The sequence below is a fragment of the Gekko japonicus genome, unplaced genomic scaffold (genome assembly GCF_001447785.1).
Source record: "Gekko japonicus isolate JY-2015 unplaced genomic scaffold, Gekko_japonicus_V1.1 scaffold1605, whole genome shotgun sequence".
Taxonomy (NCBI): Eukaryota; Metazoa; Chordata; class Lepidosauria; order Squamata; family Gekkonidae; genus Gekko; species Gekko japonicus.
The window spans coordinates 1-61,265 of NW_015167584.1; the positions used below are offsets into that span (position 1 = coordinate 1).

At 45.1% G+C, this 61,265-nt stretch overlaps 1 protein-coding gene across 1 annotated transcript; it reads left to right on the forward strand.

Annotated features, from left to right (window-relative positions):
* Positions 1–2,423: 2,423 nt before the first annotated feature.
* Positions 2,424–51,211, forward strand: STK10 (serine/threonine kinase 10; the record flags this gene model as incomplete). The annotated part of the gene is made up of 16 exons (XM_015413907.1): positions 2,424–2,573; positions 11,121–11,193; positions 14,190–14,384; positions 23,839–23,920; positions 24,986–25,120; positions 28,721–29,281; positions 30,999–31,129; positions 37,248–37,371; positions 40,798–40,977; positions 41,879–41,971; positions 42,123–42,252; positions 45,149–45,273; positions 46,906–47,094; positions 47,627–47,752; positions 49,113–49,226; positions 50,689–51,211. Coding segments are annotated over 16 exons (2,549 nt in total), but the record flags the coding sequence as incomplete, so codon positions are not given.
* Positions 51,212–61,265: the final 10,054 nt, after the last annotated feature.

Sequence of the window (61,265 nt, forward strand, 5' to 3'; positions counted from 1 at the left end):
CGCATGGAAAACGGCCTTTTTAATTGCTACCACATCGGCAAGGCGAGTTGGAAAATATCGGCTTTCCGACACAATACACCTTACTTGTTGTTTCTGCCACACAGAGTCCACCTCTTCCCGAACATCTCCTTCCTGCCGAAGATGGTGTCAGAGTTCCACCTGCAGGCGGAGGTCTTCCTCCCTGACTTCTTTCCAAATACAACATCAGTGGAGGACAAATTATTACACACTTTGGACGTGAAGCGGGCTCTCCTGTTCTATCTCAATAGAACCCACCGAACTAGACGAGACTCACAACTTTCCTCTCATACGCTCCGGCACGTCCGGGTTCTCGCATCACAGCCCAGCGCCTGTCAAAGTGGATTGTAGGTCTTATCCATCTGTTTTACCTACTCGCGAAACAGCCATTACCTGGCCATATCAGGGCTCTCTCTACCAGGGCTGTCGTGACTTACACTGCCTTCCTCAGGGAGTGTCAATAACGGACATTTGCAAAGCCGCTACCTGGGCCACGCCTAACACCTTCATTAGGCACTACGCCCTAGACGTCCATACAAACACCAATACCAACATGGGACGTCACATTCTGTCTTTGGCTACGCAGTAAAAGACCTGCCAGCACCCTCCTCCAGGTAGGCTACTGCTCGCTAATCTCCCATGGGTGTGAAGCACAGAGACCACGTTGAACATAAGCAGGTTGTTTACCTGTAACTGGTGATTTTCGAGTGGTCATCTGTGCATTCACACCACCCGCCCTCCTTCCCCGCTGCTGTTAGCATCTACATTTTTAATAGGGGTTGATTTGCGGCAGTTTGTAGGAACTGGCGGGATGTCCGCGCCCACCCCTCTGGGCATGTGCGGTGGGGTTCCTGCGCATGCCCAAGGGACTGGGCGCAAAAATCCGTTAAAAGAGCTTGCTACAGCACCGATTGATCCAGCGCGTGCGCACTAGATCCCATGGGTGTGAATGCACAGATGACCACTCAAAGATCACCAGTTGCTGGTAAGCAACCTGCTTTTTCAAAAGGGAGGAATCTCTTATAAAGAAAATATTTATAAAATGTTTTATAGATGGTATATTACTCCAGATAAACTATCAAAATTTCATCCCAATATTTCAAATGATTGCTGGAAATGTCAAGAGAAGGTTGGTTCTTTTTTCACATGTGATGGACTTGTGATAAAAGTTTAGAAAATTAAGCTTGGATACATGAAATAGTACAAAAAAATCTTAGAAAGTAATATATATTTTGTACCAGAATTGTTTTTACTGAATATACTTCCAGAAAATTGTAAAAATCAGAATTCTTATCTTATTTTACATGTAATTACAACTGCTAGAATATTGTATGCCAAATATTGGAGACCTTCTTCAAAAGAAGAGATAATAAATAAATAAATTACTAGAAACTGCTGAGAGGGATAAATTAATTTTAATTCTGAAAGGACAAAAAGTGGAAAACTTTGAAAATATATGGTCAAGATTTTAAAGATGGATTGAAGAATACATTAAATAAACTGTGTATACAATGGAACTAGAGGACAACAAGAACACTTATAATAATGTGTGCAGAAGCTTTACCTAAAAGATGTATGGGAAACTTAACAGATACTGTATGGATAGATCCTCCCAATGTTTGTTTGTATGTATATTTGTCTGTTTTTGTTTGTCTGGTTTTGGTGTGTTGGATATAAAATAAAATTGTTTTTTTAAAAAACCCAAATACATGGTTAATCACTTTGGTATCCCCTCTAATTTAATGAATTTCACCTGTGCACTTTGAATTCATGATGAATATCCTTCAGTCATACCAGCAGATGGTACATGTTGAATAAAGATCACAATCATTCTTTTTCATTTAAGCTTTGTCATGTTCAGTAAATTATTTTGAAAAAACTATTGAGTTTGGGAGAATGACAACTTCTTTTCCCTTGGAATCAGTCAATGACTGGTTTTATGTCATAAGCTACCTCAGGCAAAGATAAAGATGGGTTCAAACATTATTTAAATCAAAGTAATTAATAAGGATTAACAGTACCCCTATACATAACTTGAACCATTCCAATATAGATCAAGATGGGTAGCTGTATTAGTCTTTCTTTAGCAGTAGAAAAGAGCAAGAGTCCAATAGCTCCTTAAAGACTAACAAAAATATGTGGCAGGGTATGAGCTTTTGTGAGTCACTGCTCACTTCTTCAAGTGAGTTTCTAGCTGTATCTGAAGAAGTAAGCAATGACTCACAAAAGCTCATACCCTGCCACATATCTTGTTAGTCTTTAAGGAGCTACTGGACTCTTGCTCTTTTCTACAATCTAGTATGCAGTTGATTATTCAAGTTTAGGAGAGAGGCCAACTATACCGCTTGGGTGAGGTTATGTTTAGGATATTTTCCAATTTACATTTTGCTCTAACTGTTTTACAGAGCTGGATCGAGGCTTGACTGAACCCCAGATCCGAGTGATCTGCCGCCAGATGCTAGAAGGCTTGAACTATCTTCACAGCAAGAAGATTATCCATCGAGATTTAAAGGCAGGCAACGTATTGCTGACCCAGGATGGTGATATCAAGCTTGGTGAGAGATCTAGTTTGTTCTTGTACAAGAAATGAGTAGATATGTACCCCCAAAAATTATTCTACGGCCTTGGATGTAGCAAGCTGAGTTGCTCTGAAAATAGTGGATGCAACACAGACAGTAGGGTTTTTTCTATGCATTTGAAAATTGTGCCTGCATGGTGGCTGTATAATAATAATTTGTTAGAGCTGTATCCCCACCTTCCAATTTTCCTCTGAGCAGCTGGCACTCCAAATTGTAGCTTTGCAACATTCTACGAGGCCTGATGAATAGAGAGATAGTGACTTGCCCAAAGCCATACAGTGAACTTCATGGCTGAGCAGGGGTTTGAACTTGCATTCCAGAAGATCTTGATTTTTTAGGCTGTGGCTCATGGCACAACACTGAAAAGATGCTAGTTGTCCATCAACTAATTAGAATCATGGTTTCTTATAATATTATGAAAGAAGTGTGTTTGTCCCTTTTGGCCATAGGGGCTCGTCAGAGCAGCTTATTAATGGGAGCAAAACTCTCCTGTCCTTAGGAATGTGCCCATCCTATTGCTTAGAGGGCTAGAGCATAATTACCTTTCTTGAGAAGACATGGTTTATTCACAGGCTGCTTGTAATTCATGTGTTCTGAGGTTTGCAATGGTTTATTTAACCACTTCAGGGATAACTAACACAGAAACAATAAGCAGCAAGGTCATACCTATAATGGGTGGGCACAGATTTCTTTGAAACCTGTTAGGCATGGTAGTGCTTATAGTGTTACAAATTACTGCATTGAATATTAAATAAATGTGTAGCATTAAAAAAGACAGTATAAACATAACTTCTGTACTCAGTCATGCTGCTGAAAAATGAACACAATAGAGTCTTAACTATCTATCTATCTCAGCTTTTGTGTCTCCGAAGGTCAGTTTTTGATAGTTGAGTAAAAAAAATTTTAAGCTGAAGGAAATGGGAAAGAAGCAAATCACTTCTTTATAGCAACCCACTGAAGCTAACATGGCAAGGAGTTCCCTGTACACTGTCAGCAAGCTGCCATTCTGTTTTCTGTGGCCTCTGTGTACATATCCTTTCCTGTTGCACCTGGCTTGGTTTCTATCATCCTGCTCCTGCGTTGGAATGCAAAAGATAACTGCTGGAGGTTGTGTGGGGGAGAAGATGCTGTAATGCTTGGCTATTGCTTTTCCCATGAATACTGCACCTGTGTTTTGTCTAATGTTCTGCCTGGTTCCCATAGACTGGGCGCGCAACTGTTTCATTAGCCCGCCAGCGGGAAAGCTATTCATTGGACCTGTATCTATTTGAAGTTCCTTTATTATGCTTGACCTAACTGTGTATCCCCAGTTCTAACAAAGAACGTGTTTGAGTATGTCTTCAACGCTTTGAAATAAATTTTGCTTTTCTTGAAAACGTGGATTTATTCTCGATGCTTGGGGATCCAACATATTGTTAGAACTCCCTTTTTCCTATCGTTCCGAATCTGGCAAGATCATGAGCGGAATTGAGGGAAATCTACCTAACACGGAGGGGGACTCGGGATCGGTCCCACAAACCTCCGCGTCTTTGGTGTTCACGACTGCAGCCTCGATGGAGGGTGCCGTGGGGGGAGCGATTCCCCGCCTGCCTGCACATCTGTCTTGGCCGCCTCCGACCCCTTCGCAATGGGGTCCGCGGAAGACTCACCAGCAGGATGATTGGACTATGTACAACACCCAGGGCACCCGTGAGGTGTACTCCCGTCGGGGGAGCGGATTACGTGAGAGTCTGTTTGACAAGGGATTGTTCCCGGAGCCAGGGTCTACCTCGGAGAAGGAGAGTCCCAAGCAAGACATCGAGGAGTGGATGTTCGAGCCGTCGGGACCGCGAGGCCACGCAGAAGATGAGGAGGGCACCGGAGCCTTCCAAACGGAAGAGGACTATGACCCACCCCCGGACTACCGCCCTCGGGACCCCATCCCGGAGGAAACTACCGGGGAACGACTAGCAGAACTGGAAGACTCGGTGAGAGACTTGTTGCGGGCATTCCAGGATGTGATGGAAGGTCTGCCGGGAATGATGGACGTTAGAATGGCTAATTTCCTTGACGCACACGCCGCGCAGCAACAAGTTGCTCCTGCACCGGGATTGCCCACGCCGCCGATGCCTGCTCAACCGCTGATGGGACCACCGCTGCAAGCACCGGGAGTTCCCGCGCAGCAGGTACCTGTCCAGCCGCCGGTGAGACCGCCTCCGCAAGTGCCTGTGCAACCGCCGATGCCGGGGGGTCCGCCGGTGCCGGGTCTGCCGCCACCACTGAGGCCAATGCCAGCGGGGCCACCGGTTGTACCGGGTTTCCCTCCCAGGGGAGTTCCGGGGCAGCTGGGCCCGTTGGTGAGGCCTCCACGGCCCAGACCCAAGGATCTACTGGAGGCTACCTTCGACGGCAACCCAGATGAACTCGCTTTCTTCACGGTGAGGGTGCATAAATTCGTAGAAGAGAGTCGACACCTGTTCCGAAATGAAGCTGGTCTTATTGATGTCATCTCGGCAAGACTGAAAGGAGACGCCGCCACATGGTATGTTGGACTGCACAATGACCGCGGTCCGGAACTTTTGAATTTGCGAGCATTCATGTGGGCGCTGCGGGCGAGATTTGAAGATGTCAACGCGAGTCAAAGAGCTAAAGCGTTCCTCCGGACCTACCGCCAGAACAAGAAGTCGGTTCGCGAGTACACTCTGGAATTCCACAAGCAAGCAGCTAAGCTCCGAGACTACCCTGATCATATATTGGCTGAGATGTATCGCTTGGGTCTCAACGCAGAAATCCGAGAAACGGTTCTGAAAACTGTCAACCCTGTCTCCCTGATGGCCTGGACCCAGGAAGCTGAAAATGCAGAAGACCGGCTCACCACCATCAAACTCGACCTGGCTGCTACGACCAACAGACCCGCCGCTGCCGGTGCCTCCAAACCCAAGCCTCAACGCCTGTCGGAATCAGCACGAGAACTACGTATGAAGATGGGGCTCTGTCTCAAGTGCGGGGAGAAGGGGCACTTCGCTGTGGATTGTGGCAGCCGTAAAGTACAGCCGCCTACTCCAAGCCCGAAGACACCGCTGACGGGGAAGAAGGGAATGGCTAAACCGCGTTTCTCCAAAGCTCTGCAGGCGGCCCAAGGTTCGGAGGGAAACGAACCGTCTGCTGCCGAGTCAGAAGAAGAGGTGGTGCCTGAAACGGCGGAAAACGACAACGGCCTGTTGTGAGAGGCGCAAAACGACAAGGCCATTCTAATGCTGCGCCCAAGGTGGTGAGAGAAACCCCTTCCCTATTTTTCGTGACTGTCTCCTTAATGAATCCGCTCCTAGGAACCCACGTTAGGGTAAGAGCGTTGATTGATTCTGGGTGTGGGAGGGATCTCATCAGCCCTAGAGTGTTAGTTGCACTGGAAGCGGGGATAGTCCCCTTGAAGTCCCCCATCATTTTTACTCAGATGGATGGGGCACCCATGGAACCTTGTACGCACGAGACTATGGCTTTGCGGTTGGGGGCGGGCGATCATTGGGAATCCAGATCCTTCATTGTCACCCCTAAATCGCAGTTCGACTTAGTACTGGGGAGTCCCTGGTTGTTTACCCATGACCCTTACATCTTGTGGGAAGAAGGGGTTGTCAAATTTGTGTCGGCTAAGTGTGTAGATCACTGCTGGGTGGACTCGTGGGGGGACCAGCCGACCGCGCAGTTCCCCTGCGGCACTTTGCAACCGGAAGAGTTAGCTTCTTTGCCTCGAGAGTATAGAGACTTGGCGAAAGTGTTTGGCGAAGAGGAAGCTAACGAATTGCCCCCCCATCGCTCGACTGACTGTGCTATTGAACTTTTGCCTGACTGTAAATTACCCAAAGGTAAAATTTATGCGATGGGGCCGGCTGAGAAAGTTGAACTGCGGAACTTTATTGATAAAAACCTAGCCCGAGGTTTCATTCGCCCGGCTTCCTCCCCTTTCGCCGCGCCTGTACTTTTCCGAAAGAAGAAAGACGGGGGGCTTAGATTGTGCACTGATTATAGGGGTCTGAACGCTGTTTCTTTGTCCAATGCTTACCCCCTCCCGCTAATCAAGGACTTGGTAGCTGAGGCCACCAAGGGCAAGATCTTCTCGAAACTTGACCTCCGGGATGCATATTTCCGTGTGCGCATCCGGGAGGGGGATGAAAGTAAGACTGCATTTAATACCCCTTTGGGGCAGTTTGAGTACCTCGTTATGCCCTTCGGCCTTCAAGGGGCTCCGGGGGTCTTCATGAACCTAATCAATGAGGTCCTACATGAGTTCCTATTCAAAGGAGTGGTCCTTTACCTTGATGATGTGTTGCTGTACTCTCAGGACCTCCCGTCGCATATTAAATTGGTGCGCCAGGTCCTTAAGCGACTTTATGAACACCACTTGTTTGCAAAGCTGTCAAAATGTGAATTCCACAAGACATGCATTGACTTTTTGGGATATCGCATCTCTGGGGGGAAGGTTGAAATGGACCCTGCTAAAATTCAGGCTGTACTTGACTGGGAGCCCCCCAGGACCCGCAAACAATTGCAAATGTTCCTCGGATTTGCCAATTTTTACAGAAATTTCATCCAGAATTTCGCTCAAATTGCCCTTCCCCTGACTGATTTGCTAAAGACCAAGGGGAAGGGTTTTGATGCTACGAAACCAGGCGCCCCGCTTAAATGGTCCCCTGCTTGCGCAGAGGCTTTTGAGAAACTTAAACTGATGTTCACCTCTGAGCCAGTGCTGGCGCGCCCTGATGAAACTAAAAAATTCATTGTCCAAACTGATGCCTCGGATGTGGCAATGGGGGCCGCTATTTTGCAAGAAGGGGAAGATGGTCGGTTACATCCCCTGGCATTTGTGTCTAAAAAGTTTTCTGACGCTGAACGAAACTGGGGGATTTGGGAGAAGGAGGCGTCAGCGATCCGGCTGGCTCTCTCCACTTGGAGGCAGTGGTTGGAGGGGGCGCAACTGCCATTTGAAGTCTGGACTGACCATAAGAATTTGGAGATGCTGAAATCCCCCCGTTCTCTCAACGCTAAACAACTTCGTTGGGCGGACTTCTTTGCTAAGTTTCGATTCACTCTTCGTCATTTCCCTGGGGCGGCTAATTCCCTGGCTGACGCGCTTTCACGCCTCCCACAACATGACAGTCAGCGTGAGATCATCATGGACTCTGTTTTTTCCCCCTCCCATCTGGGGGGGGCCGTAGTCACCCGGGCGCAGGCGCGAACGATTCCACACTCTGATGAGACTTCGCCTTCCCTGTTCCCTGTGGGAGGGGGGGCCTGGGTCCAGAAATATCTTTCTGCTTTTACTGCTGAGGATGATGCCTCCCTTAAGACATTACCTGATTGTGTCCGTAGCCCTGAAGGTCTGATTTATTCTGGAGACAAACTGTATGTGCCTATTTCAATGAGGAGGGAGGTGATGGAGTCTGCTCACGGTTCGAAACTGGCAGGGCATTGGAGTTTTGTTAAATCTCTACAACTCATCCGCAGACAGTTCTGGTGGCCACAAATGCGCAAAGACCTCTTGATGTTTGTTAGGTCCTGCCAAACCTGTGCCTTAACTAAACCCAGGATGGGCAAGCCTCCTGGTCTTCTGCAGCCACTCCCTACTCCATCGAGACCGTGGGAAGTGGTGTCCATGGACTTTATTACTGACCTCCCTGCGAGCAAAGGGAACACTGTTATTTGGGTGGTTGTTGATTTGTTTTCTAAGCAAGCTCATTTTGTGCCTTTTCCTTCCTTGCCTACAGCTCAGAGGTTGGCGAAATCGTTTATGTCTCACGTGGTGAAAATTCATCAATTACCTGCTAAGTTAATTTCTGACAGGGGGACCCAATTTGTTTCTAAGTTTTGGAGGGAACTTCTTTCCATTTTAGGGGTGGAACAAGGGCTCAGCAGCGCGTATCATCCTGAAACTGACGGACAAACGGAACGAGTTAATCAGACCCTGGAACAATATCTGCGTTGTTTTACTAATTATCAACAGAATGATTGGTGTGAATTGTTGCCTCTTGCTGAATATTGTTATAACAATACGGTCCATAGCTCCACAGGCATGTCTCCTTATAAAGCTGTATCTGGTTACGACAGTCCCCCCCTCCCTTTCTTGGAGGGGATGGGCCAACGTCCTGTGGGGGATGCTGATACCTGGTGTATGTCCTTGCAAAAAGCATGGCCTCTGTTATGCCAAACACTTGACGCAGCCAAGGCTGCTTACAAGACCCAGGCAGACAAGGGTAGGGTGGTGGGGTTTGATCTGAAACCTGGGGATCTTGTGTATGTCTCGACCAAGAACATTAAGATGCTGCGGCCTAGCAGGAAATTGGGGTGGAAGTTCATAGGTCCATTCAAAGTGCGTAAAGTCATAAATGATGTGGCGGTTGATGTTGTTTTGCCTAAGAATTTACGTGCTCTGCATTCTGTTTTTCACATGAGCCTGTTGAAGAAGGATCCTGGCCCGTCTCCCTGGAGACCAGCAGTTACTCCTCCTCCACCTGTCATTTTGGAAGGGGATGAACATTTTGAGATCGCTGATATCCTTGATTGTAAAGTGAAACGTGGTAAACTCTGGTACCTTATCGAATGGGTTGATTTCGGTCCCCAGCACCGCGAATGGGTGGAAGAAGGGGATATTCGGGCCCCTTACCTGATCCGTAGTTTCCACAGAAGGTTCCCGGACAAACCGGGAGGTCTCCCGCCCAGCCCGGGAGATCTCCCGCCCGACCCGGGAGGTGTGTTGTAAGTGTATTTTAAGGGGGGCAGTATGTCAGCAAGCTGCCATTCTGTTTTCTGTGGCCTCTGTGTACATATCCTTTCCTGTTGCACCTGGCTTGGTTTCTATCATCCTGCTCCTGCGTTGGAATGCAAAAGATAACTGCTGGAGGTTGTGTGGGGGAGAAGATGCTGTAATGCTTGGCTATTGCTTTTCCCATGAATACTGCACCTGTGTTTTGTCTAATGTTCTGCCTGGTTCCCATAGACTGGGCGCGCAACTGTTTCATTAGCCCGCCAGCGGGAAAGCTATTCATTGGACCTGTATCTATTTGAAGTTCCTTTATTATGCTTGACCTAACTGTGTATCCCCAGTTCTAACAAAGAACGTGTTTGAGTATGTCTTCAACGCTTTGAAATAAATTTTGCTTTTCTTGAAAACGTGGATTTATTCTCGATGCTTGGGGATCCAACATACACTCGCACTCAGCTTGAAGATCTTTAAGCCCTTTATGTAGGCAAGAATTTTTTTTTTTTGCAATGTGTCAGTTTTCTGGAAGTGGCAATTCAGAGTCAATTGCAGTTGTGTCATTTTATGAATGCTGTGGGATGTTCCTACTAGCTTCTTGAATAAGAGCATAGCAACCAAAATATTTGACAGGGATTTCCATCAGTGGAGCAGGATTTCTTGGTCTTTCTGTTCCTACTTCAGCACCAAACACTGTTTCTGGGGGAACAGGACCTTCAGGAACCACATGAGTGGGGAATTGGAGATCTGCCATTTCCTTCCTCCCAATGCAAAAATTGCCACCTTTTCCATTTGCAAAAATCCTCTGGTGGATCCACCCCAATAGCTTTGCCACAGTCAGTTCCATGTCTTCTGGTTATATCACCAGCCAGAATTAAAGTTGTCCAGAATTAAGTGTTGCATAGGAGCCAAAAAAAATCATTATAGGAATCCCTAGTCTGTACAAGATAGGAAGGAAGATAAAGGAAGTTGGAAGAAGTAGAATTGGAGAAGTAAAGAAAAAGCGAAGTTAATCAATTCAAGGCTTTTTATTGTAAATATCTGTTACTGTTTAATCTTTGGTTTGGCATAGACTTTTTTTCTATGGGATGCAGAGAGTGTAGTTGCCGGGTGAAGAGTTGAAATCTGCTGCTTTGAAATGACATTTTCCAGTGGAAAATTCTGGGGAGAAGTAGAATAACCCTAACATTAAATAGAACTGCAAGCAACAGCAGAAAAGAACAATTTATGATGTGTTAGAATTGTGCTGAGGGTTGTGCTATCTAACAGCCCTATTATACACCAAAGAGCTACTTTATTCCAATGGAAGGTGGAAAGGTTTCACTAAGTGCCCCCCCCCCCAATTCTGGCAGGGTTTTAAAAAAGATTATTTTGGCATTATAGGAGCACAGTTAACAAGAAATGTGGGTTTTGAGACCTGATAGGCTCAATGCCCTCTCCTGCCTCAAGGGAGGACAGCTTGTCTTATATTATTTACTTGTTTCTATAGTGTGAGGTGAAACTTGCTTCAGTTGACTGAGACTGTATTGCTGTAGCATAGAGCTCACAGTTTGAATTGGAATGTGCTCCTGGCAATCTCCTGATGACAAAGTATGAAAAATATGCTATGTACATCTAGGCTTGCAGTGTTTCTGAACATTGGTCCAGGCATTGGTCTCTTGGACCTTTTTGTTTGTCTTGAGGGAGTGTCTTGAAATGGGGTGGGAGGGCAGTTTGAGTCATCCTGGACTCCTTGAAGTGCAAACACCTTACAAATGTAGTGAGAGCATTTAACATGATTGTATTATTTTCAGCGGACTTTGGAGTATCTGCCAAAAACATGAAGACTTTGCAAAGACGGGATTCTTTCATTGGCACACCATACTGGTGAGTGAATATTGACCGGGTAAGGTGATTGTTACTTCTTAGTGCGTGAATCAGAATTTATGTTTGCAAGACAGCTGAAGTCATAAAGTGCAGGTGTTCTGTCTTGAAAGTGGTTGTGTGTATCTGTCATTTAGCTGGGTTTAAACTGTCCATGTGAAAAGGCACCTATGTGTGTTATGTGGCTTGATAATTTAATACCATCTCAATGCTGTGCTGTCTACTTGCATGTATTTAAATACAAAGTTGCAATCCTAAACGATAATGCTACTTTTTATTTATTTATTTATTTTGATTTATATCCCACCTTCCCTGCAAGCAGGCTCAGGGCAGGTCACAACAGTAATATTACAGAACCATTAAAACAGTAATAATAAATAATTAAAACAATTAAAAGCAGGTAGCATGATGAATTAGGAAAGTACAGCAATCCCTGATGGCTAGAAGCTACTAGGCCATAAACCAGAGGACAATGGAGATCTTACATATATGGGCTGTATACAGTTGGAGAGCTTCAGCAGCAGAGGCCTTATACCAAAGGCCTGGCAGAACAGCTCCATTTTACAGCCCCTGTGGAACTGTAATAGGTCCTGCAGAGCCCTGATCTCTGACAGGAGCCTGTTTCACCAGGCTGGGGCTAGGGCAGAAAAAGTTCTAGCCCTGGTCGAGGCTAAGCGGACATCCTTTGGGCCGGGGACAACCAGTAAATGATGGTCAGCCGAGCACATGGCTTTTCGGGGCACATAGGGGGGAGGTGGTCCCTCAGATGCGTCAGTCCCAGGCTGCATAGGGCTTTTAAGCCCATCAGCTGCTTGCTTTAAGGGGTGGGCAGCCATTTCAGGGTTCCCTTTCGCTCCCCCCAGCTTCCAAGAGGGGGGAAGCGAAACGGAGTCCTGAAAGGTCTTCCTGCCCTTTAAAGCAACAGTGTGGCAGGTCCACCTGGCAACTGTTTGCTTTAAGGGCAGTCAGCCATTCGATGTCTCCCTTTTGCTCCCCTCTTCCAAGGAGGGGAAAGTGGAAGGAAGCCCTGAAATGGCTGCTGGCCATTTAAAATGAACAGATGACTGGTGGACCCCACCTGTCAGCTGTTTGCTTTAAAGGGCTGGCAGCTCCCCCTCCCTTCCTCCTTGGGGGAGGAGACGTCGGCCAGTGCAGAGAGGGGAAGCTTGGCTTTGTGCCTCTCTCCTGCACTTGAGGAAGCCGGGCAGGGGCGAGTTTCCTCACCCTGCATTCAGTGGCGGATCGGTGCGTTGGAGGCTGGGAATTTGCACGCCAGTGCAGGCTGGTGCAGCTAAAGGGAACAGTGGAAGTGACTACTGCATGGGTCATGGTAGCTAAGTCCCAGGGGGAGAGATGGGGAACCAGTTGCCTGATCTGCCAGAGATGATAAAGGCCAACCTGGCAACTGGGGTGACCTGAGATTCCATAGAAAGTGAGGCATCCAGGATTGCCCCATGGCTTCTCAACTTCTGGACCAGCACCAGTGGTGCTCCGTCCAAGGCAGGGAGCCTGATTCCTGACTCAACCTCACCTCTGGCTCAAGTACAGGACCTCCATCTTCTTCACTGGGTTTAGTTTCAACCTCCATCTTCTTCACTGGGTTTCGTTTCAACCGACTCTGCTGTAACCACCCAGCCACAGTCTCCAAAGCTTGTCCAAGTTTTCTGAGACGGAGTCTGGGCAGCTGTCCAACATCAGATAGAGTTAGGTATCATCAGCATACTGGTGGCAACCCAGCCCAAAGCCCTGGACCTTAGATGATAAAGATCACCCCCTGTAGCACTCCACATTCTAGTGGGTATTGTAGGGAGACCCTCTCACCAAGCGCCACCCTCTGCCATTGTAAGGCAGTCCTCCAAACCCCTATGTTGGTGAGGCAGTGGGTCATAAGGTCGTATTCAACCGTGTTGAATGCTGCCGTTAGGTCCAAGAGCAACAGCAGTGCTGGCCCTCCCCAATCCAGGTGTCTCCCGAGGTCATCTGTGAGGGTGACCAGCACCGTCTCTGTCCCATGGCCAGGGCAGAAACCTGACTGGAATGGATCGAGGATGGATGCATCATCCAAGAAAGGCTGACACGGTTCAGCCACCACCCTCTCAACTACCTTTCCTAGGAACGGTAAATTCGAGACTGGGTGGTAGTTGCTTAGGACCGCGGGGTCCAATTATGTTTTCTTAAAGAGCGGACATACCACCACCTCTTTCAATCCTGATGATTTCTCCAGGGGGACCCAAAAACCATAATTGTTTTAAAGTGGCCCTGTATCAGAGTTCTGAAAATCTTGTAAACTTCATCTTTGGGGAAAACAGATGCAAGGAAAGAAGCTTGGTAAAATTAATTCAGTCTCTTGCAATAAAGTTATCTCCCATTTACCCACTCCCCCATTGGAGGCAGAAAAAAGTCTGGATGTCTTTAACAGCTAGGGTGTTGATGAAACCCGAGCCATTCTCTCCCTCTCTCCTAAACCCAACTATTTGGTGGAATGTCCATTTGAAGCAACTCCAGACATATGAAAGCAACAAGAATGTAATCTCTAAATCAGCCATTTTGGTAATGAGATGTGATTAGTGAGCATTAATTTGGGCTAAAGCAGCATCTAGACCAGTTGTCACTGACCTGCTGGTTTTTCTGTGGTCACAGTCAGTTGAAAGTGAAGAGGTGTAGGGGGAAGGGAAATGAGGGTCATGTCTAGCTAAAATTAACCATTTCCCACCTCCTTTTGAATTTCAGTGGGAGAGTAAAGCATGCTCTCATCTGCTGACAACAGTGGAACCTAAAAGTGTTTGGGATTGTCTAGATTATTTTGTTGTATTCATCAAAGCTTTTCCTCAAACCTCATTCAAAACCTTTCTGCAGAGTCATATTTCTGCACTCTGTGGTCATCTTTAAACTGAAGACAAACAGAGTATTGGGAAGAGGGAGTCAGGCTGCTGCTGCAAACCAGTGATCAGTAGTAAATCTCTTCCAAGCAGAACTCACTGTCCTTTGCTTTCTTCTAGGATGGCTCCTGAGGTGGTAATGTGTGAGACTATGAAAGACACCCCATATGACTACAAGGCAGACATCTGGTCTTTGGGCATAACACTGATAGAAATGGCACAGATAGAACCTCCTCATCATGAGCTCAATCCCATGAGGGTCCTCCTGAAAATAGCCAAGTCTGACCCTCCCACTCTTAGCTATCCCTCAAAGTGGTGAGATATATGTTTTTTCTATGTCATGTGTGCAGACACGTGGGAAACACGCAAGCATGAGTGCAAGCAGTCAATGTCTCTTTCTCTAGTTCCCCAGAGAAGGTGGTTATAACCAAGAATGAATATAAACAAATAACCAGTGCTTGTTAGGAAAGCTAAAGTTCAGTATGAGCTTAGGCTAGTGAGAGATGCTAAAAAAAATGGCTCTTTTCTTATGTTCAAAGTAAGAAAAAGAGCAAGGACATGGTAGGCCCATTGCAGGTACAGGAAAGTGAAATTTTAACAGGTGATGAAGAGAGGGCAGAACCACTCAATTCCTACTTTTCCTCCATCTTCTCTTGCGACGGAAACAGTGCTCAATGTGGCAAAAACAGAACACATGATGAGGGAAGGGAGTTGCAGCCTAGGATTGGCATAGAGGTAGTACATAAACACCTGGTTTCTTTAAATCCTCGGGGCCAGATGAACTGCATGCATCCAAGGGTACTAAAAGAACTCATGGATGTAATTTCTGAGCTTTTTGAGCATTCTTGGAGAACAGGTGAGGTGCCAGAAGATTGGAGGCAGGCAAATATTGTCCCCATCTTCAAGAAGGGGGGGAGGATCCGGGTAACTATTGACCCATCAGCTTGACATCTACACCTGGGAAAGTTTTAGAACAAATCAAACAGACAGTTCTTGAGCATTCAGAATGGACGGCTGTGATTATTAAGGTTTCTCAAGAACAAGTCATGTCAGTCTAGCCTTATCTCTTTTTTTGAGAAAGTTATTACCTTGCTGGATCAGGGGAATGCTGTAGACATAGTTTATCTTAATTTCAGTAAGGCTTTTGATAAGGTTCCACATAATATTCTTGTTGACAAATTGGAAAAAGGTGGTTTGGATCCTATGACTGTTAGGTAGATCTGTAACTGGTTGACAGATTGCACTCAAAGAGTGCTTGTGAATGGTTCCTCATTCTCTTGGAGAGCAGTGCCTCAAGGATCTGTCCTGGGATCTGTTTTGTTCAACATCTTTATCAACAATTTGGATGAAGGGATAGAGGGAATGCCTGTTAAATTTGCAGATGATACTAAATTGGGAGGGGTAGCAAATACGGTAGAAGACAGAGTCAGGATACAGGATGGTCTTGACAGGCTGGAAAATAGGGCTAAAACAAATAAAATGAAATTCAATGGGGATAAATGTAAAGTTCATCATCGTGTCTTCTGTGCAGTCCCACATGGGACTGCCTGGAGGCAGGCCTGCCGCGGAGGAACATTCCAAGAGCTTCCCCAATAGTCTAAAGAGTATTGGATCCCCCTCTCCTCGCAGAGAAATTGCGAAGTGTCTTTTTCCCCACCCATTTGATCACGTGACGAGGGGAGGGGGAGGCACCTCTCTCTCTCAGTCCTTTTTTTGTCACAGTGAGGAAAGGACATATCCAGAGCTACTTACCTCAGTAAAACAAAATATTCCAGTAAGAGCTGAATTTCTTCAGAAAGGTTTTTCGTGAGCAATTGGAGTCGCTATGGCCCTTTTTTCTCATTAACATTTTATTGGTAGAATTAAAACAATAAAACAAATATAACAATAAAAATATACATAAAGGTCATAAGAACAGTTATACATTCAAACCAACACACTAATTACAAAAAAAAGTAAGCTTTAAAGAATGATACATTCTTCAATAAATCTTTTTTTATGGCCCTTTTTAAAAAGTGCCAGGCTTGTGGTACAAAAATGGCTTTGACAGACGATCACCTCAAATGCCTTCTATGTCTTGGGGAGGGCCATAACACCACGACTTGTGAGATCTGCGGTACGTTAACCCCAAGAACGAAGCAAGACAGGGCTCTGAGACTTAAAGCAGCCCTGTGGGAGCAGGCTTTGTTAGCTACACCCGGCACATCCTCCCAAACAACTCAAGACAAAAACTCTTCTAAGAGTTCTAAGGAGTCCCGCAAGCCAAAACAGAGTTCGCCAGGGACAAACCAGAAAAGGTCTTTAATTAAAAAATTTTTTTAAAAAAAACCGGGAAAGGTCCATTTCAGTCCAACCGCCAGCAAAAAAAGGCGAAAACGGCCAAAACAAAGACCCCAAAAGTCCCTCTGCCAGGAACTGAGACGGGGATGCCATCTCCGCCGCTGCGCCCATCTTCTGAGCTGTCATCCACCGCGGCTATACAGGCGATCAACGTCGAAGACGCTTTGACGTCAAGGGAACGGCGTGTATCTCGACGTCAATGCTCTTCGACGTTGAGCCCAGAAGAGTCCACTCGACGTGGGATGTGGTCCCCAGTGTTACCTTCAGAGGAGGAGGTCGACATCATCAGCCTCCCAGACTCGTGCAGGTCCTCCAGATCTTATTCTTCAAGTAGTAGAAGACAGGGTACTTCTCCATGGGGCTACCCACCTGATTGGGAGCACATCCCTCCATGGTTTCTTCCACCTTGGTATCGCAACTCTGCAACATCGCAACGCAGTCACCGTAGCCCAAGTCAGGTCTTGGGTCATTGCAAGGTTCGGTCCAGATTGCATTCCACAATGCGTCAAAGATCTCCAGAACAACAAGTTGACCAATTGCAGCCAGAACCGCGACAATATGAACAGGCACCTGATGAGCATTCTGATGTAGAATCAGAACATACATCTCTGCTGTCCCTAGATGATGCAGTAGGCGATTCCACTCCAATCTCACCGACAGAGGACTTACGGGTCTACTCGGAACAACTCCTCCGCATGGTGAAAGCCCTCAAGATTGATTACATCTCCCCAAAACCATTGGAGGAGGATCCTGTTATGGGCATATTATACTCTTCTGACCCAGGGCCAGTAGCTATCCCCTTAGTCAAGGGCATTAGGGAGATCACCCGAAATAACTGGGCAAGACCATCTTCTACTACAGGTTCTGCCAGGAAGGTCGAGAACCTCTACAAAATCACGGAGAATGATGCCTTCTTTTTATACCACCATCCTCAACCCAATTCGATGGTGGCGGAGGTGATTCTGTCCAAACAGACGGGAGGTCCAAAATCCTCTCCTCTAGATAAGGAAGGTAGAAAGCTGGATGTTTTGGGCAGAAAGATTTACTCTTCCAGGGCACTAACCCTGTGAGTAGCTAACTTCAAAGCCATTATGGCTAGATATCAAGTTATGTTATGGGAGCAGTTAACCCCATTTTTAAATAGCTTACCTGATGATAAGAAAGAGCAGGCCAAACAGGTACAAATGGAGGGCGCTCGTTTAGCCAGACAGGAACTCAATGCATTTAGACACTCTGCAGACGCAGCGAGCAAGGTGATTGCATCAGCCATTGTTCTCCGCAGACACTCTTGGCTGCGTACCTCTGCCTTACAAGATCTCGCATCGAGGATTTACCTTTCGAGGGAAAACTCCTCTTTAGCAAACAAACAGATGAGGTACTAGAGAAAGTGAGGATCAGAACTATCCAATCCCTGGTCAGGAGATTTCTTCACAAAAGGTGTCAGAGGGCCCTACACATAACTCCCAATGGAAGTTCTTATCCATTCCCCGGCCAATCCTTAGGACCCTTAACTGGTGGATGGAGGAATTTAACCTTTCACACGGTTTTCCTTTAGCGCCCATAGTAACTGACATCCAGGTATTCACGGACGCATCATTGGAGGGATGGGGGCACACTGTGGTACAAGGCAGTTGAGTGGCCAATGGTCACGTTATAAATCTTCGTTCCACATCAATAGGCTCTAACTTAGAGCAGTGAGATACGCCCTTCTCTCTCTTGCAGACTTGACGACTGGAAAGACTGTTCTACTATCTACAGTCAATACTGTTTCGAAATTTTACATCAACAAGCAGGGTGGCACTGGCTCCCTTACATTATGCAAAGAAGCCTCAATCATTTGGGAAATGATAATTCAACAAGGATCCCATCTCATAGCAATACACATTCCAGGCCACCAAAACACACTAGCAGATATATTAAGCAGAAGATCCCTCATGGATCACGAATGGTCCTTCCCTCTCAGATATCTAGACCCTATTTTTTGAGAGTGGGGGATCCCGGACATAGATCTGTTTGCCTCAACCGCAAACACCAGGTGTCCACTATTCTGTGCAAGGTCACAAAAGCAGGGGAATTGTCTAGGAGATGCCTTCCTCCTAAAATGGTCCAGTAACCTCTTCTATGCCTTTCCCCTATTACCGAGGGTATTAGCAAAGCTATCTCAAGACGGGACCATGTGCATCCTGGTAGCCCCCCTGTGGCCTCGATGGCCTTGGTTACCGTTTCTACTCACCCTAGCCCAACGCAGACTCTGCCCACTACCACAGGTACCAGACTTGCTTCAGATAGGTCAGATATGTCATCCAGAGTCCCACACACTGTACCTACAAGCATGGTTCATTTCACCATGAACAAATGTCCAGACTGTGTAGCAGAGATCCTATTAGTGTCCCGGAAACCCTCGACCTGGAAGTCCTACAGACCCAAATAGCACAGGTTCACTGTTTGGGCACAGGACTGCAGGATACTCCCTGAGTCTTGTCTTTTAATGGAAATACTCGAATACCTTCTGACATTACTAGATGAAGGGCTGTCAACTTCGTCTATTAAAGTACATTTCGCAGCCATATCAGCTTTTCATTTGGGGATTGATTCTAAACCCATATTCTCTAATGCGGTATCTAAACGCTTTCTAAAGGGATTATACAATACCTTCCCAACAATACCACAACCCCTCCCTCAGTGGAGTCTCTCGGTGGTATTAGCCCATCTAATGCGGGCTCCTTTTGAACCACTATCTAGTTGTTCCTAGTCTTTGTTGTCATATAAAGTCGCCTTTTTAGTGGTGATTACTTTGGCTCGCGGAATTGGAGAATTGCAAGCTCTTCGATCTGATCCTCCGTTCTTAAAATTTCACCCAGATAAGGTGGTCCTAAGGCCTAGTTTAGAATTTTGCCCAAAGACACTCACCACTTTCCACACATCACAGAATATAATCCTCCCTGTATTTTTTCCCAATCCAACTTCCGTACCAGAAAAATAATTACACAATTTAGATGTAAGGAGGGCTTTATTGTTTTATTTACAACGCACATCCCTGTTCAGGGACAATTAGTTGTCTGTTTTTCTGGGTCGAGCTGCCTCTGCACAATCCATTTCCAGATGGGTGACCAAAACCATTTGCAACGGCTACGACTCGGCAGGTTTGACATGCCCATTTCCAATTCGGGCTCATTCAACAAGGGCACAAGCCACTTCAGTTGCTTTTTCTGCGTCCGTGAATATTAAAGACATCTGCAGGGCAGCAACGTGGTCGTCACCCTTAACATTTATAAAACACTATTCAATTGATGCTAATTTTCAGACTGATGCTTCTGTAGGTACTGCAGTATTACAATCGTTGTTCAAATAAACCATTTTGCCCACACCCGCCTCCGACTCCTGTGTAGCTCGCTAATCTCCCATGTGGGACTGCACAGAAGACACAATGATGAAAACATGGTTGCACTTACCTGTAACTGATGTTCATCGAGTGTCTTCTGTGCTGACACACATCCCTCTCTCCTTCCCCGCTGTGGGCGATTAGTCCAGTTCCCCACAGCGGCAGGTAGGACTGAGAGAGAGAGGTGCCTCCCCCTCCCCTCATCACGTGATCAGATGGGCGGGGGGAAAAGACACTTCGCAATTTCTCTGTGAGGGGAGGGGGACTCAATACTCTTTAGACTATTGGGGAAGCTCTTGGAATGTCCCTCCGCAGCAGGCCTGCCTCCAGGCAGTCCCATGTGTGCCAGCACAGAAGACACTCGATGAACATCAGTTACAGGTAAGTGCAACCATGTTTTCTGCATTTAAGTAGGAAAAATCAAATGCATAATTATAGATTGGGGGAGACTTGTCTTGGCAGTAGCATGTGCAAAAAGGATCTAGGGGTCTTTGTAGACCATACACTGAACATGATTCAGTAGTGTGATGCGGTTGCTAAAACGGCAAATGCGTTTTTGGGCTGTATTAACAGAAACTCCATAGGGTGTGCTCATGGTTACAGATATAATAATAAGATTTTTTTTTGGTCTGGTTGCTAGGGGGAGGGGGAGGGAATAATAAAGGGGAAAATTGATGAATCTGATGTTTGAATATGTTATGTAAGCTTGATGAAAAGGATTATGAATGTATAAGACATGCTAAACATCAATAGAAATTTTAAAAAAATAAAAAAAAAATTAAGTATCAACAGAAGTATAGTGTCCAGATCACGTGAAGTGATGGTACCACTTTGCTCTGGTTAGACCTCACCCAGAGTATTGTGTTCAGTTTTGGGCACCACAATTTAAGAAAGATATAGATAAGCTGGAACGTGTCCAGAGGAGGTCAACAAAGATGATGGGGGGTCTGGAAACCAGGTCCTATGAGGAAAGATTGAAGGAGCTAGGTATGTTTAGCTTCAAGAAGAAATGACTGAGAGGTAATATGATAACCAACTTCAAGTACTTGAAGGGCTGTCATATAGAGGATGGTATGGAGTTGTTTTCTGTTGCCCCAGAAGGTTGGACCAGAACCAACGGTTTGAAATTAAATCAGAAGAGATTTTAGCTAAACATTAGGAAGAACTGCCTGACAGTTACAGCGGTTCCTCAGTGGAACAGGCTTCCTCAGGAGGTGGTGGGCTCTCCTTCTTTGGAGGTTTTCAAACAGAGGCTAGATGGCCATCTGACACTGATGCTGATTGTGTGAACTTAGGCAGATCATGAGAGGGAGGGCAGGAAGGGTTGTCTCAGTGCTTAGTTCTTGTGGCCCTCTCTTGCACACCCAGGGAAATGCTGATTGCCACTTTTCGGTCAGGAAGCAATTTTTCTCCAGGCCAGTTTCACCAGGGATCCAGGAGGTGTTTTTGTCATCTTCTGGGCATGGAACAGCAGTCACTACGGGTGTGGTGGGGGAGGTATTTGTGAATTTCCTGCATTGTGCAGGGGGGTGGACTAGATGACCCTGGAGGTCCCTTCCAACTGTATGATTCTATGACATGTTGAGTTCTGCAATTGCACCTTTCATAGCTAAGAACAAAAGAAGAGCCCTGTTGGATCAGACCAATGGTCCATCTAGTCCAACATCCTGTCTCACACAGAGGCCAACAAATTCCTCTGGAGGGCCAACAACAGGGCATAGAGGCTGAGACCTTTCCCCGATGTTGCCTCTTGGCTCTCGGATTCAGAGGTTTAGTGCCTCTGAATGTGAGATTTCCCATCAGTCACCATGGCTAGTAGCCACTGATAGAGACCTATCCTCCATTAATTTATCTAATCCCCTGTTAAAGCTGTTTATTCCTGTGGCCATCACTATGTCCTCTGGCAGCAAATTCCACATTTTAATAACTCTCTGTGTACCGAAGTATTTCCTTTTGTCTGTCCTGAATCTACTGCCCATCAGCTTCATTGGATGCCTTATAGTATTTTGGAAGAGGGAGAAAAGTTTCTCTTTGTCAACTCTCTCTACTCCATACATAATTTTATAAACCTCTGTCATGTCCTCCCTTAGTCGCCTCTTTTCTAAACTGAAAAGTTCCAGACTCTTCAGCCTTTCCTCATAGGGAACATGCTCCAGCTGCCTAATCATCTTGGTTGCCCTCCTTTGTACATTTCCCAGCTCTGCGGTGTCTTTTTTGAGATACAATGACCAGAACTGTACACAGTATTCCAAATGAGGCTGTACGATAGATCTCTACAGGGACATTATAATATTGGCCATTTTATTTCCCGATAATCCCTAACCTAGAGTTTGCCTTTTTCACTGCTGCAGCATACTGGGTTGACACTTTCATTGAGCTGTCGATATAGATCTACAATGAAATGGGATAAAATTCATAGGCTTGAATCCTGTCATTCCGCTCAGCAGAGTTTGAAGCCTTCCTCTCACCTAATGAGCCTTTCGCTATCTCCTGAGGTTGGAGGAAGGCTTTCATACATCACTGAGTGGAGTGGTAGGGATATAAACCAATGGCTATAAAGCTGCCTTTGCAAGGTAGGATCCTCACAATGAAAGAGTTCTGCCAGAAACCTCAGGGTCAGGGAAACTGGTCTTTTAGTACATGACTAAAATGTTTTGTGTTATATACAAATCACCATTCACCCATGGAGCTGACTGGGCTGCCTTGGCTAAGAGTTTATTAGCCATACTTGTCTTTGTGAGAATGCAAAGAAAACCCAATATGTCATCCCATATTCTTTGGAGGAAGTATGAAGTACAAATAATATTTAACACCACCCATGGAATAAAATCCTGTACTGAACACAGAGGTCCTCTCACTGCTGAGCAGGCCGCTTGGAGCCTACCGCTTGGTGCCTACCATCAGTGTGGACCAGCGTATGCCAAATCTTCCAGGATGTTTTGGTTTAAGTTTGGGTTCTATAGACTGGCAATGGTGAATCCATTCATTTCTCCCATGTGTCTTATTTTATAATGGGTCACTTCTTCAGTAATTCTTGCTGAGATCAAAGAAAGGAAGGGCTGCCTTGGTTCCTCCCCTTGCAGTAAAGGGCTCAGTTGAAGCCTGCATGACAATCCTTATAGAGCCCTCCCTCCAACACAGTTCTTATGGTGGAAAGTACATGACTTGTTGCTCAGAGGCCTCTCACCTTCCTTCTTGGTTGCACTGTTCTTGCTGGTTTTGCAGTCTTCCAAAGTACAGGATTTTCTGCTGGGGATGTTAATTGTTTATGTGATATTGTGTGGAATATGATTGCCCGAGTATTGCAGTTATGCAATTGTTTGTATATTTTTATGGGGTTAGTATTTGTGATCCCCTGTACATATCCAAACATTTGGTGGAATATCCTGATGTATGAACTCTGCATGGGAGTACATGTTTATCCAGACAGTTTTCATGTTTTACAAAAAGAGTGGGTACCAGGAAGGCTATTTCCTCCCCCCACCACTGCAATTCTATTGCTTGAGGTGGGATGCTATTTGTTGCGGAAAACTCACTAGCCGTTATCATCAGTGGGTAATTGTGTTTATGGCATCCCCCCCTCCCCCCATGATTGCATAGGAATTGCCAGTACTGCCCTTACATGGAAATCTGTATTGATTTTAAAAGTGCACGACAGCATTATGGTCACTTGCCTGACAGAAGGCTTTGTAATTGGCTCAAGCTTACAATTGCCATCATGTGAGCTTTGTTAACTTTTGGAGGCTTTGGCATGAATTGGGAACACAGTAACGGCATGCAGCTTGCTTCTGATCAGCTGTTATTGGGCTTAAAGGAAATGCTAAATCTGTAATTGATCTGACTATATTTTTGTGTCCTCTTATCACATATGTTACATTTGTGTTTTGCTTTGTCTCAAAGGTACTTCCTTTCAATCTGCAGGTACTGACCATAATTTGTGATAATGCCTGGAATATAACTCATGCAAGCTATCTGATAGATGTATCCTCCCCCCCCCCCTTCAGTGGTTCTTGCTGATGATCTTGTGGTTTTTAATTTTTTTAAAAGGTCTCTAGAATTCAACAACTTCCTGAAGAAAGCCCTTGATAAGAACCCTGAGACACGGCCAAGTGCAGCACAATTGCTGGAGGTAAGTGCAGAAACTCAAAAGTATACATGCAACTGCAGTCGCAATAATTTAAATTTGTTTGTGGATTTGTTAGTGTATAGATTAGGTGAGCTTCTCTGCCTAGTCATGGCTCCTAACTGGATTAGTCACACACACACCCCAAATAGAATTTGACTAGGCCCGTCTCCTGGTGTAGAACTGTCCAATGCAGACTGCAGTCTCGCTCCTGGAGGCGAACAGAATTTCATTGCAAGTACCAGTTATGCTGCCCTGACCTGGCTAGCCCAGGCTAGCCCAATCTTGTTAGATCTAGGAAGCTAAGCAGGGATGGCTCTGACTAGTAAATGGATGGGAGACCTTCAAGGAATACCAGGGTCATGGTGCAGAGGCAGGCACTGGCAAACCACCTCTGAATGTCTCTTGCCTTGAAAACCCTTTGGGGTCGGCATAAATCAACTGTGGCTTGATGGCAGTTACCACTACCACCAGTTACCTTGTCTATTCAAATTACATGCATTGCTCTCATCCACCTACCTCCCCATACTTGTCTAAAGTCAAAACAAGATGTCGTTTTCTAGTAATACAGACAGATTTTAATCAAGGTGTCACTCCTGTAATTTTTTCCCTGTAAGAACAAAGAAAATAGTTTGCCAGCTTTGTAAAAATATTCCGTATGACTGTTTTGTATCTTCTGTGTGGCTCTTGTATGTAAGCTTCTAGCTTTGTACACATGCTCCCAGAACTGTGCAATGACTAACCAGAATGTGGTGTCAAGTTATACAACAAAACTTGACTAACCATGTGGGTGTCAAGTTACACAACAAAATATATTTCTGATCTTTGTGCTGCTGTCAAGGGACTGGCCCCTTGTGGATGTAAAAGATACACTTTACAGGGGCAAAAATTGCCACACTATTGCTCCTGCTTCATAGGTTGAATTGCTAATGAGAGAAGACTAGATTAATGAGTGGGGTAGAAAAGGCAACTGAGAGAGTTATCCGAACCACCTAAATCCACTTTGACCCATCATGGTCACTAAACAGGAATAATTGTTCTAACTTGGTACATTCTTGGGTTGTTTTTCAGCACCCCTTTGTCAGCAAAGTCACTAGTAACCGAGCCCTACGGGAACTTGTTGCAGAGGCGAAGGCCGAAGTCATGGAGGAAATAGAAGACAATAGAGAGGAAGGAGAGGAGGATGATTCATTAGAATCTGCATCTGTAAGTCTTACTCCTTTTACCTTGATGGATTAAGAAAGTTGTTCTTTAAAAAGAACAAATAGGACACTCCCATGCATGTATACAAAGAAGCATCAGGAATGGTTTATAAAAAAGCTTTCACAAATATAGCTAGCTGGATTGAAGGAAAATTTATCTCCGATCTTGACCCAGGCACACACTGGGGGAGGGGAGTTACTTTGGTAGTTCCTGCAGGTGGACAGGAAAAACAGTTTCTTAAGTGGGGAGAGGCTGTTCTACACAGCAGCTAAGGGCACTGGGAAACAATGCAGTGGGCAGAAAGCCAGCCTTCTCTTTCCTCCTGTACAAGAGCCTTCTGAGTAAATACTGTACCAAGTAGGGTTTTTCAGTGTGGCCAGAATGATTCCAAGATTCTTAACATCCAGTCTGGTGAAGCTTGCAATCACTATTTTATGATGCTTTGGCTAGTGTTAGTTGGGAAAAGTTAGTACAAGGGGAGACTCCTAGCTCTCAAAAATGCCTGGTACATGTTTGGGATTTGGGTTATTTCTTTGGCTTCAAAATGGAGAACAGAAGCCCTCCCAAGTGCCTGCTTAGATCATGAGTGGTATGATGGATTTTTGTTTGTTTGTTTTTTTGCCTTACAAGATCAGGCTATCCAGATCAGGGCTAGGCTGAGAGTAATGTGACTGGCCCAAGGTCACCCAGCAAGCTTCCATGGCATAAGTGGGGATTTGAACCTGGATTTCCCAGATCCTAGTCCAACACTTTAAGCACAACACCACACTGGCTCTCATTAAGGAATAGCGTGTTGAAATTTGAATTTTTTTACTGACATGATTATGTATATGAAATTAAATATAAGAAATTTTTCACTGTCTGTGTTTCTTTTCTGGCCATGGAATACAAAGTTTGGGTCTAGTGGCACCTTTAAGACCAAACTTTGTTCTGCTGCTTCAGACTAACATAGAATCTGTTTTCTGTGCATTATTATTATTCATTTTATTTCATTATTATTAATGAAAATAATTTTGTTGTATAGAGGAGGGGCCCTGACTTGGATAGTCCCAGCCTAGCCTAATCTCATCAGATTTCAGAAGCTAAATAGGGCCGACGTGGAGGCAGGCAATGGCAAACCACCTCCAAACATCTCTTGCCTTGAAAATCCTATGAGGTCGCAATAAGTCAGCAGTGGCTTGATGGCAAAAAAAAGGAGGAGGGTGTTAAAAAATTATCTGGGGCTACGGCAGGGCTGTTAATAGTCATACAGAATAGAGAGTGGATGGGGTACATAAAGGGGATCTCCCCAAACTTGAATACAGTCAGGTCAGGAAGCTTCCCCAGACTTGGTCAGCCAAGCTCAAGGACTGCACAGCTCCTTTGCTCCCAAAGCTCAGGATGTTGGTTGCCTGGGTGAAGAATGTGGTTACTTTATAAAAAGTGTATGTGTAGCCATAACCAGTGTTCCCTCTAAGCTGAGTTAGTGTGAGCTAGCTCACAGTTCTTTAGCCTCCGGCTCACACATTTTCGTCTTGGCTCAGGAAGGATGGCTCCAGAGCAAACTAATTTAAGCAGCAGCCAAACAGCTCGCTCAGAGCTTTAATGGCAGTAGCTCACAAAGTAGAAGTTTTGCTCACAGGACTACACAGCTTAGAGGGAACATTGGCCATAACTGCAGAGTGTACTAAGGGGAAAATGAGTACTAGACTTTAAAAAGCTGAAAGCAGGGAGTAGGATATGGTATGGAGTGGGAAGTAAAAATGTGAGCCAATGGCAACATGACAGAGGCCGTCAGAGCCGTCTCAAGTGACAGTTTACCATTGCTCTTAAAAAGAAGCCAGAACATGGCCTCTTGGAAGCTGTTTGCCAAGGAGCTGTCAGGATCCCAGTGACCTAAACCAGGGCTCCTGCAGTAAAGTGTGTCCTGTCTTTACTAGCTCTAAGCCTGCAGTTTTCTTGTTAAAAAAGAAAAGAAAAGAAGGCTTTTATTGACCAGCCCATCATGTCATATGAAGCGATCCAAGCTGTGAGCAGAAAACTCCATGATGTGTACCAGAGTAGAAACTGTTATCCCTTAATTCTCCGCATTGTAGCAGCTACACTATATTTCTCTTCCCATTCACTCCAGATGGAGGGCGGAGTGAAAATATTCACATAGTGCTTTAAAATGTTGGCAGAAAATCCACTAGGGAAACAAACCCTTCAGAGACCCCTGCATAACAAATGATCTGCCTAGTGCTGGGTCACAGCAGCCTCCGTACAGTACAAATACTCTACTGCAGGGATGGCCAAACTTGCTTAGCATAAGAGCCACATAGAATAAATGTCAGAAGTTTGAGAGCTGCAAGACATGAAGAAATATTGCACAAACATTTTTATTGAAAAAGATGCAGATTTGTTTTTTATTAACATTAAATGAGATTGCCCAAAATAAAAACAAAAGGGGTAAAAATAGTGATATTTATTTGTTTGCTAATGATATTTAGAGAGAGAGAGAACGCTAATAGATGGGGGGAGGGAGGGAGGGAGAAGTGGAAAGAAAGCAACTTTAACTTTAAATGCATCCTCCAAGCCCCCCAGACCAGTTGGCTTGGCTTATTTAAAGCGGCAAATGCCTTCTCCAAGCCAGCCTGCGGGGGGGGGGGGGGGGGCTTGTGGAAGCGGCTTTGAGAATGCATTTAAAGTTAAAGATGTGTTCTTTCTCTGCTCCCCCCCCACCTCAAGCCTACCCAGGGACGGGAATACTGCCTGGAGAAGACTGATCAGGGAGGCATCCTTCCCCTTCACTTCCCCAGCCGCCCTGCCGGGAGCTGCACAATATGTGTGAATGAGCTGCATGTGGTTCCCAAGCCGCAGTTTGGCCACCTTTGCTCTACTGCATAGGGTAATTTGACTCTTTTAGTTTGTAATACAGGGAACTGCGGTGGCTCAAGTGGTTAAGACGCTGAACTGCAGGCTGGAAGGTCGGTAGTTCAGCAGTTCGAGACCCGAGTGCCGCATGACGGAGTGAGCTCCCATCTCTGGTTCCAGTTCCTGCCAACCTAGCAGTTCAAAAGCAAGAAATTGCAAGTAGATAAATAGGTACCGCTTTGGTGGGAAGGTAACAGCGTTCCGTGTGCCTTGGCGTTTAGTCATGCCGGCCACATGACCACGGAAACGTCTTCAGACAGCGCTGGCTCTTCGGCTTTGAAACGGAGATGAGCACCGCAACCCTAGAATCGGATTTCACTGGCTTTCGAGCAAGGGAAACCTTTACCTTTACCTAGTTTGTAATACATTTTTTTTCATGTTCATGCTGCATTATCTACTTTGGCTTCATGGGCTATATCCAGCAGTGGATTTCCATGAAAATAAGGGGAGTTTACCAATTCTCTCCCCCTCCTTCCATCGCAGACCCCTTGTTCACCATTAATGCCGTTCTTTAGGGTCCCTTGTCCCCCCTGAATAGTACTTCATGGAGCATTTTGGTGGTGAGATGGGAGATGCAAGAAAGGTCCCATTCATCAGTGGAAATTGTGGCTAGATCCAAGCACATGTTTGTTGCTCCACCACTTACAAAAAAAAAAAGGATCAAACTTGTTATACTCAAAGCCTTCCTCTTTTCTCTTCCTCTTCACACAGCCTCATGGCAACCAGAGGGACTCCTCTGTTGCAAGCCAACTAAGTTTGGAAGGAGAGAAGTCTCCAGAAAAATGCTTATCATCACTTGTGGCCAATGGACCCGAGTTACCTTTGGAGCAAGTCAAGGAAGCCATTAATGGGCAGGGCAACAAGATTTCAGTTGAACGGGTTGGTGATGAGAAATCAGAAAAAAACTTTAGCAGTTCAAACTTGTCCAGGGTAGAGGAGTACAGAGATCTGCCCAGTTCTCAGTTGCCTCTCCTTGAAGAAAAGGTAAAACCAGCAGAGAACAGGGTCCTTGACCACCTAAAGAAAGACAGTGAACCAGCAAGCAAAGGAGATTCAGATGGTGGAAGCCAGCCAGAGAACAGCCTCCTTGAAATGCCTACTGATGAAAAACATGCCAATGGGAGTTTGAACGTGTCCTCTCAGTTTGAATATGGCAGCTCAAAGAGGGACTCTGATTCTGGTAGCACCTCTGCTTCAGATAGCATGGATCTCAGCATCTCCTTGTCTGCTGATTTGTCTCTGAACAGAGGCAGTGGGTCACTCTCCCTAAAGGTAAGAGTTTGGGATCAAATACTGGAATTCATCATGGAAATCAAGGCTTCAAGGGTCATCCTCCTTTCAGTAAGTTCTCTATAGTTCACACCCTGATAAATCCCCTCTGTAAAACCTTGGAGGAGATGATGTTACTGACCACTAAATGGGGAACTGACCTCTCTGCATAACTGGTAGAATAGACAAGGATTACTTTTTATGACTACTGATGTTGTGTTTGGGGCATTTTTCTGGTTCCAAAGGCCTTGATCAACATACAGGCCAATGATGTACTTGAATTAATATTTAACACTTAAACAGGTGGTACTTATAACTCTTCATACTATATATGTCCAAGGAGAAGGCAGGCATAATGAATAAAGAAGCCACACACAACGTTCACAGCATTTCAAACTTGCCATCACAACAGAACTGACAGATGAATGCATCGACGAATGGAATGTTCTCTAAAACATGTCAGCCTTGTCTCTTTCTCCCAATCCTTTACTTCCATTTTCTCTTCCACGACATTCTGCTCTGGTTGGGAAAAGTTTGTAAAGCACCTAAAGATTCAGATACTCACTTAATTTTGTCAGCCTCAGGAGGAAAAGGAGGCAGCAGTGGGGGAGAAAAGGAGGGAGTGGCAGAGAGAAGCAAGACTGACAGGCTTCCACCAGCATTTGATTCACTGAACAGCACACAGCTGTCATTGTTACGTTGGCTTCATATGAAAGCTGAATAAAGCACTCTTCATATTAAATCTGTTGTTTTCCTTTCCCCTTGTGCATCAGAATCTGGTATTTTCTTCTGAAGTCATGTCTTATGGGGGAAAGTAAGCATTTGAGTGCTTCTAATATCAAGAGAAGCTTGAAACTATAAATATTATAAGTGAATACTGAAGCTTCAGAGTACTGGCCAACCTCAGGCAGCTGTTAGCCACAGCCCCTTACCTATGTCATAATGTCAGAACCCACAGCTAACAACGAAGTACACACATTCAGGAACGGTTATACTTTTATTGCAAAGCTATAAATGCAGTAACACAGGCACTGTTAAGAATGGCCACAGCCTGTAGAGCAGAATAGGATATAGGGTATTCATATGCACCCCCCCCCCCATGGCATTGGCCAATTAGGCACCTTCCCGCGTGCGGGATAACTCAGGCAACCGTTAAGTGGCTAAAGCTGAGAACCCGGAGTCTCTCACGGTATATAGGAGCTCTCCAACTACACAACCTCCTCCTGCACATCTGTAGAGATAAGCGTTTCAACAAAGGCATAACAGCAGGGATAGGAATGCAATAGCAATTAACAAGACACAGAATGAACTCCCCAACCCCCATGGCAGCATAGCTGACATACTGCCCTCTCAAAAATCAGCTTCAATGCTACAGTCTGAATATCTGTGAGGGGGGAGCTCATCCGCCTCTTCCTCCTCAAACACTCTAGCCAAATCCCGACAATATATTTCATCTTCCACCAGACAGTATATTTCATCTTCCACTGCACTTTACCTATTCTTATCCATCCCTAAATTAATTGTTTCACAAAAAAAGACAGACATTGCGACTACAGCTTAGCCATGCAAAATACAGTGCAGAAATAAGCCCAATTTGCATTTTTAAATGATATTTCTGAATTTGAGGTGGCCTGGAAGAGAATTTCCCTTCCTTTTTCTCTCCAGAACACTTTCTTTTAAAAAATTCCTTATCCCTGTTTGTTTTACTGAATATATATAGGACCCAAAAACGCAAAAGATGACACTGAAACGGACCAGGAGATTTGTGGTGGATGGAGTAGAGGTGAGCGTCACCACATCAAAAATCATCAGTGAAGATGAAAAGAAAGATGAGGAGATGAGATTTCTCAGGCAAGCTAAAAATCTACTTGTATTTGGAAATCTGGATACATGTGGCTTTCTTAGGAAAAATTATTCTTCAGACATGGTTTGTTAGGTGAAAATGTAAAGAATGAGACAAATGGAAGATTGAAAATGTTTTGTACTAGTATGCTTCACAAAGAGCTTTAGCCAATCTAAGCTCTCCCATGTATATGTATTAGTATAATGAGTAGGGATGGGCACAGACACGAACCCTGAACTAAAATCTGGGCCAAACATAGCCTTTTGGGGGGCTTGGATGGACCGGCTCAAAGGTCACGTGTACGGAAGCTCAAGCGCCCAATCTTTTCATGCTCAGCTCGGAAGCGTTTGGGTACTTTCTCCAGAGAAACCCCACCCCCACTGTTTGGTGCGGAAAAGTGGGTGTGGGTGCGATTTTTCAGCTGTCGAGGGACCAGTGCCGGGCACCTGAGGCTGACAGGCATCTCCAATTTCCAAGCAGAGAAGAGACGTCTGTCCTTCTCCCTCGGAATGGGAGGGGGTGTGTATAGATTCCCAGGCGGCGTGTGACCATCCTTTGTTTTGCATCGTGGTCTTTTGCAGTGCAGTGCTTTTTTTGCATGCGGAAAAAAATATTGTGGTGGGCCTGGGGTCGGGGGAAATTTACTGGGGTCGCTGGCTGGCTGGCTGGGTGGAGAAACCAGCTGGATCTCCTGGCGACGATACCAATCGCCAGATAAAAAACATCCTCCGCTTCCCTTTTCTCACCATTTCCCCCCTTTCTGCATTTCTCCACTGCAATGCCTGGTTGCCACTTGACTTTTCTCTCTTCCCTGCGAGGGGTGGGAAACTGGGCTTGAATTCTTTTGCTTTCACAACGCATTTTTTGTTTGACTCCGAGGTCGCCTGTTTCCTTGGCAAGTCAAGCAGGGGAGTCACCCCACCCTTCTGTGGGTTCTGCAAGCTGCTGTGTTCTGTGCCCGCTGGCAGTGGGGTTTGACTTTTCTGCTCATCCCAGAAGGACACCCACTTTCCCCTAGCCAGTTGGTGACCAACTATCCACCCACTCGGGGGGGGGGGAATTGGTGACTGCACTTAGTACTGGCTGTGGGTCTTCTCCCCTTCTGCACCCCATCTCCCTGGGTTGCTGAAGTCCCTCACCTCAGAGTACCTTCTCTCCCCCCGCCCTTTGCCCCTCGGTGACCAAGTCTCAAACCACCTTCTGGGGCAGGGAGCTGGCACTGGCAAAGTCCCCTAGGCACAGGCTGTGGGTCTTTTCCTCTGCACCCTGACTTCCTGGGTTGGTGAAGTCCCTCACCTCAGAGTTCCTTCTCTCTCTCCCCCCTCCCCCCTTCGCCTCTCGGTGACCAAGTCTCATACCACCTTCTGGGGCAGGGAGCTGGCACTGGCAAAGTCCCCTAGGCACAGGCTGTGGGTCTTTTCCTCTGCACCCTGACTTCCTGGGTTGGTGAAGTCCCTCACCTCAGAGTTCCTTCTCTCTCGCTCCCCCTCCCCCTTCGCCCCTTGGTGACCAAGTCTCAAACCACCTTCTGGGGTGGTAGCTGGGTGTCTGTAGCTGGCACTGGCAAAGTCCCCTAGGCACAGGCTGTGGGTCTTTTCCTCTTTCTGCATCCTGCCTTCCTGGGTTGGTGAAGTCTCTCACTTCAGAGTTCCTTCTCTCTCTCTCCCCTGTCTTTGCCCATTGGTAACCAAGTCTCAAACCACCTTCAGGGGTGGAGAGCTGGCACTGGCAAAGTCCCCTGGGCACAGGCTGTGGGTCTTCTCCCCTTTCTCACCCAACCTCCCTGGGTTGCTGAAGTCCCTCACAGAGTTCCTTCTCTCTCTCCCCCCCTCCCCCTTCACCTCTCAGTGACCAGGTCTAAAACCACTTTCTTGGGTAGGGAGCTGGCACTTGGGGGGGGGGCTCGGCCCTGTCCAGTAGTCACATTGCTGGTGGGTGGAGGGTGGGGCCTGGGGAGAGAGCACCACCCGCCCCTGTGTGGGTGTTCCCCGGGCCCCAGGCAAGGTGGGGGATTCAGCCCTACCAGATTATCACTTTGCCATTTAAGGGTGGAGGGTGGGGCCTGGGGACAGTGAGCCACCTGTTCCCGTGCGGGTGTTCCCCTGGGGGGGCGGGGGGTTGGCCTTGCCCAGTAACCACATTGCCTGTGGGTGGAGGGTGGGGCCCAGGGAGAGAGCACCACCCGTTTCTGTGCAGGTGTTCCCCGGGCCCTGGGGAGGGCAGGAGATTCAGCACTTCCCAGGAATCATGTTGCCACTGGTGGATGGACAGTGGACCCGGAGAGAGAGAGCCACCCGTCCCCATGTTCCCTGGGCCCCAGGCAGGGAGGGGGAGTCATCCATGCCCAGGAATCACCTTGCCAGTGGGTGGAGGGTGAACCCAGGGAGACAGAACCACCTGTCCTTGTGCGGGTGTTCACCAGGCTGGGTGAAAGGTTCTGCCCTGGGCGGTGATCCCATTTCCATTTAAGTGTAAATGGGCATGTGGAAAGAGCACTTTCCTGGGCAGGGTGGGAGGCTGAGCTCCAATCAGTCCTCATGTCTAAAGGGCTGGGTGGTTGGCCCCATGAAGACAGAGACACCTGCAACCATCTGGGTGGTCCCCAGGGAGGTCTTCTGGGAATTGGGTGCCTGTCGCTGAACCAGTTCTGCTCTGGACTGTCTGAAACCATCACTGGACAAGTCCTCCAGAAGCAATTTCCTGGGGGTACTGGTCTTGGGGGTCTGCTACTCGTACCCCCCCAGACCCGACAGACACATGACTTGTGGGACACGTGGTGGGCCACCCCAGGGACAGGCTGTGCCAGTTGGAGGCCTCTAGCTCACCCGGGTCAGTTTTGGTCACTACCGAACCAATGGGGGAGATGTCACATTGAAAAGCATTGTCTCTTTGGGGGCCTGTAGCTCAGCCCCCCGAAGTCCAAGAGGGACCAAATTTGGTGGGCACGTTGAGGAGAGTAAGCTGGAATTGTGCTGAGAATTTGGGCCCCCGGGACCCCCCGTGGGTCTTTTCTGCATCTGGACTGGTCTGCGAACTGGCCACACTTTGGTTCAAGAACCAGTCCGGGAATGGGGTCAGTTTGGTTCAGTCCGGGGCAAAATTTGGAAAGTGCCCATTCCTAATAACGACTACAATGACTCTCAATAATGTATTTATACAAATGGTGAGGGCGCTACCGTTTTTAATAACTATTTCTGATGCTGCTTCTGCGTAGTAGTAAGAATTTCTTCAAATTAATCATCTTTGTTCATGTGGTCCAGGGCCACAACTCTTGACATGGAGAATAGTGTGACTAAATATTCAAGGTACAAATTGTACATTATACTAGGGATCACCTGGTATGAAAACCTGCTCCAGTGCCACTCTTAAAGCCAAGCTCTGAAAGAATTATTGCCCCTGAAATTATTGATGTCACTTATCAGCATAGTGCTGGTGCAAAACTGACCTGTGGGTGTGGACTAGAGAAGATGAAGCCTTGCTTACACTTGTGAGGGGCTGCTTATACTTCAGTTCATAAATGACCAGATATGTGAAGTTGTGAGGGGGCACCTTTAAAAACAAACTTTTTGAAAGATGCCCAAATTAGGTATTCTCAAGTGTTTAGGATTCTAAAATTGATAAAATAGTACATTTGGTTGGATAACCTTCTGTGAAGTCTGAGTATCTAGGTATCTTGGCACTTCCTTGATATTACTTAATGACTGGCAAGTACAAAGTGGATTGGAGTGCAGTGCCACATTGATTCTTCCCTTCCCCCCACACTTTGGCTGAGAACAGCAAATACTGAAATGCATTTGGCTGAAAGCCTAAAACTGGAACACTGCCTTCCCTGGGAGGAGGAAATGGGAGGGGGTCATAACTTCTGTATGTAGAAATTCCTCTTCCTCCTGGGGAGGTTGTCTGGTGCTTTGTGGGGTTACCAAGCTCTTTTTAGCCACTGTGACTGTGGTTGGTAGACCAGCAAAGTGTTATCAGTAAGTTAGATTTAGCTTTCCTGTCTCCAGATACTTACCTAATAATCTGTAGTGAATGTGGGAGTGGTCCACACATGTTTGCATACAGGACCACCCAATCATATCTAAAGCATGAGGTTTGAGGCTTTTCTTGTGCCACAAAAACAATGCATGAGCAAGGGGAGGGGAACCTTGCCCTCCCCATCATCTTATCTTGTGGCTGTCTGGTGCTTTCACTGCTTTTCTTTCAGCTTGGCTAATTTTTGGTTTCAGGCTGGAAGAAAAACCTTTAAAATGCAGTGAGGGAGAGGAAGCAGGGGTTATCTCACTTTTTCCTTGCTCCATTTTTATGTTTTTTTTTAAAAAAGGTACTCCACCATGTACTTCAGATGTAGTTGGATGGACATGTATATAAATGGGGACACTATTCTTCCCTTCCCATCATATCTAGTTTAACCTCAAGATGGCAGCTAGTGTACTGAGCCTTACCTTGGCAGGTGGTAGTACTTATTGGAAACTGAGTGGCGACAGAGGTGAAGATACTTATTACTTTGGTATAATCTTTATATTTTGGTATAACCTTTATACTTTACTTTGGTATAACCTTTAACCTTTGGTTGCAAAATATAACCTTTACAGCCGCCGGGCCTCACCGATTTGCTGGTCCCCGCCAGCCAGCCAGCCAGCCAAGCCTTCTGCTGCGCTCCCGTCCCCTGTGGCGGCGGCGGCGAGGCAGTTCACAGAGCGTTCCCTGCGCATGCGCAGGGGACGCTCTGTTACTTTTGGGGGGTTTAAATATCCCCCCGATATTTTCCCCCCTTTTCAGATTTTTGTGCACACCTGGGGACTGCCCCAAGTGTGCACGAAAATCTCCCTCCCTCCCAGGTGCCCCCGATGTGCGGATTTAGGTATCCGCACGCAGGGGGGCACCTTTCACTATTAGATATATAGATATTTTGGTATAACCTTTATACTTTACTTTGGTATAACCTTTAACTTTTGGTTAAAGGTTGCAGTTGAATATTGATTTCAGATCAGTTGTGGGGAGTAGGGTGAGACTATAAATCATTAGCCTTGTATTACCTGCTGTCAATAATCTCTGTTGATCTGACAACTTTTAACTTTATTTTATTGCGAACTGCCAGAAGGGAAGAAACACTCCCAGGTGCTTTTTAAATCCTTTGTATATTTCCTTACATAGTGCTGTGTTTTGATGCCGGGTTAGATGAACTAATTGGCAATGATAACAGGTATTCCTTTTCCTGTTGCTACACAAACATACCCTTCAAAATGGCACTTTTTAATCTAACTTCTAAAGTTATACAAAGGACATCAATTTTCTAAATCTTAATTTTTTTAAAAAAATGTATAGGTTGTAATGTTGAACTGAGGCAGTTGAGCTTCAGTCTGTGAAGTGTATTTGAATGCAGTTGAGGATGGATAATATTTATTTATTCAAAATGTCTGTGTGAGGAAGGTGAATAATTAAAGGCCATAGAGACACGGGCAGGCCAAAGGCAAGGGAAATTATCTCCTCCCAGTATCCTGTCTATAAGGGGCAAAATGAGGTGAAGTGTGGCCGTGACTCAAGGGAGTTTGCATTTACCTTGAGTAAAGTTCTGGAACATAGAGCACAAGGGGCTATAGTGCACTTAAGGCATTGCCATGGATTCATTAATATGGATTGTTCTCAAATGTTGCTTGCCCTGGGAGAATTGGGATAGCTATTCTTGAGCTCATGAATGTATTTATCAAGATCAATTGTTTGCCACTCCTATATAAAATATACCTGAAGTGACTTACAATAAAATTGATAAAACACTGAAATGCACAGAGAACAATACAGAATAATATGAACACAATGGCAGGACGAAATAACAGCATAAAAATACAAAGAGCAAATTAAGCACAGAGTTTTAAAACATTTAAGAAAACAGATTCAGCAATAAAACATTATTGGTAAGGGCTGCCCACAGATACAACCCTGTTACCACAAAATCTGGTGAAATGAGCATGTTTCTACCTGCCACGTAGAATATAAGAGGCTCCAGGTGAATCTTTGTGGCAGATCGTTACATAGCCAAGGCACCACTGAGGAAGTTCCATCATCACCCACTTTCCTCCCCTTAGAGACTAATGTGAACTGAATTTCTACTTTGCTTTAACCCCATAGACGCCAGGAGCTACGTGAACTGCGGCTGCTTCAGAAAGAGGAGCATCGAAACCAGACACAGCTGAACAGCAAGCATCAGATGCAGTTAGAGCAGATGCTGAAGCGCTTTGAACAGGAAATGAATGTATGTGAGAAAGGAGGACTTGCAATGGTTCCAAATCTGGTGGAGGGAGAATGAGAAGCAGCACATGCTGCATATCCTAATAACTAGCCTACTACTAAATGTGTGTGCTAGAATAGTCTTCACTGTCTTGAATGAGCATGGATAAAATGGCTTGCTTTTCTTTTGTGATGGGGTATAGCTAAAGCTTTGTCACAAGGAGAAGGGTCATCCTGAGTAGAGATTGTGTCCAGCTTCAGGTCCTCCCCAGTGCTGCTCTTGTCCCAGAAGCTTGTTCTTTGTGGCCATGTTTCCAAAGCTCTGTGCTTTCATCCAACAAGAAAGATTGCCATTAGATGGATCTGCTATGGTGGTGAAATTCTGTTGGAGGAGACCCAGAGAAATGTTGTGGAAAGATCTTAGAAGTCCCACTTGGATTTATATCAGCACAAATGTAACCATTGGAATTTTTCATTTTCTTTATTTAAAAAAACGTTTTTCCTGGAAATAAATGGAAAGTTCTGGGCACTAGTTAACCCTCTGGAACCTCTGTCTAAAACCAGCTGGTGCAGTTATCATCAAGTCAATGGGTACTATTATGGAATGTAAAGGAGAAAAACGTCACTGAACGATGCTGACTTTGACTGGCGTTTAATGCTGTTCTTGGAGACAATTTCTAATCACATGGGGTGAAAGGACAGTGCAAGACTGGCATCTTCAATTCAGAAACACATTTTTCTGTCAACTTGTTTCTAAATGTCTTCAGATGTCAAAAATCCAGTGTTCTGTGCTTTTCATGGAACCTTCTCAAAATAATTGTTTGCTTAAAAATATATGTATCACATCCAGGGGTCATTTCGTAGAAAAAGAGGTTAAAGAGCTTATTAGCATAACTCATTAGCATAACTTATTTGCATATGCCACACCCCCTGACATCACCAGAAGTGTGTCAGATGGCAACACCCACCGCTCAGGCTCCACTGGACTGTTTTGGATTGCTAGCTATTGGGGGGAGGGGAATGTGCAGATCTGTCCTCGCAGAGGAGGGAAAGCTCGTACCTGAATAAAACTTGGTCTTAAAGGTGCCACTGGACTATTTTGGACCGGGGGGCCGGGGGGGCTCTGCAATTTACCTGGCTGCTTCTTACTTTAACAGAGGGCTGCTGGGAGCAGGGGGTGGGACTTGTTGTATGTGCCCGCCCCCTGGGCTCTTTACTGCCGGAGCTCTGCTCCTGTGCGCTCCTGCAGGAAATGACCCCTATCACATCAAGTGTAAGTTACAGTGGGGTGGATCCTTCCACTGAACAGAGCAAAGTTTTGGAGTCTTCCTCAAGCACATGGCTCTTCCATTGGTGGGAGCACCACTTAAGTTGGAGGAAGGTTCCTTGGAGAAAGCTTGGATCCACACCAGAGCTCTCCTGATCTCATTTCCACCTACTGGTGGTTGCATATATTATGGGCAGCAGGGAGCTGAAGTCCTCTTGCCTTTGTTCACTGCAATATACATGGTGATTGCATATATTAAGGATGAACTGCTGAGGCCACCAGCTCCTTTCAGTCCAGCATACTGTTTAAATTCAAAAGGGGAGGAGACCAAGTTGCAAAGGTATACCCAGGCACCCCTAGAAGGACATATTAATAGGCCTAGGGTGGGCCCCTGCCATGCCCTCTCACAAGCCAGAAAAAAATCCCAATGATATAGCATAACATACTTCTCGAATGGTGACCTCAGATAATAGCCAGCTTCCTTTAGGATTGGAATTCATTGTACTAGTATCCCTTTGGTACTATTAAAGATACAGCCTACACAGTGCTCATCAGTAACTGTTAATTGGTCCTATAATGCTCAATGAAGTTGCAGTATGTTTGAAAAGCATTTTTGTTTTTAAGTCTTTTCTATAACATAAGGATCCTTGGGGGTAGAATAGTTCTGGAGGAGGTGTCAGTGGCTCCACATGCACTGCAGTAGCCAAAGGGAAAGTGAGTGATAAAGAGCTACTTCAGTGGTAGAACTCATGACAAGGCCAAGTGTCCCATTATTGGGTGTTTCTTCAGTCAAATAAATACTGAATCAGTTTAGCCCCACCATTGTACTATTAAACTTCTGCCAGTGTGCTTGTTATACCTGCTCTGCTTTTGCTGGTGATAGCTGTTGTTGCTATGGCCAAAACAAAAAAGAAACGTTTCTCCCATTAATGGGAGGGGCTGTGTCTCAGTGGAAGAGCCCTTGGTTTGCTTGCAGAAGGTCCCAGGTTCAATCCCCAGCATCTCTAGTGAAAGACACTGAGACACTGGGAACTGCTGCCAGTCTGAGCAGTCAGTACTGACTTAGATGGGCCAAGGGTCTCATTCAGGATAAGGCAGATTCATGTGTTCATGTGCTACTTCTCATGTGAGCAGGCGTAGCTGCCTCTTCTGCTTTCATAATACCAGCAGAGGTTCTTGCAGTTAAATATGCCAAAAGGTGATGTATTCGCTGTAATAGAAGTCCAAGTGTGTGGCAAGGAAAACTCTATGTGTATGAATTTCCCAGTCTGCTTTGTGTCCTATGAATAGGAAACTAAAAGGCTATTGCAGGTCAAGTCTTATTATTGATTCCCAGTTCCAAACCCCTTTCACTGCCTAATGCTCAGAAGTGGGTTAAGAAGAATAAAAGTAATCCATCAACATAGCATCAGAATAATACCAATAAATGCAGTTAAAACAATTGCCACTCCAAAGAAATCAGCTTTATTGCAAGTATAAATATAAAAATGATCTCAGGAATTCCAGCATATTAAAAATAGCCTTAAAAACTTTTCTCTCTGCTGAATACTTGGAAAACACTTCTTCTGAAAAGGCTGGGCAAGTATCTTGGGGTAATGCATTTGAAAGGGCAGGGGCCACTACTAAGAGAACCCTATAATAAACCCACAGCAACAGTACCTCAGTATGGTATGGACTCAAAGCTGGGTTCACCCTGATCACAATAACCAACTGGGGGGGGGGGGCTTCTGTGGAGAGAAGTATTCTCTAATTTATACCAATGCTAGGTAATGTGTTCGATCTGCAGGAGTGATACTATTTCAGATGGAATAAGATGGATACTTCAGATCAAAAATGAGCTTTGTTTAAAAAAGCTTATGGCAAAGTTGTTCATATAATAGTTTTATCAGCCTTGGTTTATTCTCCAGCAGTGAAGGTATTGCAGCTAGATTCAAGTCCAGTAGCACCTTAGAGACCAGCAAGATTTTGGGAGTATAAGCTCCTGAAAGTAAAAGCTCCCTTCATCAGATAACTGACAAAGGGAGCTTTGACTCTCAAAAGCTGATACCCTGAAAATCCTGTTGATCTTTAAGGTGCTACTGGACTCTAATTTAACTGTTCTACTGCAGACCAGCATGACTACTAGTTTGTTCTAGACTGTCAGCTGACTGTAAGTAATCTGAGGGTCCTTTTGTTCTTGCTTAGACAAAGAAGAAATTCTTTGACACTGAACTTGAAAATCTAGAACGCCAGCAGAAGCAGCAAATTGAAAAGATGGAACAAGATCACACTATGCGCCGACGTGAAGAAGCAAAACGTATTCGGGCTGAGCAGGAGCGAGAGTATGCTAAATTTCAAGAGCAGCTGAAACAAAAAAAAAAGGAGGTAAAGAGGAATGATGGGTCACATTCTTGCACAATGAAATTCTAGGATTGTTGCTGCTGTTGCCAGGCAGACATCACAGGGAGGTTAAGGACAAAGAACTCAGATTTGGAATAGCTAAAGAAAAGGAGTGGACTGAAAACAGAAGCCTGAGCAGGAATAGAGAGAAGACTGAGAGGAAAGGCAATGGGACATTTCTGGAAGGGACACCTAAGGAAGGATGGGTAGAAGGCAGTGAGGCTAAGGAAAGGAACAGTATAAAACTTGGGCAGAGGAATAAAGGGACAGGAAAGAGTCTGAATAAGGGTGTAATCTGACAAAACTGCAGTTTCAGGCCAATAATAGTGCCTTGCAGTCTTATTCAGTTGTTATTTCCTAGGAGCAGCATATAAATTCGAATAAAGTGGCAAGCTAGCATGCACTAGTTGCTGTAGATTTTCCGGGATGTGGGGCCGTGGTCTTGGCATTGTAGAACCTGACATTGTAGCCACCTAACTGTGACTGGCATCCTCAGAGGTATAACACAGAAAGATGGAGTACTCTCTATGTCAAGGTGAGAAGAAAATGGTAGGCAGGTAATTTATATCGACTCCAGAAGGTGGGGTAGGGCTGAGTCATTGTCTTGTAGGAGTTCCCCAGGCTATGAACATGCTAATGGAAGAGCTTTCCTGAGGAGGTATATGGATTGTTCCCTGAGGAGGTTTCCTGTTTCCTGAGGAGGTTCTTTTGCATGTGGATGCACTGTTGCCATTGCAGTATCCCACAATTGATTATGTATTACTGAGATAAAAGATTATTTATGACTCCCCCCCTTTTTTCTAAGGTACTATAAATTGCATACTGAGTATTATTCTCTTGCTTTGCTTTTAGTTCAAGTAAAACCTTCTTTTTGGGTTTTTTTAAGGTCAAGAGTGACATAGAAAAGCTTCCACGGCAACAGCGCAAGGGGACAATGAAGGTGAAGATGGAGGAGTTGACACAAAAGAAGCAAGTCCTGGTAAATTCTGAAAAAGTTTGCCCATGTTGTGGTAAAGGCCCTCATGACAGTTCTTAGTAGCAACTGCCCTGAAGTGTGTGAAAAGATATCAAAGGGAGGCACTGTTATGTATGCCATCAAGAGTGTTTTCTTTGTTACTCTTCCTTCCTAGGAGCAAGAGTTTCTGGCCAAACAATCTGAGGATTTGGAACAGGCCATGAATAATATCACAGCCCAGAATCGAAAGGAGATCTGTGACAAGGAGCGTGAATGCCTCAGCAAGAAACAGCAGCTCATGAGAGGTGACAGATATTCTCCTTTTCAGATAGATTTGGAAGGAGGTGGTCAAAGAAAGAACAAACGTGTATGAACCAGTTTTCAGTTGAAATGGTTAATTCCCTCCATGTCAGCACTGACCTAGCTACAAGCTACAGTACTGTATATAATGAAAGAAAATAATTGACACATGGTTCATTAATGTTATTACAAGCCAACATATGAGTAGGCCCAGCTTCTTGATTATTTATCTTCAAAAAGCTTGTTTTGGTCACCCTGATGTGGATTGCCCAGGCAAGCCCAATCTCGGAAGCTAAGCGGGGTCGACTCTAGCAAGTACTTGGATGGGAGACCTCCTTGGAATACCAGCAGTTGGGAGGTGGGGGCAGGCTTTATTCAGCCACCTCTCTGAATATCCTCCAGGCTCCCAGCAGGGGTCAGTCACCAGAGGTCACTGTGACTTCCAGGTACATGCACTCACACACACATAAAAAATACAACCTCCCCTGAAAAAAGCTTGTTTTGGTCAAGCTGGAATCCAAGGTGAGCAGGGGTAGGGGTGTCATGACAGGGTTCGCACCCATCTCTAATCTTAATATAGCAGAGGGGTTGGAGGCTGTGGTGGGATGGTTAAAACAAAGCCAGCTGAGACTGAATCCTTCTAAGGTGGAGGTTCTTTGGCTGGGTCGGGGAGATTCAGGTGTGGGATGTCAACTCCCAGCCCTTGATGGCGTCCCTCTGAGACTGGCACCTGCCATCAGGAGTCTGGATGTGACCCTGGATGCCTACTTAACAATGGAGGCCCAGGTCACAAATGTTGCCAGACTGGCGTTCTTTCATCGGCGCCAGGCTAGGCAACTAGCCCCATACCTGTCTTGCCCTGACCTAGCCGCTTTAATCCATGCAAAAGTCACCTCCCAATTGGATTATTGTAACTCGCTGTATGTGGGCCTACCCTTGAGGCTGACCCGGAAACTCCAGCTGCTACAAAATGCAGCAGCCCGGGTCCTTACGGGGATGCCATGCATAGCACATATCCATTCGATGCTGCATTAACTGCTCAACCAGAGCTAGGGTTTTCTCTGCCCTGGCTCCAACCTGGTGGAACTGTCTGTGGAGTAACATCCATGCCCTGCAAGATATACTACAATTCCACAGGACATGCAAGGCAGAGCTGTTCCACCAGGTGTTTGGTTGAGGACAGCACTAGTCCCGTCTTGGCACACCCATCCTCCTGCCTCTGCCTCTTCCTCCATGAGACATCGGCACTGTTAGGAGTTGAGTGCCATTTATAGCTAATCCGATTATTGGATTTTTCTGGATGTTTTACTGTTTGAGCCTGATTTGAAATTGTTTTATGAGATTATTTTTCTGATTATTTTGCACACCGCCCTGAGCCTGGTCCTGCTGGGGAAGGCGGTTAATAAACTCGATTAATAAAGAATAAATAAATAAATAACTGTTAGCCAAACTGCTTTATTTACAGCAGAGGCAAGATTAAAATATTTTCAGGGTCCTCACCTGTGTATACAGAAGTCCAATTCCACCCCGAGGATTTTCCCAGAAATATAGGGAGACAAGACTGATAGCTTGAAATCAGGTTGTTCTTTTTACTGAATGATATTTGGTTCACATACAGACAAAAACAGAATCTCACACGCAATCACACAAGATCCTCAATGTTAAAGGAATAGAAAATAATCACTTTTACACTAAATGGATGGGGAGGGAAACAGCAAATACTTATCTGCTCCGAAGCTTGATCTTCCCAATGAAGAATACAGGAACAAAGAAAGAATAACTAAAGGAATTCTAATTCACACAGTTGGAACCTGCCAACACGCATGTGGATCTCTTGGCTGCAGTCCAAAAGATCGAGCAAGAACAAAGGGTTACTTATATAGCAAGACTGTGAGTAAATAGCTTAAGGAGAGAAGATGGCTAGCAGGGTTCAAACTGTTGAACCTCCCTTCTTATAGGGGGGGACTCTTGGGGGCTGGCATCGGTGCCATCCTCCTTGGTCCCACCTACCTATGGTCCGTCCCAAGAACTAACACTATTGGCTATACTTCGTGACGACCCTAACTAGAAGGAGTAGGCAATATTGAAATCTAACCCTTTAACTCAAGGAATGCATCTGGTCCAGGTGTGAAGTCGGATACCCAGGGCAACCATTGAAGTGTAGATGACTCTTGCTTCGTCCCAAGCAATAAAGTGCCCATTTGTCAGGAAGCTGTCCCTTTGGATGCAAACCAGATATCGTGGCTACGGTTCACTAAACAGTTCATCAATGGTGGTTGCACCCATAAAAGTCGTTGTTTTGTGCATTCCACAATGGCGATGCAGCCTTCTTCCTCAGGCTGGGCTGTGAGAGTGCAAATCCCATTAACATAAAGTGCAGCCAAGGTCCATTCTAGGTGAAGCAAGAATGCAAACAGCTTTCCCTCAGCCTGTGGGTGTTAATAGGCACAGTCCATGGATGTGTGAGTGCACATCAGCAAATACACAGATATATAAAAGCAAATAATAAGTTCATCTCCCAACATAACACAGCTGCCCTTTTCACACTGTAAGTGAACACTTCTCTTCTCTTGTTCTGTGTTTCTACTTGCAACATTTTATTTTTCTCCCATTCTTTCTGTCCTTGTTCAAACCCTTATTTTAAAAAAAACCTTTATAGAGAAAATATCCATGACATTACTGGCAAGACCCATTTAGGCATATATGACTAAATAATTCATTGGTCTTCTCACCTCAGGGTCTTCCCTGTGGTATTTGGTCCTTCTGTGGGGTGTCTGTGTTTGGCTTTTTGCACAGAAAACATAAGCAATAGCCTCTTTATGAATGACAGAGCCCCATGAACCGGAATTTTTCTCTTTCCTTGTGAGGTGACCATATGTCTTTATTTTTCATCTTCCTCAGATCGGGAAGCCATCATCTGGGAGCTAGAAGAGCACCATCTACAGGAGAAACACCAGCTTATTAAACAGCAGCTAAAAGATCAGTATTTCCTCCAAAGACACGAACTGCTCCGAAAACATGAGAAGGTAGCTAAGCTGACATTTTCCTGTCTATAAGACTTCATATCACCAAGCCATTAGAAATGGACCTTAGCAGACCTACACAGAATGGTCTGCTTGCTACTTAGCTGAATACTAGGTGGAGTATTGGGGCAGGTGTTGAAGACTTGAACCTAGTGGTGTGTGGTCATCCCTGTACTTGATCTAAAATTGCTCACATTTTTGCAAGTATCCCATTGAACACCTGAAACTGCTAGGTGGGTATTTGTAAGAGTTCCACAGTGCCTCCTTCCCCTAGCCCAAAAACTTACTTTTCTGAATGGAGGTAAAGTCACCAGACACAAGGAAGGTCTCTTTAAATATATGGTAAGCCATAGCTGAGACCTATGTTTCCCTCTAAATTGCATTGCTCAACCCTTCCCAGCATGATTCCCAGCTGGGAGTGACTGGAACTGGGTTTTTCATGGCCTCTCAAAATGGATTGAAACTACAATTCTCATCAACTTCAACAATTCGGTAAGTTCCAAGCATGCACCAAAAGTAGCTACCAGCCAGCTGCCTATGTGATTACCAATTCCACCAACTGCAGGTGCAAATTCACTAGAAAATACCACTCATTTTTAAATTGTGAACCTGTTACCAGTGCAAGCACATAAAGTGCCTAATTTAAGAGAATATGTGTAAATCTGACTAGCAACAAAATTATTGGCGAGTACTACAGTATCATTACTTGAAACTGCAGCAGTAGTTCCTAAGAACCCAAGTTAGAAATCATTGTGTTGATTCTTGTGCAGGCAAACATAGTGATATTTTCCCTCTGGGTATTGTATCACTTACTCAAGAACAGATGCATACTTTAGTCAGAAGCACTGCAAGGAAGGATGATGCGCAGCTGTTTTGGTATGCCTCTTGCTCCCCTATTATCAACTTTGAAGTAATTGTCTATGGATTCAGTAAGAGGGGAAGAAGAGGAAGGGGAGACGGGTTTGAGGTAAAAACCCAGGCTTTTGGAGAGGACCCCATATGTTCTTTGACTGAATTTATTGCACAAATTACATTGTTAAAAAAGTTTCTTAGAGGCAAGACAGAGTCTGTTAAATCAGAAATATGGATTTGTGGTTGTAAGCCATAAATCATGGAAGATCTGAATGAGATACTTAATCATATGCATCTTTGCATCTTACAGTGAAGGATTATTAGCTTGCTTGGGCACTGTCTGTTAGGATCTCTTCACTCTCTCTTTTTGCTGCCATCAAGTTGCAGCAGACTTCTGACAACCTCACAGGGCTTTTGAAGGCAGACGTTCAGAGATCGTTTGTATTGCCTGCCTCTGTGTAGCAACCCGGTTATTCCTTAGTGATCTCCCATCCATACACTGACCAAGGCTGACCCTGCTTAGCTTCCAAGATCTAACAAAATTGGGCTTGCCTGCACTGAGTATATATTTTGCATGAGCACATCTTCAGTGCAAGATGCAAGTTCAGTTCATAAAAAAAAAAAACATCAGATGTGTTAGTGCTGCAGGAATGTGTGCTGTATCAGCAGGGCTCTTTTTCCCATTGAGTTCTTTTGAGTAATACGCCTCAAGAGGCCTCTTTTAGCATGATTTGTATAACTTGTCTTTCCCTTTCCCCTCATCCTTGGCTCTTGCCATTTCAGGAGCGTGAGCAAATGCAACGGTATAACCAGCGAATGATAGAGCAGCTGAAGATTCGGCAACAGCAAGAGAGAGGCCGCCTCCCCAAAATTCAGAGGAGTGAAGGGAAGACCCGTATGGCCATGTACAAGAAGAGTCTCCATATCAACTCCAGTGCAAGTCCCTCAGAACAGAGAGAAAAAATAAAACAGGTGGAGTTTATTGAAAGAAGAGAACAGGATTTGATTGTGGAGTTGGCTGTACATTGATTGGAATCTCTGGAAGGAAGAAGTTTGATGATTGTAAGGTTATAAAAATGTGCTCTGAACCTTCTCAACAGCCTGCACTGGCAGAAGCCACTAGACTTGGGCCTTGATAGGTACATACAGAGCTTCTTCAGCCATGTTGACATTTAAGCTCCAGTGCAAAATTAAAGTAGGTGATTTACCAAGAAGAGGGTTCATACAGTAGGGAGGCCCAGGAAACCGCATTTATATTTTGTTAAAGGGTGGGAAGGTTATAGCTTTAGTCTCCTTTTGCTCTGTCTCCTGCAGTGCAGCTAACACAGCCTCTGCTAAAATCAACTATTGGTAGGCCATCGTTCATACAAACAGGTATCAAAGAACAACATGGCTTTTAGGGATCCTATCTCCTAGGACAGAAGCAGATTTTTAGCACAGAAGCATTTTTAAGCTCCTCTGAACATAACTCTGGATGATAACAGGTGCTCCCTTTATGTTACAGTTTGGGCAGCAGGAGGAAAAGAGGCAGAAAGCTGAGCGATCGCAGCAGCAGCAGAAACATGATATGCAGATGAAGGATATGATTGCCCAGTGTGAGAGCAACATGAATGAACTCCAGCAGTTACAGGTAACCTCATACTGTGGCTCAGTTTTATAGATAATCTGAGAGAGGAGAGTCTCATGCAATAAATTAGCCTGTACAGTAATTGTTTAGTCTTCTGTGAAAAATTGGGTCATTCTGTCTGTGACAGCAGTTCCTGGACAGAACGGGAAAATAGGCTCTTTTTTGTATTGCCATATTAAGACATTTCTATCCTATTATTCTTCTGAAGGACTCAAGGTTGTATCCTGTTTTAGTCTCACAGCCACCGTATGATGCATATTATGTATGCATTTAAAACTTTTTATGCCACCTTGTAGCCTAGTGCAATAAATACAAGGTAATAAAGCAATAAAGATGTATGCATTGTTCCATGTAATTTCTGTGAAGGTAAAATATCAAAATACAATGAACAGCCGTACAGGATAGCTAAACAATCTGGAGACTGTCAAATCCTACCTGTAACGTGGCTCCCAGTCTGCTTACAAACCCAATTCAAGATGCTGGTACTGACCTTTAAAGCCCTATGCAGCCTGGTATTTGCATGCCTTAAAATCCACCTATTCCCATATGAATTTACCCAATCATTACAATCATCTTCAGGGGCCCTGCTTCAGGGTCCCATGTCATCTGCAGCTAGATGGGTAGTGACCTGAGAAAAGGTCTTCTTAATCATGAAACTAGAATTATGGAATGCCCTGCCCATGGAGGTTTTCCGGTCACCCTCAGTCATTGCCTTCTGCAAGCAGGTGAAGACTTTTCTGTTCCTTGTGGGATACCCTTACCGATCCTCCTCGTTTCAAATTGTTGGTTTTATATGTGTGTACTGTTTTTAAAAGCTGGTTTTTAATGTATTTTTAATTGTTCACTGTCTTGAGGGCCCAGTTGGGGGGGGGGGAAGTAGCATACAAATGTGTTAAATAAGTAAATGAGCTTGGAAACACATCTTCACTTAGCACCTAAAGCTCAGTATAGTAGATATAAATTGATGCACCATGCCTGGGAAGGCCTTGCCTCTGGCCTTCTCATCTAGCTCACTTCTGAAAGTGGGAGTACACAAAGCAGGGGCCTTTGCTGAATTTCTTGGTATGATGAGGGGGTATATTGATCAAAGCTTCTGAACGAGTTTTATGGCTGAGCAAGGATTTCAGTTCTGGTCTCCCTTGCCTGTATAGCACTCTAGATAACCACTACGCTCACAGGCTTTGTGGGAAATAAGGTATCTGGAATGAGAAGGGCCTTCACTGTATTTGAGAGATCTGGTTCTCTCCTACAGCTAGACGTTTGTATGAGTTAACAAGCCAATTCAGCTGGCATGTTTGCTATTGCTCCTATATGCCCTGTAAAAACTTATCACGTTACTTTCTGCGGTGTTAAACCTATACAGAATGAGAAGTGTCACCTTTTGGTTGAACATGAGACCCAGAAATTGAAGGCCTTGGATGAAAACCACAACCTGAACCTGAAGGAATGGCGAGATAAGTTGAGGCCACGCAAGAAGGTAACAATTTTGAATCAAAACTTCACACAGATTTTAAATTTGGCAGAATTTCAGAGTTTACTTCTGAATGTATGGTCATGTTGCTAAATCAAGTATCCTGCAATTGTTAGCCAAATTGCCTTGAATTATTAATTAGTCTAGGGGAAGTTATGATTATTAATTGGCAATAGGCAAATTAGGGTTCTCACCGATGTATACAGAAGTCCCACCTTTGCTGTAAGTATCTGAACAGACACAGAGACTGGATTCAGAAAAATATAATGTCTCTTTACTGGGAGATATATATCATTCAAACAATACACAACCACACACACATTTATACATATGCTAGGAAATAAAGATAGATCCTTAACACAGTTGCTTTAGCAGGATATTCGGTGGTTGGGCAATATTTACTTGTCTTCATTAGTTGAGCCATTCCAATGGAAGAATGGAGGGTTTAGAAATAGAAAATGGGGAACACATGCTCTGAACCAGCAGAACCACGTGGACTCTAGCTGCAGACTAGAGGTTAAAGATGGAGGTAGAGTATGTTGATAGTAAGCTGGACATAAGAGGGTTAAAGCTTCGATAGGGGTCGTGGAGAAGGTAAGAGAGAGACCATGTGGTCGGGCAGCATCTTTTATAACGTGGTGTGGGGGGGCTGGCTGAGCTGGCCACATCCCCCTGTGACACCTTCTGTTAGTCCGTCCCATAAAGCATACTATTGGCTGGCTGGAAGAGGGGAGGGGGACTAAGGAGTGGTCAATATTGAGAGCTAGAAACTTGGTCTGGGGACTGGCACCTGGATGAAGGATGATTGAATCATCAGGCTAGGGCTATTGTCTCTTGATGGCCCTAGCCGACTTGCTGATGGGTGAGCAATTAGTTGCTATTCAACCATGAATAGAGTATTTTGATTAGATTTGTAGGTAGCTGGGAGAGGGGGAAGAGAGGTTGCCTACATGTGCTGGAAGAAGTTTCTAATGGTGTGTGGAGTTCTCTGTCCTCATGATTTTCCATGGCATGGCATCTGAGGCTTGGTGCTGGCTTATGGAACCCCTTCATCTGACAGCAGGCAAGATGGCTGGTGACTCTGGACTATCACTGTGGCGGCAACCCTAAAGGAAGGCGTCCCTTTCTTAGGTGTGCAGTCTCAACAGGTATTTTCAGGTCTCCATGTTGTACAGTCCCTTTGCACAGTTCATATTTCATAAAAACACATTGATAGGCTTGTATGGCAACACAATGCCATATGTTCTTACAAACTGAAAATTTTGGTGGGGGGATGGGTTAGGAAAACACATATCTGAGTTTTGCAAGTAAATTTATGCTGGGACATTCATTTTGGGGTAGTCTGATTTTTCAGTTCAGTTTGAATTAAAATCCTGGCATGCAAGCTGGTAGAGGAATCACTGTGTCTAGAGAAGCCAGATTGTTGTCACTGAGTCCCTGCTGTTAATGTGACTCTCCTCCCCTTCAGGCATTGGAAGATGAGCTGAATCAGAAGAAGCGCGAGCAGGAGATGTTCTTCAGACTCAGTGAAGAGGCCACTGGTCAGACTCCAGCCTCGCCTAACAAACCAGCCAAATTTGTCCCATTCAACTCTGCAGAGTCTTCATAGCCCTTGAATTAGCAGGCAGGGTTTGCCAGCAGTTCTGCTGTTCACAACTGTGGGAAAGCCAACAAAAGACACCAGGGCTCCCTTCCCTTCTGTGCCCACTGATTTTTCAGATCAGTGTCTTCTGTTCAGCTGGTTGTGAGACAACAAATGTGGCCAGTGGAGTGCCCCTCTTGTCTGGCTCTACTGGAGGTGATGGATCCAAGTTGAAGGGGCACTGGCTGGTGCTGACCAATTGCACTTAGGAGAGCTGCAGATGAGCTTGATTCGGGAAAGCTAATAAGGCCCTGTACAGAGCTCATGGTGCTTGCTGTAAAACCACTGCTTGACAGTGAACTGGTTACCTGGTTGTTCTCTTATGGTCTACTGAAGCAGCAGATGCTAGAAACTGATGTTCAGTGACTGCTAAATGTCATTACCATAGTTGTTACTCTTGACTGTTGCATTTCCTGACCAGTTCCCTTGTTAGCTGCACTAAGACCCAGTGTGACAGGTCAGTGGCTTCACGTACCAACATGAGCTTTGTCCATTGGTGGGACTTGGCTACCTCAGGGCACAAGGGACTCTGCTGACAGCCTGACAAAATATGAGGAATTACCTGCCTTTATTTTTTTCCTTTGGCCTCTGTCTCTAACTGAGCAAAGGACTCTTTCTTTTCCATTTAGGTCTTCCTAGAATCTCATCAGCTTGTTTGAAGTGACTCAGCAGTCAGCACTCCTCCTGGTGACCTTGTGACACCATTTCTGCCTTTTTTTAAATGAGGGGAAATAGTACCAGGGCCTGAAGCATGGAAGTGAAAATGCTTCAATTGAAACCTGTCCAAAGCCCAGGACCTTTTCCTGACAAACACGGGCAGTGAGAGATTTATAGTCCTACTCAGAGGGAATTAAGATGGATGCAGGTACTGCATGCACATGAGGACTATGGAAATTGTTGTCCAATTTGACAATACACATATTAGCACACCTGCTACAAACAAATACTTTTAAATGGCTAAGTCTGGCAAAGATTTCTGTGGCTTAGACCCTAAAGCAATTAAAAGCTCAAGTCAGCTAATTAATAGCTTCCATCTGCTGCTTATTGTCCTAAATAGCCAAGGCCAGTTTATTTTGCTGTGGGTTTGATATTAGACTCTAAAACGGGACTGCAAATCCTTTCTGCTTCATTTCCTGTACAATGTTCCATTTAAAAAGAAATCTTCCTCTGCTCTGCACAATATGCTCTGTGATATTGATTGCCTCCTCTTCACTTTGCAATATAATGTATTCTGTTTTGTGTGTGTGGTGATTAATAGGGAGTTATCTGCCCTAGCGCTCTTCCTTTCTCCAGCGATATTAGTCTAGGAGAAAGTCTGTGCTCAGGTTATTGCAAGAGCTATTGTTTGCTCTTCTAAGAACTTAAATAGCAAAAATACCCACATCTCCACCGCAGCACAATTGCAGCTGTCCTAGGGCTAAAGGCACCTTGTTTCACACCTCCTTGTGTGAATTTCACTGCACAGAAAATACTGGAATATGGAGGTTTTATTCTACTGTTGGTGTATAAGGTTTGTTGTGATTGGAAGATATGTTTTTGACAGATAATAGCACATGTCTGAAAATTGCTTCATAGCAGCTTTAGTTGCTGTGCCTTTCTTTGAAGTCACCCTGGTTAGTAGGAAGTCTAAAGGGTTAATGTAAGTAAAACTACATAGAATAGACTGCTATATGCTTGAAATGCTGAAGATCCTTAGAGTTTCATGGTCCTTCTAAAAGGTGTTTTTTAAACTAAGGAGATACTTTTTCTTTACTGGTCTTTTTCTTTACTGGCTTCATCACTTTGGCAGCTTGCTTTTTTAAAAAAATCGTCATCTTACTGCTTTGCATGGTCAACTCACATGACCCTCCGCCTGGGCAGCCATCCACATGTAGCAATGCTTGATTCAGTACTTTGAGATATACATGCAAGCAGAAGGTCTGTATAGAGCTTTGTGCAATTGCCAAACACTTATGCATTCGGATGGCCATGTGGTTCATGATTTCATTTGGATAATTGTGTAAGAGTAGGAATTTATGTCCATTAGTTGAAATGGAGGTCTAACAAACTCAGGACTGATAGTGGGCTTCTTATTGCAACATGCAGTAAAGAGAGAGAATATATTTAGTGTAAGAAGCAAAAATCTCTCTGACAAAAACACCTGTTTAGTGGACTCTGAAGTCTAAAAATGTCCATCTGTCAGATGTACATTGTAATGGTTAGCACTCTGGACTCTGAAAGCACTTTAATGTCTTGCTGTACTGCTTTGTGTAGAAGATTATAGAACAGGGTAAGAGAGAGAGATTGGAGCATACAAATTGTTGTATCCTCTAAGTTCAGTGCAGAAAGAGGAGTTAAATGTTCACATTTTCTGACAGTTCCCATTCTTACCTTACATTATAGAGAACTGATAATAAATCTCAAGTATGTTTTATGTCCCTGCATGTCTAGACTATGTGTTCACACATGCATGTTGTTTCAGTTCTTTAGACATCATCCATTCACTCGTCTGAAGGATGATTTTCTTGGCCAAGAAATCAAACCAGGGTGTCATTATGGCAATGCATATGTATGTCTTCCATTCTGTGCCATCTTACCTGCTCTCAGCTGCTACCAAGAGGTGCTGTGACTTTACACAAGTGCAATATTTACCTCACACAGTGTTTCCAAGGAAGCTTCTCCCTTTTTAGTATAAGAACATATTGCTTTCCTTTTTTTCAATAAACCCTTTCCCTCATCTAAATAGAATCAACTTTTTTTTTCTATTGGGACCAAGGAATGATATAATTACATGGGGTTAAATACGAGTTTTCAAAATATTTTCTAAAAGGTTTTCACTTTTTGGATAACCACTGTGATGTAAATAATCTAATAAAACAACACCAGAAAGACCCTGCAAGTGTCCAGGATTCTGTGCAACAGGGTGTATGTGTGTGTATATAAGTGTGTGTGGCTTTAGGTCAGCAGTGCTGACATCTTGTATTTATACATAAACAGTCCTTGGGTGTGATGGAATGTTGATACCTGGATTTTGCTGATTGGAATTTTAAAGTGACCCAATCAACACCCTCTCAAACTCTGAACTGAGATAAGTTGTTCTTAAAATTCATTGTTTAAATTGGAAACTTCTGTACTGAAATATGTTGATAATAAACTATTAATTCTTGAAGCTTATTGTGTCCCATTGGAGCTATTCTTAATTCCCTGCTGCTGTATTACCTAGAATAGCTAAAGAGTGACACTGCTTGGTCAAGAGGGAGAGCTGCATGTCCCCTGAATTTCTGTTCCATTCCGCACCAAGTTTATTGTCTTTTTGGGATGCTTAGCCTTTATTTAGCACTAGCAATATGGAAGGTGCTCAGCTGAACTTGAAAACATTTTAGATACATTCAACTTAACCATAAGGATGGCCTTGTTGATTGTAGGAAAGACCATGAAATCCTGTGGTTTCAGAAAGACAAATATATTTATTGTAGGAACGCTTTTGTAGATGGAAGCCAATTGGATGCCCGGTCTCCTACAGTGTTAAGCTTATATGCATATATGAAGAGAGAGAACAAGTTTAATACAATGGAGAGAACAGCTGAAGAAAGTTTATTCAAAAATACAAATGAATACCAGATCTGATCACACGGCAGTGACTATCCCGATTTCCAGTCTGAGGCACGAAAAATAAATTCTGGTGGACTCATATGCATACTGTCAGGATGTACATGGCTACTTTGTCACAGATTGACCCAGTTTGACCCAGCATGGGCGAGCTGGGAACTCTGCTCAGAGATGACTGTGCAAGGAGATCCTAAGTTATCCTGGCAAAGAAAGTGGAAGAGTGCTAATAGGTTCTTGCTGTGGCAAAAGTCAGAGGGCTGCTTCTCTACTTCAGTGTTCCCTCTGAGTTAGTGTGAGCTAGTTCACAGTTTTTTAGCCTCTAACTCAGACATTTTTGTCTTAGCTCAGGAAGGATGGCTCCAGAGCAAACTAATTTATGCAGTAGCCAAATCGCTTGCTCACAACTTTCATGCCAGTAGCTCACAAAGTAGAATTTTTGCTCACAAGACTCCACAGCTTAGAGGGAGCATTGCTTGAGATGCATTTCTCTTTTTACTTATGATAGTTTGGACACTGAAACTGTACAACTCGCTGTGCATTCTGTTTACAGTAAGCTCCAAAGGTTTCTTGCCAAATACTGGTTGTTTTACAATGCGTGTTTATCCAGGGAAAGCATACATAGTGTACTGACTGCCAGAATCTGACCCTTGGATCTACTTAATCCTAATTCTTTCACGCTCAACATATAAACATATATTCTAATACCTAAAGTCTGGCAGTCTTAAGGGGGCACTATGGCTCCTTATTTAGATTGTGATTGTGGTGAGGCAGCTTTACTGCCCTGTAGATGCCAGAGTACTTTCTCCCAAGACATCCCCAGTCAGCTCACAGCCCAGTCAGGAAGCTGGGTCAGAAAGCTGCTTCTTCCCCTTCCTTGCTGCCCTCTTTGGTAGCATACCACAACCTCAAGGCTAAAGTCTGCCCCCCCTTAATGTTACCCAAGGGTCATCACTAAAGGGTATGTTCTGTGAGCATCTCGTAGTAGTAAGGCTGTGAGTAATGAAGTGTGCAGACTCTTGAGTTAAACAAAATTATTACAAGGGTCAAACTCAGGGTAACTACAAGACAGGTATAGTTAAGCAAAATTAAAATAAAGTTACTGGCTAGTTACAATCCTTGAACATCCAGTCTTTGCTGGTTGTGTGGTGGCCCTCTCCCCCAGGCCACCTGCAAGTCTCCAGCATCATTCTCTGGTATCATCCCTCATTGCAACACACGCAAGTGCACTTCCCTCACCCCACTGTCGTCTTTCTCTCCACAATAAGCAACCACAAACCAAAGAACAGCTCCTCTTTTCAGACCCATCCCCCATGTGGACTCCTAGGTCCCTGGCCATCTGGCTGCCAGGTCTTGGGTGTCAAGCTCACCAGAACATTGTCCTTCTAATCAAGGAGCGCCAATACATCCGGGAGCTAGAGTGTTTTCCCTTTAGGTTGTAAGCAACTCTATCTGGAGTAGTGTATCTTTCCCATATTCTGCCCGTCTCAGGAACGTCAGCCTACCACTCCCATCTCCATAACTTACACATCCATCTCCATAACTTACACAGCCTATCTTGCCTATCTGCCCCACATCCACAACAGTAATCTTTTAATTGAAAATGGATGGTTCAAGTACTAGATTCACTCTGCAACAGAAATAAAAATAAAAGTGATAATGGAGCGTTGTAACAATGGGTTTTTCCTTACAAAAATTAACTTCTAGCCAAAGCAAATTAAGAGTGAAAATACCTTCCTAAGACATGGGGCAGGGACTAAATAAGGAACAGAGCAGTGTGGGGTGTTACAAGTCCAATGTTAATTGGTCTGTGTTGGAAGCAACAAAAGCAATGACAAACAGATCTATTGCATTTGTGTCTCACCTTTTCCTCCAAGGATCTCATGGCTCTCCCTGCCTTCACTTCATCCTGTCAACACGCCCAAGAGATGCTGAGAAAAACTGACCCAAGGTCACCCAATGAGTTTCCAATCCAGCCTCTATTAAAATGGTCATAGACCAGCACAAGTCACAGTTTGCATAGATCTCAATAAAATATAGGTATACTATAGTGGGTAAGCAATAATTAAATAAGTGAATAAATACTATTGTTAAAACTCTTCAATATGCAATACTTTCTGACAGATTTTGCAAGCTGCTGCACAAAACTTTGCACTAAGAGCTGAAACCAGTGAGATCTTCGACGTGGTCTCTGTGCTTTACACCCATGGGATCTAGTACGCACGCGCTGGATCGATCGGCATTGTAGCAAGCTCTTAATGGATTTTCACGCCCAGACCTCGGGCATGCGCAGGAACCCCACCATGCATGCCCAGAGGGGTGGGCGTGGACATCCTGCCAGTTCCTTTCTTACCTTCGGGCTCCTCCCCCCCCAAAAAAAAACCCCTTCTTTCTTCTCCATTTTTTAAATGGAGAAGAAGTGGGGCTTTTTCAACCGCTGCAAGGGTTGCAGCAGGAAACTCCGACGTCGAAGCCACCGGCATCGAAGGCGCAATCCTCCGCTTCCACTCTGGAGAAGAAGAAGCCCAAGAATGCAGAAAAGATAAGCTTAGCAAAACAGATAATGAATTTAGAAATTTAATAAGCAGAAGAAGTGATAAAAGTCTCTTGTTATATGTTGTTGGGGGTAGTTGGGTGTTGTCTGTATGTATATTTGTAGTATATAATGTATAAGTTATCTGTATGTATGTTTGTAGTATATAATGTAAAAAAACCCCAATAAAAATGTACCCTTGGGTATTTAAAAAAAGAAGAAGAAGCCCAAGTCAAGTAAGGAGCACAAGTCCACAAAAAAGGGCTCCTCTAAGTCCCTAAAGGTGGCAAACAAGGGGACGGTAGCAGTGTCTGCACTGGGTGATGCCCCAAAAGTGCCCCCCGCTCCAACAGCATTCTCGGCATCGGAGGTCCATGCCACTCCGCCGATACCGACCATTCAGCTCTTGGACTCCCCTATACAACAACTCGAACGTCCTTACTCCGATATCAATTCAGTGGAGCTCCTTAATCATCCCATAGATGCAGAGCCTTCTCCCTCTCCTTCCCCGTCATCGACATCAACGGTGTCAGAGGCTCCCAACATCGATTCACGTCAGAATTGACATGCCTCTAACAGCAGAGTCTGTTGCGCAGCGCGTCTGAAGCACTCTTTACGCAACACCAGCCACCAGGACTTTTCCAGCCACTCCAGCACTCACCAGCCATTCACTGTTGTGGAGGTCCTATATAGCACCACACTTACACAGTCCAGTGGTATACTATATACAGGTTTATTAACACTATGTACACTCCACCAACAAAGCGCTCCGCCATACACCATGAGAACAAAAGAAGGAATACAGAGCTGGAACATGTCCACATATATACAGATCATAACCAGTCAGCTTCATGCTGAGTCATAATGACTGGCCTTGCTTCAGTTCCAGTCAGAACCGGTTGGAACCTGTTATCTACAGCTTGTCAACTGTCATCTTAGATCCTGCAGATCTGTGTGCTGAAGATTAACTACCAACAGCATCACCCTCCACGTCTGCTTCTTGAACCTGTCGATATCGAGAACTGAGTTTATAGGGACCGCTCTCAATGGCAGGCTAAAGACTCCAAGACGTACCCAATCCAGAAGTAGATCCCCCCGAGTCTTTCTACCACCACCACCACCTCTGTCTTGGGATCAACGCCAACTGAGGTATCCCTATGGGGGTTATCCACTATCCATGCCGTCGTTGACGCCGGTGGGCTATTCCAACTGGGATTGTTACTCAACCCACTCTGCTCACAGATCAAGGTCGCCCTACAAATCTAGACCTTCAGCATCTCTGTCTAGTCCTCCGGCTGAGAATCCTTCCCACCATAATCTGGAACTCAATCGTCCTCCCAACCCTCTACTCCACCGATACCGGCCATTCAACTATTGGATTCCCCTATCCAACAAGTGGAGCGTCCTTACTCTGACATCGAAACGGTAGAGCTCCTAAGTCATCAAATGGATGCAAAGCCTTCTCTGTCTCCTTCCCCGTCGTCGACATTGACGGTATCGGAAGCTCCCGACATCGATCCACATCGGCACCAATATGCTTCATGCGACACGCAGCGTCACCCTCCACGTCTGCACAGTCAATCTGTCAATATCGACAACCGAGACTACAGGGACGTTTCTCACAGACAGGCTATTGCTTTGCCTCCCAGATGTCCATGGTCCAGAAGTCGATCCCCCCGAGTCTTCCTGCCCCCTCCACCACCGATATCGTGGGCTCAACGAAAGTTGAGGTACCTGTACGGGGCTTATCCAACATCCATGCCGTGGTTGACTCCGGCGGGCTATTCTGATTGGGATCACTATTCGTCCCACTCTGTTCATAGATAGAGGTCGCCCCACAAGTCAAGACCTTTGGCAGCTCTGTCTCGTCCTCCGGCAGATGATCCTTCCCATCATAATTTGGAACCAAGTCATCCTCCCAAGTCCCAGGTCACTCCAAACCCTGTCGTTCCACCAAAACCCATAACTTGTCAAGAGGACACTTCGGTCCAAATATCACACCAAGACTCCTCTGACTCTATGGAAGAAGACTCCGATATGGAGGGATCTGAGGCTCATACCTCACCTGACCATAAATCTCCAAACCAGGACGTTGCTGAGGACCTACCCATATCCCCATCCGACAACCTGACGTCATACACAGATTTAGTCAAAAGAATGGCCCACTCTTTAGGCCTCTCTGTCGTCCAGAAACATCCCCAGGCAACAGATGCTGTTTTTGATATAGTCCAACTTGATACCTCTTCCACCTTGGCATTGCCCATGTCTTCAGTCCTTTTGCAGGCAGCAAAGGCACCATGGCTAAAGCCCTCATCAGCCCCTGTGTCCACGAGATGACTGGACCACATGTATAGGGTCCAAGAGGCAGATGCTGAATTCTTATTCTCGCACCCCCAGCCAAACTCGATGGTGATAACATCTTCCTCTAAATCCAAGAGGACACACTCCGCACCTTCTGACAAGGAAGGTAAGAAATTGGATGCCTTTGGCAGACGCTTCTACTCCACAGGAACATTGGGAGTCAAGGCCACTAACTACCTGGCCTGCATGAATAGGTATCAATATAATCTCTGGGAACAGTTCTCCGAACTTCTGACCCACCTCCCAGAAGATAAACTCCAGGCATCCAGAGTCATCCAAAAGGAAGGCATGGTGTTGGCAAAACAACAGCTCAACACTACTAAGCATGTCCTCGAGGCATCCTCCAGAACGATGACCTCTGCAATAGCTCTAAGGAGACATTCCTGACTCCGCAATACTAATCTGCCCATGGATACTAGATCTTATGTGGAAGACCTTCCATTTGATGGCCTAGGACTTTTCAATGTCATCACTGATTCTACTTTGCAAGAATTAGATAAAAGCATAAAAGCTTCTTAAGCTCTAGGAGTGTCATCCTCTGCGAGGCAACAATACCATCCCTGCACCTGGTCGAGATCCTGGCAGAGGCGTACCCCAAGTTGTCAGTCTCCAGACAGACAATGGAAACCGCGTACGTCTTCGGGAGGTCAAAAACCTCCATATCAAAAACCCAGGTTTGGATCCGGGCAACAATCATCACGCACCAAACAAACCAAACCCTCCAACCAGGGCTTTTGACTTCCCAGTCACCAAGTCAGCTCTAACCCATCTGTCACCCTTTCTTCAAACTTGGCATCACATCACCTCGGACGAGTGGATACTGTCCATCTTGACCCGAGGCTACAAAATCCAGCTCCACCAGAACCCCAATACTCATGTCGTCATCTCCACGCCCCCTTCCCCACCTCTCCTAGAGGAGGTGTCTGTCCTTCTGCAGAAGGGAACCATTGAACATGTACCACCACACCTCCACAGGACGGGGTGTTATTCCCAATACTTCACAGTCCCGAAATGAGATGGAGGTGTTCGACCCATATTAGACCTAAGGGAACTGAACCGTTTTGTGACCTACCACCATTTCCGCATGGTGTCCCTACAACAGATCATGCCATTGCTTCGGAGACACATCTGGATGGCCACCCTCGACCTCCAAGACGCGTACTTCCACCTTACCATCCACCCCTCCCACCGCCAATACCTACGCTTTGCGATTGGTCAACAGCATTACCAGTACACGGCCCTTCCATTCGGCCTGTCCAGCGCCCCAAGAGTCTTCACAAAGACTATGATTGTGGTTGCAGCTTTCCTTTGTCTCCGGGGTGTCTCCATCTACCCATATATCTACGATTGGCTCCTGGTTGCGCCTTCCAAGAATGCCCTGGTCTCAAACGTAGCCAAATCCAAACAAAACAGACCTCCCAGTAACCACACTCCAAAGAAAACAAAACTGGGGCCAATATCAATCCAAAGATACACTCTAAAAGGTAAGTTGAGTATGCTTAATACATATGCTTTATACTTAATAGTAACTTCTCAGTGTACAAAATTTCCCCAAGTTATATAATCTAGCCATACAATATCAAAGTATTTACAATAACAAGATAATACAATAAATTGTCAGTTGCTGCCAACAGCCCGAAGATATCAGTGGAATTCCAAAACAGTTACTGTTGGCAGTCAAAAGAGTATAAGGCTTATAAAGCTTAAAGCTAATGAAGCTTGACGAAGCAGCCGGCTTGTACTTGGTTTCGTCTAATGACTTCCTCATAAGCAGCTTAACTGTAAGATAGAATACATAACAATACATAACAATGCATACATTCAAAATTGAGTATAACACTTAACACAGTTGACAAATCCACAATAAACACTTAACACAATTAACAAACCCACAATAAAAGTTAAGGTTGAGATATACTACCTG